Source organism: Procambarus clarkii, chromosome 64 (genome assembly GCF_040958095.1).
Source record: "Procambarus clarkii isolate CNS0578487 chromosome 64, FALCON_Pclarkii_2.0, whole genome shotgun sequence".
NCBI classification, from domain to species: domain Eukaryota; kingdom Metazoa; phylum Arthropoda; class Malacostraca; order Decapoda; family Cambaridae; genus Procambarus; species Procambarus clarkii.
In genome coordinates this window covers 28,491,251-28,563,339 of record NC_091213.1, presented here as the reverse complement: position 1 = coordinate 28,563,339, position 72,089 = coordinate 28,491,251, and the positions used below count along the sequence as shown (strand labels likewise).

Sequence of the window (72,089 nt, the reverse complement as noted above, 5' to 3'; positions counted from 1 at the left end):
ATAACTCATGCCTCTTAGTTCTGGGACTCGTCTAGTAGCATACCTTTGGACTTTTTCCAGCTTCGTCTTGTTCTTGACAAGGTACGGGCTCCATGCTGGGGCCGCATACTCCAGGATTGGTCTTACATATGTGGTGTACAAGATTCTGAATGATTCCTTACACAGGTTCCTGAACGCCGTTCTGATGTTAGCCAGCCTCGCATATGCCGCAGACGTTATTCTCTTTATGTGGGCTTCAGGAGACAGGTTTGGTGTGATATCAACTCCTAGATCTTTCTCTCTGTCTGTTTCATTAAGTACTTCAATTCCTATTCTGTATCCAGTGCCTGGCCTCCTGTTTCCACTGCCTAGTTTCATTACTTTGCATTTACTCGGGTTGAACTTCAACAGCCATTTGTTGGACCATTCACTCAGTCTATCCAGGTCATCTTGTAGCCTCCTACTATCATCCTCTGTTTCAATCCTCCTCATAATTTTTGCATCGTCGGCAAACATTGAGAGGAACGAATCTATACCCTCAGGGAGATCATTTACATATACCAGAAACAGTATAGGTCCAAGGACTGACCCCTGCGGGACTCCACTTGTGACGTCTCGCCAATCTGAGACCTCACCCCTCACACAGACTACTTGTCTCCTGTTGCTTAGGTACTCCTCTATCCACCGGAGTACCTTCCCTCTCACTCCAGCCTGCATCTCCAACTTTCGCACTAGCCTCTTGTGTGGCACTGTATCAAAGGCTTTCTGACAATCCAAAAATATGCAGTCTGCCCACCCTTCTCTTTCTTGCCTTATTTTTGTTGCCTGGTCGTAGAATTCAAGTAACCCTGTGAGGCAGGACCTGCCATCCCTGAACCCATGTTGATGCTGTGTTACAAAGTTCCTTCGCTCCAGATGCTCCACTAGTTTTTTTCGCACAATCTTCTCCATCAGCTTGCATGGTATGCAGGTTAGGGACACTGGCCTGTAGTTCAGTGCCTCCTGTCTATCCCCTTTCTTGTATATCGGGACTATGTTAGCTGATTTCCAAATATCTGGCAGTTCCCCTGTTGCCAGTGATTTGTTATACACTATGGAGAGTGGTAGGCACAGTTCTCTTGCTCCTTCCTTTAGAACCCAAGGGGAGATTCCATCTGGGCCTATAGCCTTCGTCACGTCCAACTCTTGTAAACACTTCCTTACTTCCCCACTGGTAATCTCAAACTCTTTCGGTGGTTCCTAGTTAGCTATTCCCTCACTTACCTCTGGAATTTCTCCTTGCTCTAAGGTGAAGACCTCCTGGAATTTCTTATTCAATTCCTCACACACTTCCTTGTCATTTGTAGTGAATCCTTCCGCCCTTATCCTTAATCTCATAACCTGTTCCTTTACTGTTGTTTTTCTCCTAATGTGGCTATGCAACAATTTAGGCTGAGTCTTCGCCTTGCTTGCGATGTCATTTTCGTATTGTCTTTCTGCCTCTCTTCTCCTCCTGACAAATTCATTCCTGGCATTCTGGTATCTTTCTCTGCTCTCCAGTGTCCTGTTATTCCTATAGTTTCTCCATGCCCTTTTACCTTGCTGCTTAGCTAGCCTACATCTCTGATTAAACCATGGGTTTCTCATCTTCATTTCTCTGTTTTCCTTTTGGACTGGGACAAACTTGTTTGCTGCGTCCTTGCATTTCTGTGTGATGTAATCCATCATATCTTGGGCCGTCTTTCCCCTGAGCTCTGTTTCCCATGCTATATCTGTTAGGAATTTTCTTATCCCCTCATAGTTTCCCTTTCGGTATGCTAACCTTTTGGTTTCGGTATCCCTCCTCGAGTTCAATAACCCTTCTTCAATCAAGTACTCAAACACCGTGGTGTTTGTACAAACCACACTGAACAAACCACAAACACTGTGGTCGCTCATTCCTACTGGGTCCTCAAAACCGATTTCTCTTATGTCGGAGTCGTTCAGAGTGAAGACTAGGTCGAGTCTCGCTGGTTCGTCATTGCCTCTCATCCTTGTGGGTTCTCCGACATGCTAGGTTAAAAAGCTGCTTGTCACCACCTCCAATTGTTTGGCTCTCCACGTATCCTCGCCTCCATGCGGTTCCATGTTCTCCCAGTCAATCTTTCCGTGATTGAAGTCGCCCATGATGAGCAGGTGGGATCTATTTCTACAGGCAGCAGAGGCTGCCCTCTCAATTATAGTGTTAACTGCCTAGTTGTTGTTTTCATACTCTTGACTGGGTCTCCTGTCATTTGGTGGAGGGTTGTATATTACTGCTACTACTATTCTTGGTCCTCCCATTGTTATGATGCCTGCTATGTAGTCTCTGAACTCCTCACAGCCCGGGATGGCCATCTCCTTAAAACTCCATTCCCTTCTCATGAGTAGGGCCACTCCGCCTCCTAACTCATACCCTACCCTATGTGTGTGTGTGTGTGTGTGTACTCACCTAGTTGTACTCACCTAGTTGTGTTTACGGGGGTTGAGCTCTGGCTCTTTGGTCCCGCCTCTCAACCGGCAATCAACAGGTGTACAGATTCCTGAGCCTATCGGGCTCTATCATATCTACACTTAAAACTGTGTATGGAGTCAGCCTCCACCACATCACTTCCTAATGCATTCCATTTGTCAACCACTCTTACACTAAAAAAGTTCTTTCTAATATCTCTGTGGCTCATTTGGGCACTCAGTTTCCACCTGTGTCCCCTTGTGCGTGTTCCCCTTGTGTTAAATAGACAAACCCTATCAATTTATCTACCCTATCAATTCCCTTGAGAATCTTGAATGTGGTGATCATGTCCCCCCTAACTCTTCTGTCTTCCAGCGAAGTGAGGTTTAATTCCCGTAGTCTCTCCTCGTAGCTCATACCTCTCAGCTAGGGTACTAGTCTGGTGGCAAACCTTTGAACCTTTTCCAGTTTAGTCTTATCCTTGACTAGATATGGACTCCATGCTGGGACTGCATACTCCAGGATTGGCCTGACATATGTGGTATACAAAGTTGTGAATGATTCTTTACACAAGTTTCTGAATGCCGTTCGTATGTTGGCCCGCCTGGCATATGCCGCAGATGTTATCCTCTTGATATGTGCTGCAGGAGACAGGTCTTGCGTGATATCAACCCCCAAGTCTTTTTCCTTCTCTGACTCCTGAAGAATTTCCTCTCCCAGATGATACCTTGTATCTGGCCTCCTGGTCCCTACACCTATCTTCATTACATTACATTTGGTTTGGTTAAACTCTAACAACCATTTGTTCGACCATTCCTTCAGCTTGTCTAGGTCTTCTTGAAGCCTCAAACAGTCCTCTTCTGTTTTAATCCTTCTCATAATTTTAGCACCGTCCGCAAATATTGAGAGAAATGAATCGATACCCTCCGGGAGATCATTTACATATATCAGAAACAAGATAGGACCGAGTACAGAGCCCTGTGGGACTCCACTGGTGACTTCACGCCAATCGGAGGTCTCACCCCTCACCGTAACTCTCTGCTTCCTATTGCTTAGATACTCCCTTATCCACTGGAGCACCTTACCAGCTACACCTGCCTGTCTCTCCTGCTTATGTACCAGACTCTTATGCGGTACTGTGTCAAAGGCTTTCCGACAATCCAAGAAAATGCAGTCCGCCCAGCCCTCTCTTTCTTGCTTAATCTTTGTCACCTGATCGTAGAATTTTATCAAGCCTGTAAGGCAAGATTTACCCTCCCTGAACCCATGTTGGCGATTTGTCACGAAGTCCCTTCCCTCCAGATGTATTACCAGGTTTTTTCTCACGGTCTTCTCCATCACCTTGCATGGTATACAAGTCAAGGACACTGGCCTGTAGTTCAGTGCCTCTTGCCTGTCACCTTTTTTGTGTGGGTGTGGGTGTGTGTGTGTGTGTACTCACCTAATTGTGCTTGCGGGGGTTGAGCTTTGGCTCTTTGATCCCGCCTCTCAACTGTCAATCAACTGGTGTACAGATTCCTGAGCCTACTGGGCTCTATCATATCTACATTTGAAACTGTGTATGAAGTCAGCCTCCACCACATCACTTCCTAGTGCATTCCATTTATTAACTACTCTGACACTGAAAAAATTCTTTCTAACGTCTCTGTGGCTCATCTGGGTACTAAGTTTCCACCTGTGTCCCCTTGTTCGTGTCCCACCCGTGCTGAAGAGTTTGTCTTTGTCCACCCTGTCAATTCCCCTGAGAATTTTGTAGGTGGTTATCATGTCTCCCCTTACTATTCTGTTTTTCAGGGATGTGAGGTTCAGCTCCTTTAGCCTTTCCTCGTAGCTCAATCCTCTCAGTTCCGGGACGAGCCTGGTGGCATACCGCTGAATCTTCTCTAACTTTGTCTTGTGTTTAACTAGGTATGGACTCCAGGCTGGAGCTGCATACTCCAGGATTGGTCTTACATAAGTGGTATACAGGGTTCTGAAAGATTCCTTACACAAGTTTCTGAAGGCAGTTCTTATGTTGGCCAGTCTAGCATATGCCGCTGATGATATTCTTTTGATGTGGGCCTCTGGGGACAGGTTCGGTGTGATATCAACCCCCAGATCCTTCTCTCTATTTGACTCTTGCAGGATTTCCCCTCTTAGATGATACCTTGTGTTCAGCCTCCTGCTCCCTTCGCCTAATTTCATCACCTTTCACTTTCCCGAGTTGAACTTTAGCAGCCATTTTCTAGACCATTCCTCCAGTTTATCCAGGTCTTCCTGTAGTCTCTGTCTATCTTCATCCGTCTTGATTCTTCTCATAATTTTGCATCATCAGCAAACATCGAGAGGAATGAGTCTATACCCTCTGGAAGATCGTTCACATATATTAGAAACAGGATGGGTCCAAGTACTGAGCCCTGTGGGACTCCGCTGGTGACATCTCGCCACTCTGATGTCTCCCCCCTCACCGTTACTCGCTGTTTCCTGTTGCTTAAGTACTCCCTTATCCACTGTAGCACCTTCCCTTTTACTCCTGCCTGTTGCTCCAACTTTTTTAACAGCCTTTTATGGGGTACTGTGTCAAAGGCTTTTTGGCAATCCAGAAAAATGCAGTCGGCCCACCCTTCTCTTTCCTGCCTAATTTTCGTTGCCTGGTCATAAAATTCTATTAAACCTGTGAGGCACGATTTACCATCTCTGAACCCATGTTGGTGGTGTGTTACAAAGTTATTTCCCTCCAGATGCTCTACGATCCTTTTCCTCACAATCTTCTCCATCACCTTGCATGGTATACAAGTTAAGGAAACTGGCCTGTAATTTAGTGCCTCTTGCCTGTCACCCTTTTTGTATATTGGGTTCACATTAGCTGTCTTCCAACTTTCTGGTAAGTCTCCTGTTTCCAGTGACCTGTTATACACCATAGAGAGTGGCACACTTAGTGCTTCTGCACCTTCCTTTAGTATCCATGGTGAGATTCTATCAGGCCCAACAGCCTTTGTCACATCCAGCTCCAGCAGACTCCTATTGACCTCATCACTGGTGAGGTCAAATTCCTCCAAGGTTGCTTGGTTTGCCGCCTCCTCATTTAGTGCAGGGGCTTCTCCTTGTTCTATTGTGAAGACCTCCTGGAATCTCATGTTGAGCTCTTCACACACCTCCTTGTCATTCTCTGTGTATCTGTTCTCCCCTTTCCACAGCTTCATCACTTGTTCCTTCACTGCTGTTTTCCTCCTGATGCGGCTGTGGAGCAGCTTTGGTTGGGTCTTGGCTTTACTCGCAATGTCATTTTCAAACTGTCTCTCTGCTTCCCTCCTCACTCTGATGTACTCATTTCTGGCCCTCTGGTATCTCTCCCTGCTCTCTGGTGTTCTGTTATTTCTGTAGTTTCTCCATGTTCTTTTACTCAGTTGTTTCGCTACCTTACATTCCTGGTTGAACCATGGGTTTTTCTGTTGTTTTTCGTTTTTCTCCTTTTGGACGGGGATAAACCTGTCTGCAGCTTCCTGGCACTTTTGGGTGACAAAATCCATCATGACCTGCACATTCTTGTCTCCAAGTTCTGCTTCCCATGGTATTCCCCTGAGGAAGTTCCTCATCTCGTCATATTTTCCTCTTCGGTAATTCCGTCTTTTCCCCTCCACTCCCATCCTTGGATAGGTTATCCCTACCTCCACCAAGTACTCAAAGGTCAGTACACTGTGGTCACTCATTCCTATGGGGGCTTCAACTTTGACTTCCCTTATTTCTGACTCATTCAGGGTGAATATCAAGTCGAGTCTAGCTGGTTCATCATTGCCTCTCACTCTTGTGGGTTCCTTGACATGCTGGCTCAGAAAATTCCTTGTTGCCACTTCCAAGAGTTTAGCTCGCCACGTATCTGCACCACCATGTGGGTCCCCATTCTCCCAGTCTATCTTTCCATGGTTGAAATCACCCATGATTAAGAGTCTTGAGCCATTCCTGCAGGCAACTGAAGCTGCTCTCTCTATTATATTAATGGTTGCCATGTTGTTCCTATCAAACTCCTGTCTAGGTCCTGTGTGTGTGTGCTCCTGTGTGTGTGTGTGTGTGTGTGTATACTTACCTATTTGTGCTTGCGGGGGTTGGGCTTTGGCTCTTTGGTTCCGCCTCTCAACTGTGTGTGTGTGTGTTTACTAGTTGTGTTTACTATTTCTGTTTTCGCGGGGGTTGAGCTTTGCTCTTTCGGCCCGCCTCTCAACTGTCAATCAACTGTTTACTAACTACTTTTTTTTTTTTTTTTTTTTTCCACACCACACACACAGACACCCCAGGAAGCAGCCCGTGACAGCTGACTTACTCCCAGGTACCTATTTACTGCTAGGTAACAGGGGCACTTAGGGTGAAAGAAACTTTGCCCATTTGTTTCTGCCTCGTGCGGGAATCGAACCCGCGCCACAGAATTACGAGTCCTGCACGCTATCCACCAGGCTACGAGGCCCCTCCACCAGTGTATGTGTATGTGTATGTGTGTGCGTGTGCGCGCGCGCGTGTGTGTGTATGTAAGAGAGAACAATATGTAGCAGATATAATACAAGAAAAATAAATTAGTTAGAAAGGCCGAGTCCAAGAGCTAATAGCTCGACCCTGCTGACACAATTTGTAAATACACACACCCACACATAGGGGCGTCTCGTTACTGTGTGGACAACGCTCTGGGGTCGTAGTTCTAGGGGCATGTGTTCGACCTAAGGCAGACACAGAAACTAATTGACAGAGTTTCTTTCACCCTGGTGACCTGTTCAACTTGTCGTAAATAGATACCTGGGGTTGCATCCTGGGGATGTGTACTTATCTAGTTGTACTTACCTAGTTGTGCATGCGAGGGTTGAGCTTTGGCTTTTTGGTCCCGCCTCTTAACTGTCAATCAACAGGTGTACAGATTCCTGAGCCTACTGGGCTCTACCATATCTACTCCTGAAGCAGCGTATTAAGTCAGCCGCCACCACATCACTGCCTAATGCATTCCATTTGTCTACTACTCTGACACTGAATAAATTCTTTCTAACGTCTCAATAGCTTATTTGGGCACTCAAATTCCACCTGTGTCCCCTAGTGCGTGTGCCTCTTGTGTTAAACAGTCTGTCTTTATCAACCCTATCAATTCCTCTGAGAATCGATCTTGTATGTGGTGATCATGTCCCCACTAACTCTTCTGTCTCCCAGTGACGTGAGGTTTAATTCCCGTAGTCTCTCCTCGTAGCTCATACCCCTCAGTTCGGGTAATAGTCTGGTGGGCAATTTTTTATCCTTTTCCAGTTTAGTCTTATGCTTGACCAGATATGGACTCAATGCAGTAGCCACATACTCCAGGACTGGTCTGACATATGTGGTATACAAAGTTCTGAAAGATTCCTTACACAAGTTTCTAAGGGCCGTTCTTATGTTAGCCAGCCTGGCATATGCCGCTTTGGTCTCTTGATATGAGCTTCAGGGGACAGGTCTGGCGTGATATCAACCCCCAGGTCTTTCTCTCTCTCTGACTCTTGAACTATTTTATCTCCCAGAAGATACATTGTATCTGGTTTCTTGCTCCCTACACCTATCTTCATTACATTACATTTGCTTGGGTTAAACTCTAACAAACATTTCTTCGACCATTCCTGCCGCTTGTCCAGGTCTTCTTGAAGCCTCAATTTGTCCTCCTCTATCTTAATCCTTCAAATAATTTTGGCGTCGACATCAAACATTGAGAGGAATGAGTCTATACCCTCAGGGAGATCATTTACGTATATCAGAAACCGGAGAGGTCCGAGTACAGAGCACCGTGGGACTCTACTGGTGACTTCACGCCAATCTGAGGTCTCACCCCTCAATGTAACTCTGCTTCCTATTGTTTAGGTACTCCCTTATCCACTGCAGCGCCGTACCAGTTACTCCTGCCTGTTTCTCCAGCTTATGCATCAGCCTCTTATTGGGTACTGTGTCAAAGGCTTTCCGACAGTCCAAGAAAATGCAGTCCGCCCATGTGTGTGTGTGTGTGTGTATGTAATTATCTAAGTGTAGTTACAGGATGAGAGCTACGCTCGTGGTGTCCCGTCAACCCAGCACTCTTTGTCATATAGCGCTTTGACACTACTGACGGTTTTGGCCTCCACCTCCTTCTCACCTAACTTGTTCCAACCGTCTACACTCTGATTGCGAAACATTGCGAAACAACACACACACAGTGTGTGTGTGTGTCACAGTGTGTGTGTGTGTGTGTGTGTGTGTGTGTGTGTGTGTGTGTGTGTGTGTGTGTGTGTGTGTGTGTGTGTACTCACCTATTTGTGCCCACTTATTTGTGCTTGCGGGGGTTGAGCTTTGGCGCTTTGGTCGCGCCTCTCAACTGTCAATCAACTGGTGTACAGATTCCTGAGCCTACTGGGCTCTATCATATCTATATTTGAAACTGTGTATGGAGTCAGCCTCCACCACATCACTGCCTAATGCATTCCATCCGTTAACTACTCTGACACTGAAAAAGTTCCTTCTGACGTTCCTGTGACTCATGTGGGTACTCAGTTTCCACCTGTGTCCCCTTGTTCGCGTACCACCAGTGTTGAATAGTTGTTCCTTGTTTACCCGGTCGATTCCCCTGAGGATTTTGTAGGTTGTGAACATTTCTCCCCTTACTCTTCTGCCTTCCAGTGTCGTAAGGTGCATTTCCCGCAGCCTTTCCTCATAACTCATGCCTCTTAGTTCTGGGACTAGTCTAGTGGCATACCTTTGGACTTTTCCAGCTTCGTTTTGTTTGATAAGGTATGGGCTCCATGCTGGGCCGCATACTCCAGGATTGGTCTTACGTATGTGGTGTACAATATTCTGAATAATTCCTTACTCAGGTTCATGAACGCCATTCTGATGTTAGCCAGCCTCGCATATGCCGCAGACGTTTTTCTTTTTATGTGGGCTTCAGGAGACAGGTTTGGTGTGATATCAACTCCTAGATCATTTTCTCTGTCTGTTTCATTAAGTACTTCATCTCCTATTCTGTATCCTGTGTCTGGCCTCCTGTTTCCACTGCCTAGTTTCATTACTTTGAATTTACTCGGGTTGAACTTCAACAGCCATTTGTTGGACCATTCACTCAGTCTGTCTAGGTCATCTTGTAGCCTCCTACTATCATCCTCTGTTTCAATCCTCCTCATAATTTTTGCATCATCGGCAAACATTGAGAGAAACGATTCTATATCTTCTTGGAGATCATTTACATATATCGGAAACAGTAAAGGTCCAAGAACTGACCCCTGCGGGACTCCACTTGTAACGTCTCGCCAATTTGAGACCTCACCCCTCACACTGACTCGTTGTCTCCTGTTGCTTAGGTACTTCTTTATCCAATGGAGTACCTTCCCTTTCACACCGGCCTGCATCTCCAGCTTTTTCACTAGCCTCTTGTGTGGTACAGTATCAAAGGCTTTCTGACAATCCAAAAATATGCAGTCTGCCCAACCTTTTCTTGCCTGATTTTTGTTGCCTGGTCGTAGAATTCAAGTAACCCTGTGAGGCAGGACCTGTCATCCTTGAACCCATGTTCATGCTGTGTTACAAAGTTATTTCCCTCCAGATGTTCCACTAGCTTTCTTCACACAATCTTCTCCATCAGCTTGCATGGTATGCAGGTTAGGGACACTGGCCTATAGTTCAGTGCCTCCTTTTTTTCTTTTTTCTTGTATATCGGGACTACGTTAGCTGCTTTCGAAATTTCTGGCAGTTCCCCCTGTTACCAGTGTTTTGTTGTACACTATGGAGAGTAACAGGCACAGTTCTTCTGCTCCTTCCTTTAGTATCCAAGGGATTCCATGTGGACCTATAGCCTTTGTTCCAACTCTAGTAAACTTCCAACTCTAGTAAACACTTCCTTACTTTCCCGCTGGTAATCTCAAACTCTTCCAGTGGATCTGGTTAGCTATTCCCTCTCTTATCTCTGGGATTTCTCCGTGCTCTAAGGTGAAGACCTCCTGGAATTTCTTATTCAGTTCCTCACACACTTCCTTTTCGTTTGTAGTGAATCCTTTTGCCCCTATTCTTAATTTCATAACCTGTTCCTTTACTGTTGTTTTTCTTCTGATGTGGCTATTCAGCAATTTAGACTGAGACTTTGCCTTGCTTGCGATGTCATTTTCGTATTGTCTTTCTGCCTCTCTTCTCATCCTGACATTCATTCCTGTCATGCTGATATCTTTCTCTGCTCTCAAGTGTCCTGTTATTCCTATAGTTTCTCCATACCCTTTTACTTTGCTGCTTAGGTAGCCTACATCTCTGATTAAACCATGGGTTTCTCATCTTCATTTCACTGTCTTATTTTTGGGCTGGGACAAACTTGTTTGCCGCGTCCTTGCACTTCTGCGGGATGTAGTCCATCATATCTTGGGCCGTCTTTCCCCTGAGCTCTGTTTCCCATGCTATATCTGTTAGGAATTTTCTTATCTGCTCATAGTTTCCCTTTCGGTATGCTAACCTTTTGTTTTCAGTATCCCTCCTCGAGTTCAATAACCCTTCTTCAATCAAGTACTCAAACACCAGTACGCTGTGGTCGCTCATTCCTACAGGTGCATCAAAACCGATTTCTCTTATGTTGGAGTCGTTCAGAGTGAAGACCAGGTCGAGTCTCGCTGGTTCGTCATTTCCTCTCATCCATGTGGGTTCTCTGACATGCTGACATGCTCACTCTCACAAATGTGTGTGAGAGTAAGTGTGTGTGTGTGTGTGTGTATGTGAGGGTGAGTGTTAGAGAAAAATATGTATAGTAGGAATAATAGCGGAAAATTAAATATCTTACAATAGGTATCAATATCTTACCCTATTCATATCCTTAATGAAATGTCATTCATCCATATTTTACCTAACCACCTCACCATAAGAGGATATACTCCAGGTATTATGCACGGTAGAATTTGTCTTTGAAAATATGAGGAGTGACCTTATGGAACGCATCACTAGGCGTCAGACCCAATAAAAAGGAAAATAGAACCCTGGAGAGTTAATTTTTCAATTTCCTGATTCAATGAAATTGTCTTGAAGGCGGGATCCAACCCCGCCGACACCAGCGCCCTCGTCTTGTAGGACGAGGGCAGTAGAGTACCTCGTCTTGAAGGACGAGGGCGGTAGAGTACCTCGTCTTGAAGGACGAGGGCGGTGGAGTACCTCGTCTTGAAGGACGAGGGCGGTGGAGTACCTCGTCTTGAAGGACGAGGGCGGTGGAGTACCTCGTCTTAAAGGACGAGGGCGGTGGAGTACCTCGTCTTGAAGGACGAGGGCGGTGGAGTACCTCGTCTTGAAGGACGAGGACGGTGGAGTACCTCGTCTTGAAGGACGAGGACGGTGGAGTACCTCGTCTTGAAGGACGAGGACGGTGGAGTACCTCGTCTTGAAGGACGAGGACGGTGGAGTACCTCGTCTTGAAGGACGAGGACGGTGGAGTACCTCGTCTTGAAGGACGAGGACGGTGGAGTACCTCGTCTTGAAGGACGAGGACGGTGGAGTACCTCGTCTTGAAGGACGAGGACGGTGGAGTACCTCGTCTTGCAGGACGAGGACGGTGGAGTACCTCGTCTTGAAGGACGAGGGCGGTGGAGTACCTCGTCTTGAAGGACGAGGGCGGTGGAGTACCTAGTCTTGAAGGACTAGGGCGGTGGAGTACCTCGTCTTGCAGGACGTGGGCGGTGGAGTACCTCGTCTTGAAGGACGAGGGCGGTGGAGTATCTCGTCTTGCAGGACGTGGGCGGTGGAGTACCTCGTCTTGCAGGACGTGGGCGGTGGAGTACCTCGTCTTGCAGGACGAGGGCGGTGGAGTACCTCGTCTTGAAGGACGAGGGCGGTGGAGTACCTCGTCTTGCAGGACGAGGGCGGTGGAGTACCTCGTCTTGCAGGACGAGGTACTTGCAGGAGTATACGTCTTGCAGGAGTATCTCGTCTAGGGAGGTCAGGCAGGGACGAGTGGTTGACAAATAACTGGCAGACACTATTTAGCAAGACGACATAATAGAATAATGAATAATTAATTGTGTCGGGGGACAGGCAACCAGTGAATTTACACACGTTAGGCTTATACTGAAGTCAGTACCCCCCCCCCTCCCCCCACCCTTAGGGTTGAATTAATGACTCCGCTTGGGATGCAACCCCGTAACAATCTGACGAACTTCACCATACACTGCTAGATGAATAGGTGCACAAGGTTATAGGATATTTGCCTAACCATTTTTGTCCCATCCGGGATTCGAACCCAGAATTCTCAACTGTGAGTCGAGAATGAACCTGTCTGTAAAACCGAAACCCCTATTAGCACAAGACGAACAACACTACAGGAAGAGTGTTACGGCCACCTGGACCAGTAACTGGGGTTTTGCTGTTATAACCTCTCTTATATCCAACCTCAAGTCTGTGGTAAACTTTCAAGAACTGGCTGTGTCAAGTAGTAATGCAATGAAGAAAAACAGGGGATAAGCCATACACAATTACCTTCACCAATATATTAACACTTTTACCACTATATATATGTTAAATTAAAGTATTGCTACACCTATTTACAATAGTGTTTCTTTCACGTAGGACAATACAACAGCAGTGTTCATCAATCCTGGTGAATTCACTTTCCAGGTACACGTCGTCCACGCCTAATGGCAAACACTGGCGAGTTCTGTCGGAAAACCAGATACCATTTAATAAGATTACATGCAATTTGCAGATAATACTGCTGCTGTGTTGTATAAACAAGTTACCCATAGAACATGTAGCTTGTAGTGGAATTTTCCGTCAATAGAAAACGGGATATCATTGCCACATAGTATTATAAATTCATCAGCTATTCTGTTGGGAATTATTCCTAAATACATTAGTCTTTGGACTTTTTATATCATAAAAACATGTCATTTGAATTAACTTAATTATCAGTATCAAAATAGAGTAAATGTGACCTACAAAGTAGGCCAGTAGCGTCAGGGAGGAGGGTGTGGTCAGCCATTGTTTGTAAGACCAAGTCACTGGAGAGAGTTCAGCTCCTATAATTTCTCTTGGACGAAGTGCTATGGAGATCAAAATGTTCTACAATCATCAACACGCTGTCAAAATCAACAAGGGAAGTTTCTTACCGAAACCCGTTTATCTAATAATTTCTGGTCAGTTAATGTTAGTAGATATAGGGCGATCTGGTTAGAACACAAAAGATCGACTCAACCCAGGTAAGTAAGCCTTGGTCCTTATCTAATATACAGTGTTTTCTCTGATATAGCTGTCATATATTAGGATTCTGGCTTTATAGCTAGTGCCCTTTGACAAGTGAAGAAAAGGAAGCAAAGCTTGATACAACAGTTAATTGGGGTGTAGGAGGCTAGCCTCATTCGAGGATAATTTGGTGTCTACATCCTAGTTATACCTGGTGGACTAAGCCTGCTGTACAATAAGATAAGACGCCTCCAATTTATTTACTAATATATGTAGTTAATACTGTAGTTTGATTGGCTGCATATATATAAACTTAATATAAAAACCCCCTTAATGTGTAAGGATCGATTTGAGATTATTGCAGAAATACAGTCCACTTAACATCATACCAATTGCTATTGAAATATATAAATTAACGTAAATGTAAATTCTATATAAATTCATAAATAAATATACATTCATATAAATTAATATAAATCTTACAGGTCGGTTCCCACAAGTTCACCTTCCTCAACATGGGCCAGTCCACACACACTGTATCGCCACGATGTGTTAGTATCCCACCTCCATTCTCCAGATACACACTGGCAGAGGGATTCAGCAACATGCTGACAGGGGTCTCAAATAGTTCAATACAGAGGTAGCTAGCACCCTGGCAGAAGTCTCTAGTCGCTCACTAGCAGCACTTCACAACGGACGCATCACTGTCGTCTCGTATCTCTTACTGGCCAATCCCGGGGACGTCAGTCCATACAACACTGCATACATCAGCAGCTATCTCACTGCTCTAACCGACGGCGGCCACTTAGTCTTCTCACAGGACCAAGTCAAGAGTTCTTGGACTGCCCAAGGTGAACTACCCTCCTCGGTGCAATCGCCTGCTTACATCACCTCTGTGAACATAAAACGTCATTAACTAGACGGACAGTACACTGGGTGCCCTAAGGATAACACCATTCCACCGAGGAACTGACATGATAAATTGTAGCCACAACTTAGATGGCGTTGATTTCAATACGCCACCCACCAGAGGTCACCATCATCGACCTCCTCTTCTGACTGAGGCAGGAAACTGGAGCCTTCCACCGATACCAAACCACTATCAACAGATGGCGTTGTCTACGTAGCATCCAATACCGGAGAGTAGATAACAAAGAGTTAGAAGCACCGACACGTATGTCATATTCCAACAGCAGTTAAGACCTGTTATAGTAAAATATTTGTTGTAAAACAGTAAAGTATCCCGAGTCAACACCTCGCTACGTACAGCAGTAGCGGCGTTCTCTACTCTGGTTCCTCGCATATAGTTAATCGAAAACTGCAGTTCACTTTTAGGATATTGCCAGTCAAGAATCGAACAACAATTAAGGTACCTGCAATACCTGCTCCTTAAAAGCATTGTAATTGCACTGTACTCAATCTGGCATTAACATTACAGTATCCAGTCACATTAAATCATATTGACTAAACCCTTGCTCCTATTATTTATCAGAAGCGGCGACCTTTTTCATATACGATTTTTCGTATTTCTGTCACACTCAGCACAACACAGCACTCACTAACCATATATACGTTAGTGAGTGCTGTGATTAGTCAATGTGATTTACTGTGATTGAATATTGTTATGTTAATGCCTTCCAGATTGAGCACAGTACAATTAAAATGTTTTTTAAAGTGGCAGGTTCCGTAATTGTTGTTCAATTGTTTTCTAGCAAAGTACAATATACAGGTGTACTCGTGCACCTGTATAATATACAGGTGTACTCGTGCACCTGTACAATATACAGGTGTACTCATGCGGCGGCCCACAACAAAACCGAGTCTATTAATTGTTTAACGAATCGTGTAATTAAAATCGGCGTTTTCTCATATATAAATATATATTTTTATATATTAGAACTTCTCGTATAGCTAAGTCTAGGTTAGGTTGTGGTGCTAGGTACAACCCGTCCTCGACTTAAGTTCATTAACTCCAACGGTCGATCCCACAGACGCATTCATAATTTTTTACATGCTGCTCATTCAAAACAGGATTTTTTGTTTGGCTGACGCAGGTGATGCATTCATAGAATTGTGGTTCGAACAGTGGACGTGAGCGAAGCACTTGTTCCGGATATGTTCGAACGTCAACAGTTGTGAGGCGTGTGTAAACCGTTTTCCATTCATAAACAGCTGGGTGTCTGACGGGTGCATGGAATCCTTTTTGGGCCTTTTTTTGGAGGACGGGCTGCTCTAAATGCTTCAGCCACGTACTACAAATACAAATAATCGCGAACAGAACCTAACCTAACTTAACCTAACCTGTGCACATATATTCACAATATGCTAATATATTATAATATTAATTTATATTACAGAAAATTCCCGTTTTGAAAGAACAGCATGTAAAAATTGATGAATGCACCTGTGGGGTCGACCGCTGGATGTAATGAACTTGAGTCGAGGACGGGTTGCCTACGTACTTCATATACAAATAATCGCCAACAGAACCTAAACATGTAACCTAATCTAATCTATGCCTAACTATAAATAGTATTTTTATGTATAATAATATTAATTAATGTATGAGAACAAACCAATTTTCAATTCACAGTATGTTAAAATTGATGAATGCGTCTGGGGAGGACGGCCGCAGCTTTAACCATCCTAGTGTTAGGACGGGTTGTCTGGGGAGGACGGCCGCTGCTTTAACCAGCCTAGTGTGAGGACGGTTTGTCTGGGGAGGATGGCTGCTGCTTTAACCATCCTAGTGTGAGGACGGGTTGTCTGGGGAGGACGGCCGCAGCTTTAACCAGCCTAGTTTTAGGACGGGCTGTCTGGGGAGGACGACCGCTGCTTTAACCATCCTAGTGTGAGGACGGGTTAGAGCAGTTATAGCTGCAATTCGAAAATAGAACGACCGCAAAGCTCTGTTCTAGAAGAGTTCTGACGTCATCTGTTGTGAGTCGTGTGTAAAGTTTTACGTTCGCAAACAGGGAGCAAGAGGGAGGGGGGGGGGGGTTAACGGCGAGAATAATGAGTATTTGGCCTTTGTTTATGAGGACGGACTGTGACTTGCCCCGCGGATGTAAAGGCTTCACTCCTCTCATGATACGATTGAATACGCACAAAATCCCACTCAAAGAGAGTTGACGTTTCTTCACAGTTTGGCCTCACAACATTGGCCAGATGCATCACTCATATTATATTTTCCTAGCGCACAATCCCTAAATATTTCACCCACGTTATTTTATCTCATATAATTCAGTGCTTCCTCATAAGCACGTCCTCATAAACACAGCCTTATTAACACGTCCTCATAAGCACGTCCTCATAAACACAGCCTTATTAACACGTCCTCATAAACACGTCCTTATAAACACAGCCTTATTAACACGTCCGCATAAACACGTCCTCATAAACACAGCCTTATTAACACGTCCTCATAAACACGTCCTTATAAACACAGCCTTATTAACACGTCCTCATAAACACGCCCTCATAAACACAGCCTTATTAACACGTCCTCATAAACACAGCCTTATTAACACGTCCTCATAAACACAGCCTTATTAACACGTCCTCATAAACACAGCCTTATTAACACGTCCTCATAAAAACAGCCTTATTAACACGTCCTCATAAACACGTCCTCTTAAACACAGCCTTGTTAACACGTCCTCATAAGCACGTCGTCATAAGCACTTCCCATAAGCACGTCCTCATAAGTACGTCCTCATAAGCACGTCCCATAAACACATCCTCATAGGCACATCCTCATAAGCACGTCCCATACGCACGACTTCATAAGCACGTCCAATAAGCACGTCCTCATCAGCACGTCCTCATAAGCACGTCCCATAAACACATCCTCATAAGCACGTCTTCATAATCACGTCCTCATAAGCACGTCCCATAAACACATTCTCATAAGCACGCCCTCATAAGCACGTCCCATAAACACATCCTCATAGGCACATCCTCATAAGCAAGTCTAATAAGCACGTCCTCATAAGCACGTCCTCATAAGCATGTCCTCATAAGCACGTCTCATAAGCACGTCCTCATAAGCACGACCTCATAAGCATGTCCTCATAAGCACGTCTCACAAGCACGTCCTCATAAGCACGTCTCATAAGCACGTCCTCATAAGCACGTCCTCATAAGCATGTCTTCATAAGAATGTCCTCATAAGCACGTCCTCATAAGCACGTCCTCATAAACATGTCCTCATAAGCACGGTCTCATAAGCATGTCCTCATAAGCACGTCCTCATAAGCAAGTCCAATAAGCACGTCCACCTCAGCACGTCCCATAAACACATCCTCATAAACACGTCCTCATAAGCACGTCCTTATAAGCACGTCACATAAGCACGTCTTCATAAGCACGTCCTCATCAGCACGTCCCATAAGCACGTCCTCATCAGCACGTCACATAAGCACGTCTTCATAAGCACGTCCTCATAAGCACGTCCCATAAGCACGTCCTCATCAGCACGTCCTCATAAGCACGTCATACGAGCATCGAGAGACTCATCTAAGCTTCCACTGAACCCCCCCAAAAAACACATTCGTTAATTTTAATGTTCTCTGAAAATAAAAACAATATTTTCGGGAATATAAAAGAATATTTATGAATATTAAAATTTTGTGCATAAGTAGACCTAAGATAGTCTAGGTTAGACTCTTTGGTTCTGCAGGTAAGGTTACGTATTGTAGCAGGTGGGCAGAGCGTTTACCAACCCTGGTAAACCAGGGTTGGGGAGCCGGTCGGCCGAGCGGACAGCACACTGGACTTGTGATCCTGTGGTCCTGGGTTCGATCCCAGGCGCCGGCGAGAAACAATGGGCTGAGTTTCTTTCACCCCATGCCCCTGTTACCTAGCAGTAAAATAGGTAGCTGGGTGTTAGTCAGTTGTCACTGGCTGCTTCCTGGGGGTGGAGGCCTGGTCAAAGAACGGGCCGCGGGGACACAAAAAAGCCCCGAAATCATCTCAAGATAACCTCAAGATAACCCTCCTGAAGTAATGCGCTCTATCAACCCGTCCTCAAAGCAAGTTAATTCCATCCAGCGCTCGATCCCAAAGATGCATTAATAAATTTTAATTTGCTGTTCATTCAATACAGGAATTTTCTCAAATATAAATTAATTTTATTATATATTAGCATATTATGCATACTTAGCCAATGGTTAGGTTAGGATAGGTAATTAGGGTTCTGTTGGCGATTATTTGTATTTGTAGTACGTGGATGAAGCATTTACAGCGTTGTGGTTCGAACAACATTCATCAGTGAAGCACTTGTTCCGGAAGTGTTCGGACGAAATCACTTGTGAGTCGTGTGTAAACCGTTTTTCATTCATAAACAGGGGGTTTGGCGGGTGCATGGAATCACTTTCGGATCTTTGTTTGGAGGACGGGCTGTAAACTGGCGTTCGGAAGTAAGGGGTTCAGAAAGTCTTTATTTTGATTTTCGAATGAATCCGCTCATCAACCCGCTCGAAAACCAGGTTTTTCATCACCAAGCAGCCCGTCCTCCAAACAAAGATCCAAAAGTGATTCCATGCACCCACCAAACCCCCTGTTTATGAATGAAAAGCGGTTTACACACGACTCACAACTGCTGACGTTCGAACACTTCCGGAACAAGTGCTTAACTGACGAATTTTGTTCGAATCACAACGCTATAAATGCTTCACCCACGTACTACAAATACAAATAATCGCCAACAGAACCTAAACTCCTGACCTAACCTATCCTATGCCTATATATACACAATATGCCAATATATTATAATATTAATTTATACTTGAGAAAATTCCCGTTTTGAATGAACAGCATGTTAAAATTTATGAATGCGTCTGTGGGGTCGACCGCTGAATGTAATGGACTTGAGTCGAGGACAAGTTGGCCACGTACTAGAAATACAAATAATTGCCAACAGAACCTACACACCTAACCTAACCTAACCTATGCCTAACTATACATAATATTCTTATGCATCAAAATATTAATTTATATATGATAACAAACCAATTTTTAATTCACAGTATGTTATAATTGATGAATGCGTCTGGGGAGGACGGCCGCTGCTTTAACCAGTCTAGTGTGAGGACGGTTTGTCTGGGGAGGACGGCCGCTGCTTTAACCAGCCTAGTGTGAGGACGGTTTGTCTGGGGAGGACGGCCGCTGCTTTAACCAGCCTAGTGTGAGGACAGGTTATCTGGGGAGGACGGCCGCAGCTTTAATCATCCTAGTGTGAGGACGGGTTGTCTGGGGAGGACGGCCGCTGCTTTAACCAGCCTAGTGTGAGGACGGGTTGTCTGGGGAGGACGACCGCTGCTTTAACCATCCTAGTGTGAGGACGGGTTAGAGCAGTTATAGCTGCAATTCGAATATAGAACGTCCGCAAAGCACTGTTCTAAAAGAGTTCTGACGTCATCTGTTGTGAGTCGTGTGTAAAGTTTTACTTTCGCAAACAGGGAGGGGGGGGGGGTGACGGCTAGATTAATGAGTATTTGACTTTTGTTTATGAGGACGGACTGTGACTTGCCCCGCGGATGTAAAGGCTTCACTCCTCTCATGATACGATTGAATACGCACAAAATCCCACTCAAAGAGAGTTGACGTTTCTTCACAGTTTGGCCTCACAACATTGGCCAGATGCATCACTCATATTATATTTTCCTAGCGCACAATCCCTAAATATTTCACCCACGTTATTTTATCTCATATAATTCAGTGCTTCCTCATAAGCACGTCCTCATAAACACAGCCTTATTAACACGTCCTCATAAGCACGTCCTCATAAACACAGCCTTATTAACACGTCCTCATAAGCACGTCCTTATAAACACAGCCTTATTAACACGTCCTCATAAACACGTCCTCATAAACATGTCCTCATAAGCACGTCCTCATAGGTACGTCCTCATAAGCACGTCCTCATAAGCACGTCCTCATAAGCACGTCCTCATAAGTACGTCATCATAAGTACGTCCTCATAAGCACATCCTCATAAGCACGTCCTCATAAGCACGTCCCATAAACACTTCTTCATAGGCACGTCCTCATAAGCACGTCCTCATAAGCACGTCCTCACAAGCACGTCCTCATAAGCACGTCATCATAAGCACGTCCCATAAGCACGTCCACATAAGCACGGCCAATAAGCACGTCCAATAAGCACGTCCCCATAAGTATGTCCTCACAAGCACGTCCTCATAAGCACGTCCTCACAAGCACGTCCTCATAAGCACGTCCTCATAAGCATGTCCTCATAAGTACGTCCTCACAAGCACGTCCTCATAAGCACGTCCTCACAAGCACGTCCTCATAAGCACGTCCTCATAAGCACGTCCTCACAAGCACGTCCTCATAAGCACGTCCCATAAGCACGTCCACATAAGCACGTCCAATAAGCACGTCCTCACAAGCACGTCCTCACAAGCACGTCCTCATAAGCACGTCCTACGAGCATCGAGAGACTCATCCAAGCTTCCATCGAACCCCCCAAAAAACACATTCGTTAATTTTAATGTTCTCTGAAAATAGAAACAATATTTTAGAGAATATAAAAGAATATTTATGTATATTAAAATTTTGTGCATAACTAGGCCTAAGATAGTCTAGGTTAGAGGCTTTGGTTCTGCAGGTAAGGTTATGTATTGTAGCAGGTGGGCAGAGCGTTTACCAACCCTGGTAAACCAGGGTTGGGGAGCCGGTCGGCCGAGCGGACAGCACACTGGACTTGTGATCCTGTGGTCCTGGGTTCGATCCCAGGCGCCGGCGAGAAACAATGGGCTGAGTTTCTTTCACCCCATGCCCCTTTTACCTAGCAGTAAAATAGGTACCTGGGTGTTAGTCAGTTGTCACTGGCTGCTTCCTGGTGGTGGAGGCCTGGTCAAAGACCGGGCCGCGGGGACACAAAAAAGCCCCGAAATCATCTCAAGATAACCTCAAGATAACCCTCCTGAAGTAATGCGCTCTATTAACCCGTCCTCAAAGCAAGTTCATTCCATCCAGTGGTCGACCCCAAAGACGCATTAATAAATTTTATTTTGCTGTTCATTCAATACAGGAATTTTCTCAAATATAAATTAATTTTATTATATATTAGCATATTATGCATACTTAGCCAATGGTTAGGTTAGGATAGGTAATTAGGGTTCTGTTGGCGATTATTTGTATTTGTAGTACGTGGATGAAGCATTTACAGCGTTGTGGTTCGAACAACATTCATCAGTGAAGCAATTGTTCCGGAAGTGTTGGGACGAAATCACTTGTGAGTCGTGTGTTAACCGTTTTTCATTCATAAACAGGGGGTTTGGCGGGTGCATGGAATCACTTTCGGATCTTTGTTTGAGGACGGGCTGTAAACTGGCGTGCGGAAGTAAAGGGTTCAGAAAGTCTTTATTTTGATTTTCGAATGAATCCGCTCATCAACCAGCTCGAAACCAGGTTTTTCATCACCAAGCAGCCCGTCCTCCAAACAAAGATCCAAAAGTGATTCCATGCACCCACCAAACCCCCTGTTTATGAATGAAAAGCGGTTTACACACGACTCACAACTGCTGACGTTCGAACACTTCCGGAACAAGTGCTTAACTGACGAATTTTGTTCGAATCACAACGCTATAAATGCTTCACCCACGTACTACAAATACAAATAATCGCCAACAGAACCTAAACACCTAACCTAACCTATCCTATGCACAATATGCTAATATATTATAATATTAATTTATACTTGAGAAAATTCCCGTTTTGAATGAACAGCATGTTAAAATTTATGAATGCGTCTGTGGGGTCGACCGCTTAATGTAATGGACTTGAGTCGAAGACGGGTTTCCAGTTTAATAGTGTTGGGTATGGTGGGTGACGGACGAACTGCGGTGAGTGTGCCGGGAACATGAAATTGTTTCATGCTGAATACAAACACTTCTGCTGGAAATATAGTGATGTTATTATTCAATTCTAAAGAGTTCAGGTGATTACACATTGTAATATTGACAGTGTTCACGTGTTGAGACTAGTTTCGTTGACGTGAAATATTTGTTTATATAATGTACGCGAATATTTCAAATATTCGTTCTTTGCTTAGTAAGTTCCGTGAAGTGCATTGTGCATATCGGTGAGGAATGAGGCAGACATCAGGGCAGAGCACGCTGCTACTGCTGTACGGGGCCAAGTGTTGACTCGGGATAGTTTAGTGTCTTACAGGATATATTTGACTATAACAGACCTTAACTGCTGTTGCAAAATGACATACGCGTCGGTACCTCTAATTCTTCGTGCGGCGTTTCTCGTCTTGTGCTGAAATATTACGTCGTCTTGTGCTGAAATATTACGTCGTCTTGTGCTGAAATATTACGTCGTCTTGTGCTGAAATATTACGTCGTCTTGTGCTGAAATATTACGTCGTCTTGTGCTGAAATATTACGTCGTCTTGTGCAGAAATATTACGTCGTCTTGTGCTGAAATATTACGTCGTCTTGTGCTGAAATATTACGTCGTCTTGTGCTGAAATATTACGTCATCTTGTGCTGAAATATTACGTCGTCTTGGGCTGAAATATTACGTCGTCTTGTGCTGAAATATTACGTCGTCTTGTGCTGAAATATTACGTCGTCCTACTAAATTACTGAATATGAGTCTGTCGGTGGCAGTGTTGTGTCCACCACTTGTCCTGCCCAACATCTGCCTCTACACGAGGTACTCCACCGTCCTCGTCCTTCAAAACGAGGTACTCCACCGTCCTCGTCCTTCAAGACGAGTTACTCCACTGTCCTCGTCCTTCAAGACGAGGTACTCCACCGTCCTCGTCCTTCAAGATGAGGTACTCCACCGCCCTCGTCCTAGCGGCCGAGGTACTCCACCGCCCTCGTCCTACAAGACGAGGTACTCCACCGCCATCGTCCTTCAAGACGAGGTACTCCACCGCCCTCGTCCTAGCGGCCGAGGTACTCGCCCGCCCTCGTCCTACAAGACTAGGTACTCCACCGCCCTCGTCCTTCAAGACGAGGTACTCCACCGCCCTTGTCCTACAAGACGAGGTACTCCACCGTCCTCGTCCTACAAGACGAGGTACTTCACCGCCCTCGTCCTACAAGACGAGGTACTCCACCGTCCTCGTCCTACAAGACGTGGTACTCCACCTTCCTCGTCCTACAAGACGAGGTACTCCACCGTCCTCGTCCTACAAGACGAGGTACTCCACCGTCCTCGTCCTACAAGACGTGGTACTCCACCGTCCTCGTCCTTCAAGACGAGGTACTCCACCGTCCTCGTCCTTCAAGACGAGGTACTCCACCGTCCTCGTCCTTCAAGACGAGGTACTTCACCGTCCTCGTCCTTCAAGACGAGGTACTCCACCGCCCTCGTCCTTCAAGACGAGGTACTCCACCGTCCTCGTCCTACAAGACGAGGTACTCCACCACCCTCGTCCTTCAAGACGAGCTACTCCTCCGCCTTCGTCCTTCAAGACGAGCTACTCCACCGTCCTACAAGACGTGGTACTCCATCGTCCTCGTCCTTCAAGACGAGGTACTCCACCGTCCTCGTCCTTCAAGACGAAATACTCCACCGTCCTCGTCCTTCAAGACGAGGTACACCACCGTCCTCGTCCTTCAAGACGAGGTACTCCACCGTCCTCGTCCTTCAAGACGAGGTACACCACCGTCCTCGTCCTTCAAGACGAGCTACTCCACCATCCTACAAGACGAGGTACTTCACCGTCCTCGTCCTTCAAGACGAGGTACTCCACCGCCCTCGTCCTTCAAGACGAGGTACTCCACCGTCCTCGTCCTTCAAGACGAGGTACTCCGCCGTCCTCGTCCTTCAAGACGAGGTACTCCACCTCCCTCGTCCTTCAAGACGAGCTACTCCACCGCCTTCGTCTTTCAAGACGAGCTACTCCACCGTCCTACAAGACGTGGTACTCCACCGTCCTCGTCCTTCAAGACGAGGTACTCCACCGTCCTCGTCCTTCAAGACGAGGTACTCCGCCGTCCTCGTCCTTCAAGACGAGCTACTCCACCGCCTTCGTCCTTCAAGACAAGCTACTCCACCGTCCTACAAGACGTGGTACTCCACCGTCCTCGTCCTTCAAGACGAGGTACTCCACCGTCCTCGTCCTTCAAGACGAGGTACTCCGCCGTCCTCGTCCTTCAAGACGAGGTACTCCACCGCCCTCGTCCTTCAAGACGAGCTACTCCACCGTCCTTCAAGACGAGGTACTCCACCGCCCTCGTCCTTCAAGACGAGCTACTCCACCGTCCTTCAAGACGAGGTACTCCACCGTCCTCGTCCTTCAAGACGAGGTACTCCACCGTCCTCGTCCTTCAAGACGAGGTACTCCACCGCTCTCGTCCTTCAAGACGAGCTACTCCACCGTCCTTCAAGACGAGGTACTCCACCGTCCTCGTCCTTCAAGACGAGGTACTCCACCGTCCTCATCCTTCAAGACGAGGTACTCACCGTCCTCGTCCTTCAAGACGAGGTACTCCACCGTCCTCGTCCTTCAAGACGAGCTACTCCACCGCCTTCGTCTTTCAAGACGAGCTACTCCACCGTCCTACAAGACGTGGTACTCCACCGTCCTCGTCCTTCAAGACGAGGTACTCCACCGTCCTCGTCCTTCAAGACGAGGTACTCCGCCGTCCTCGTCCTTCAAGACGAGCTACTCCACCATCCTCGTCCTATAAGACGAGCTACTCCACCGCCCTCGTCCTACAAAACGAGGTACTTCACCGCCCTCGTCCTACAAGACGAGGTACTCCACCGTCCTCGTCCTACAAGACGTGGTACTCCACCTTCTTCGTCCTACAAGACGAGGTACTCCACCGTCCTCGTCCTACAAGACGAGGTACTCCACCGTCCTCGTCCTTCAAGACGAGGTACTCCACCGCCCTCGTCCTACAAAACGAGGTACTTCACCGCCCTCGTCCTTCAAGACGAGGTACTCCACCGTCCTCGTCCTTCAAGACGAGGTACTCCACCGTCCTCGTCCTACAAGACGAGGTACTCCACCGTCCTCGTCCTACAAGACGTGGTACTCCACCTTCTTCGTCCTACAAGACGAGGTACTCCACCGTCCTCGTCCTACAAGACGAGATACTCCACCGTCCTCGTCCTTCAAGACGAGGTACTCCACCGTCCTCGTCCTTCAAGACGAGGTACTCCACCGTCCTCGTCCTTCAAGACGAGGTACTCCACCGCCCACGTCCTTCAAGACGAGGTACTCCACCGCTCTCGTCCTTCAAGACGAGCTACTCCACCGTCCTTCAAGACGAGGTACTCCACCGTCCTCGTCCTTCAAGACGAGGTACTCCACCGTCCTCGTCCTTCAAGACGAGGTACTCACCGTCCTCGTCCTTCAAGACGAGGTACTCCACCGTCCTCGTCCTTCAAGACGAGCTACTCCACCGCCCTCGTCCTTCAAGACGAGCTACTCCACCATCCTCGTCCTATAAGACGAGCTACTCCACCGCCCTCGTCCTACAAAACGAGGTACTTCACCGCCCTCGTCCTACAAGACGAGGTACTCCACCGTCCTCGTCCTACAAGACGTGGTACTCCACCTTCTTCGTCCTACAAGACGAGGTACTCCACCGTCCTCGTCCTACAAGACGAGGTACTCCACCGTCCTCGTCCTTCAAGACGAGGTACTCCACCGCCCTCGTCCTCCAAAACGAGGTACTTCACCGCCCTCGTCCTTCAAGACGAGGTACTCCACCGTCCTCGTCCTTCAAGACGAGGTACTCCACCGTCCTCGTCCTACAAGACGAGGTACTCCACCGTCCTCGTCCTACAAGACGAGGTAGTCCACCGTCCTCGTCCTACAAGACGAGATACTCCACCGTCCTCGTCCTTCAAGACGAGGTACTCCACCGTCCTCGTCCTTCAAGACGAGGTACTCCACCGTCCTCGTCCTTCAAGACGAGGTACTCCACCGCCCACGTCCTTCAAGACGAAGTACTCCACCACTCTTGTCCTTCAAGACGAGTTACTCCACCTTCCTCGTCCTATAAGACGAGCTACTCCACCGCCCTCGTCCTTCAAGACGAGGTACTCCACCGTCCTCGTCCTACAAGACGAGGTACTCCACCGTCCTCGTCCTATAAGACGAGCTACTCCACCGCCCTCGTCCTTCAAGACGTGCTACTCCACCGCCCTCGTCCTTCAAGACGAGGTATTCCACCTTCCTCGTCCTACAAGACGAGGTACTCCACCGTCCTCGTCCTTCAAGACGAGGTACTCCACCGTCCTCGTCCTTCAAGACGAGGTACTCCTCCGCCATCGTCCTTCAAGACGAGGTACTCCACCGTCCTCATCCTTCAAGACGAGCTACTCCACCGTCCTCGTCCTTCAAGACGAGGTACTCCACCGTCCTCGTCCTTCAAGACGAGGTACTCTACCGTCCTCGTCCTACAAGACGAGGTACTCCACCGTCCTCGTCCTTCAAGACGAGGTACTCCACCGTCCTCGTCCTTCAAGACGAGGTACTCCACCGGCCTCGTCCTTCAAGACGAGGTACTCCACCGTCCTCGTCGTTGAAGACAAGGTACTCCACCGTCCTCATCCTTCAAGACGAGGTACTCCACCGTCCTCGTCCTTCAAGACGAGGTACTCCACCGCCCTCGTCCTACAAGACGAGGTACTCCACCGCCATCGTCCTTCAAGACGAGGTACTCCACCGCCCTCGTCCTAGCGGCCGAGGTACTCACCCGCCCTCGTCCTACAAGACGAGGTACTCCACCGCCCTCGTCCTTGAAGACGAGGTTCTCCACCGCCCTCGTCCTACAAGATGAGGTACTCCACCGTCCTCGTCCTACAAGACGTGGTACTCCACCTTCCTCGTCCTACAAGACGAGGTACTCCACCATCCTCGTCCTTCAAGACGAGGTACTTCACCGTCCTCGTCCTTCAAGACGAGGTACTCCACCGCCCTCGTCCTTCAAGACGAGGTACTCCACCGTCCTCGTCCTACAAGACGAGGTACACCACCACCCTCGTCCTTCAAGACGAGCTACTCCACCGCCTTCGTCCTTCAAGACGAGCTACTCCACCGTCCTTCAAGACGTGGTACTCCACCGTCCTCGTCCTTCAAGACGAGGTACTCCACCGTCCTCGTCCTTCAAGACAAGCTACTCCACCGTTCTACAAGACGTGGTACTCCACCGTCCTCGTCCTTCAAGACGAGTTACTCCACCGTCCTTCAAGACGAGGTACTCCACCGTCCTCGTCCTTCAAGACGAGGTACTCCACCGTCCTCGTCCTTCAAGACGAGCTACTCCACCGTCCTTCAAGACGAGGTACTCCACCGTCCTCGTCCTTCAAGACGAGGTACTCCACCGCTCTCGTCCTTCAAGACGAGCTACTCCACCGTCCTTCAAGACGAGGTACTCCACCGTCCTCGTCCTTCAAGACGAGGTACTCCACCATCCTCGTCCTTCAAGACGAGGTACTCCACCGTCCTCGTCCTTCAAGACGAGGTACTCCACCGTCCTCGTCCTTCAAGACGAGCTAGTCCACCGTCCTCGTCCTATAAGACGAGCTACTCCACCGCCCTCGTCCTTCAAGACGAGCTACTCCACCGTCCTCGTCCTATAAGACGAGCTACTCCACCGCCCTCGTCCTACAAAACGAGGTACTTCACCGCCCTCGTCCTACAAGACGAGGTACTCCACCGTCCTCGTCCTACAAGACGTGGTACTCCACCTTCTTCGTCCTACAAGACGAGGTACTCCACCGTCCTCGTCCTACAAGACGAGGTACTCCACCGTCCTCGTCCTTCAAGACGAGGTACTCCACCGCGCTCGTCCTACAAAACGAGGTACTTTACCGCCCTCGTCCTTCAAGACGAGGTACTCCACCGTCCTCGTCCTTCAAGACGAGCTACTCCACCGTCCTCGTCCTACAAGACGAGGTACTCCACCGTCCTCGTCCTACAAGACGTGGTACTCCACCTTCTTCGTCCTACAAGACGAGGTACTCCACCGTCCTCGTCCTTCAAGACGAGGTACTCCACCGCCCTCGTCCTTCAAGACGAGGTACTCCACCGTCCTCGTCCTTCAAGACGAGGTACTCCACCGCCCACGTCCTTCAAGACGAGGTACTCCACCGCTCTCGTCCTTCAAGACGAGGTACTCCACCGTCCTCGTCCTATAAGACGAGCTACTCCACCGCCCTCGTCCTTCAAGACGAGCTACTCCACCGCCCTCGTCCTTCAAGACGAGGTATTCCACCTTCCTCGTCCTACAAGACGAGGTACTCCACCGTCCTCGTCCTTCAAGACGAGGTACTCCACCGTCCTCGTCCTTCAAGACGAGGTACTCCTCCGCCCTCGTCCTTCAAGACGAGGTACTCCACCGTCCTCGTCCTTCAAGACGAGCTACTCCACCGTCCTCGTCCTTCAAGACGAGGTACTCCACCGTCCTCGTCCTTCAAGACGAGGTACTCCACCGTCCTCGTCCTACAAGACGAGGTACTCCACCGTCCTCGTCCTTCAAGACGAGGTACTCCACCATCCTCGTCCTTCAAGACGAGGTACTCCACCGTCCTCGTCCTTCAAGACGAGGTACTCCACCGTCCTCGTCCTTCAAGACGAGGTACTCCACCGTCCTCGTCCTTCAAGACGAGGTACTCCACCGTCCTCGTCCTTCAAGACGAGGTACTCGACCGTCCTCGTCCTTCAAGACGAGGTACTCCACCGTCCTCGTCGTTGAAGACGAGGTACTCCACCGTCTTCGTCCTTCAAGACGAGGTACTCCAGCACCCTTGTCCTACAATTCAAGGTAAGCTGCACCTCGATACTCATTGATCACATTTACTTACGCTGCTTTTATACGTGGATTCAAATATGATTATTAATATGTTATGTGAGAACATTAATGTATAAAAGTGTCAAAGAATAAAAATAATTAGTTTTCATACTGTTTCAGGTAAAATGTTCACAGCTCGACCAGAGAATTCCACCAATATTTAAGTTACGTAACAAATGCCCTCTGTTTCCTTACCTGCTATATAATGATGTGGTTTAATTCATTAACAAAAGAAAATTCGGATAAGTGACTTCGTAAACAATGGCAGGTGCTGTGACATCGAGGAAGACCCTCCTAGTCAGAGCCTCCACCAGCACCATCAGTGGACTGTTGCTGCTGGTGGGTGTGGTGACTGGTGTTGGTGGTGGGTGTAGTTACTGGTGTTGCTGGTGCGTGTGGTGACTGGTGCTGCTGGTGGGTGTTGTGACTGGTGCTGCTGGTGGGTGTGGTGACTGGTGCTGCTGGTGGGTATGGTGACTGGTGCTGGTGGTGGGTGTAGTGACTGGTGCTGCTGTTGGGTGTGGTGACTGGTGCTGCTAGTGGGTGTGGTGACTGTTGCTGGTGGTGGGTGTGTCGTGACTGGTGCTGGTAGTGGGTGTTGTGACTGGTGCTGCTGGTGGGTGTGGTGACTGTTGCTGCTGGTGGGTGTGGTGACTGTTGCTGGTGGTGCGTGTAGTGACTGGTACTGGTGGAGGTGTAGTGACTGGTGCTGGTGGTGGGTGAAATGACTGTTGCTGGTGGTGGGTGTAGTGACTGGTGCTGCTGGTGGGTGTGGTGACTGGTGCGGCTGGTGGGTGTAGTGACTGATGGGTGTAGTGACTGGTGCTGCTGGTGGGTGTAGTCACTGGTGCTGGTGGTGGGTGTAGTGACTGGTGCTGCTGGTGGGTGTGGTGACTGTTGCTGCTGGTGGGTGTGGTGACTGTTGCTGCTGGTAGGTGTGGTGACTGTTGCTGCTGGTGGGTGTAGTGACTGCTGCTGGTGGTGGGTGTAGTGACTGGTGCTGGTGGTAGGTGTAGTGACTGTTGCTGCTGGTGGGTGTGGTGACTGTTGCTGGTGGTGGGTGTGGTAACTGTTGCTGGTGGTGGGTGTAATGACTACTGCTGGTGGCTGGTGTAGTGACTGTTCCTGTTGGTGGGTGTGGTGACTGTTGCTGGTGGTGGTTGTGGTAACTGTTGCTGGTGGTGGGTGTGGTGACTGGTGATGGTGGTGGGTCTGGTGACTGTTGTTGGTGGTGGTGGTGGGTTTGGTGACTGTTGCTGGTGGTGGGTGTGGTGACTTTTGCTGGTGGTGGGTGTAGTGACTGTTGCTGCTGGTGGGTGTGGTGACTGGTGTTGCTGGTGGGTGTAGTGACTGTTGCTGGTGGGTGTGGTGACTGTTGCTGCTGGTGGGTGTAGTGACTGTTGCTGCTGGTGGGTGTAGTGACTGGTGCTGCTGGTGGGTGTGGTGACTGGTGCTGGTGGTGGGTGTGGTGACTGGTGCTGGTGGTGAGTGTAGTGACGGTTGCTGCTGGTGGGTGTGATGACTGGTGCTCATGGTGGTTGTAGTGACTGTTGCTGGTGATGGGTGTGGTGACTGTGGCTGCTGGTGGGTGTGGTGACTGGTGCTGCCGGTGGGTGTAGTGATTGTTGCTGGTGGTGGGTGTGGTGACTGGTGCTGCTGGTGGGTGTAGTGACTGGTGCTGCTGGTGGTGGGTGTTGTGACTGGTGCTGCTGGTAGGTGTAGTAACTGGTGCTCCTGGTTGTGGGTGTATTGACTGTTGCTGCTGGAGGGTGTGGTGACTGTTGGTGGTGGTGGTGGGTGTTGTGACTGGTGCTGCTGGTGGGTGTTGTGACTGGTGCTGCAGGTGGTGGGTGTGGTGACTGGTGCTGTTGTTGGGTGTAGTGACTGTTGCTGGAGGTGGGTGTAGTGACTGGTGCTGGTGGTGGGTGTAGTGACTGGTGCTGGTGATGGGTGTAGTGACTGTTTCTGGTGGTGGGTGTAGTGACTGTTGCTGCTGGTGGGTGTGGTGACTGTTGCTGGTGGTGGGTGTAATGACTGGTGCTGGTTGCTGGTGTAGTGACTGTTGCTGCTGGTGGGTGTGGTGAATGCTGGTGGGTGTGGTGACTGTTGCTGGTGGTGGGTGTAATGACTGTTGCTGCTGATGGGACTAGTGACTGGTGTGTGTAGTGACTGGTGCTAGTGGTGAGTGTGGTGACTGTTGCTGCTGATGGGACTAGTGACTGGTGGGTGTGGTGACTGTTGGTAGTGGTGGGTGTAGTGACTGTTGCTGCTGACGGGACTAGTGACTGGTGTGTGTAGTGACTGGTGCTAGTGGTGAGTGTGGTGACTGTTGCAGGTGGTGGGTGTGGTGACTGTTGCTGTTGGTGGGTGTGGTGACTGTTGCTGGTGGTTGGTGTAGAGACTGTTGCTAGTGGTGGGTGTGGTGACTGTTGCTGGTGGTAGTTGTAGTGACTGTTGCTGCTGGTGGTGGTTGTGGTGACTGTTGCTGCTGGTGGGTGTAGTGACTGGTGCTGCTGGTGAGTGTAGTGACTGGTGCTGCTGGTGAGTGTAATGACTGGTGCTGCTGGTGAGTGTAGTGACTGGTGCTGCTGGTGAGTGTAGTGACTGGTGCTGCTGGTGAGTGTAGTGACTGGTGCTGCTGGTGAGTGTAGTGACTGGTGCTGCTTGTGGGTGTGGTGACTGATGCTGGTGGTGGGTGTGGTGACTGGTGCTGGTGGTGAGTGTAGTGACTGTTGATGCTGGTGGGTATGGTGACTGGTGCTGCTGGTGGGTGTGGTGACTGGTGCTGCTGGTGGGTGTAGTGACTGTTGCTGCTGGTGGGTGTGGTGACTGGTGTTGCTGGTGGGTGTAGTGACTGTTGCTGGTGGGTGTGGTGACTGTTGCTGCTAGTGGGTGTGGTGACTGTTGCTGCTGGTGGGTGTAGTGACTGTTGCTGCTGGTGGGTGTAGTGACTGGTGCTGCTGGTGGGTGTGGTGACTGGTGCTGGTGGTGGGTGTGGTGACTGGTGCTGGTGGTGAGTGTAGTGACGGTTGCTGCTGGTGGGTGTGATGACTGGTGCTCATGGTGGTTGTAGTGACTGTTGCTGGTGATGGGTGTGGTGACTGGTGCTGCTGGTGGGTGTAGTGATTGTTGCTGGTGGTGGGTGTGGTGACTGGTGCTGCTGGTGGGTGTAGTGACTGGTGCTGCTGGTGGTGGGTGTGGTGACTGGTGCTGCTGGTGGGTGTAGTGACTGGTGCTGCTGGTTGTGGGTGTATTGACTGCTGCTGGAGGGTGTGGTGACTGTTGGTGGTGGTGGTGGGTGTTGTGACTGGTGCTGCTGGTGGGTGTTGTGACTGTTGCTGCTGTTGGGTGTAGTGACTGTTGCTGGTGGTGGGTGTAGTGACTGGTGCTGGTGGTGGGTGTAGTGACTGGTGCTGGTGGTGGGTGTAGTGACTGTTGCTGGTGGTGGGTGTAGTGACTGGTGCTGCTGGTGGGTGTAGTGACTGGTGCTGCTGGTGGGTGTAGTGACTGTTGCTGGTGGTGGTGGGTGTAGTGACTGGTGCTGGTGCTGGTGGGTGTAGTGACTGACGCTGCTGGTGGTGGTTGTAGTGACTTTTGCTGGTGGTGGGTATAGTGACTGGTGTTGCTGGTGGTGAGTGTAGTGACTGACGCTGCTGGTGGGTGTAGTGACTGGTGCTGCTGGTGGGTGTAGTGACTGGTGCTGGTGGTGGGTGTTGTGACTGGTGGTGGGTGTAGTGGCTGGTGCTGGTGGTGGTTGTAGTGACTGTTGCTGCTGGTGGTGGGTGTAGTGACTGGTGGTGGGTGTAGTGACTGTTGCTGCTGGTGGGTGTGGTGACTAGTGCTGGTGGGTGTGGTGACTGGTGCTGGTGGTGGGTGTTGTGACTGGTGGTGGGTGTAGTGACTGGTGCTGGTGGTGGGTGTAGTGACTGTTGCTGCTGGTGGTGGGTGTAGTGACTAGTGGTGGGTGCAGTGACTGTTGCAGCTGGTGGGTGTGGTGACTAGTGCTGGTGGTGGGTGTAGTGACTGGTGCTGGTGGTGGGTGTAGTGACTGGTGCTGGTGGTGGGTGTAGTGGCTGTTGCTGCTTGTGGGTGAAGTGACTGGTGCTGCTGCTGGTGGGTGTGGTGACTGGTGCTGCTGGTGGGTGTGATGACTGGTTCTGCTGGTGGGTGTGGTGACTGGTGCTGCTGGTGGGTGTGGTGACTGGTGCTGCTGGTGGGTGTGGTGACTGGTGCTGGTGGTGGGTGTGGTGACTGGTTCTGCTGGTGGGTGTGGTGACTGGTGCTGCTGGTGGGTGTGGTGACTGGTGCTGCTGGTGGGTGTAGTGACTGGTGCTGCTGGTTGTGGGTGTATTGACTGTTGCTGCTGGAGGGTGTGGTGACTGTTGGTGGTGGTGGTGGGTGTTGTGACTGGTGCTGCTGGTGGGTGTTGTGACTGGTGCTGCAAGTGGTGGGTGTGGTGACTGGTGCTGCTGGTGATGGGTGTAGTGACTGGTGCTGCTGGTGGGTGTAGTGACTGTTGCTGCTGTTGGGTGTAGTGACTGTTGCTGGTGGTGGGTGTAGTGACTGGTGCTGGTGGTGGGTGTAGTGACTGGTGCTGGTGGTGGGTGTAGTGACTGGTGCTGGTGGTGGGTGTAGTGACTGTTGCTGGTGGTGGGTGTAGTGACTGGTGCTGCTGGTGGGTGTAGTGACTGGTGCTGGTGGTGGTGGGTGTAGTGACTGACGCTGCTGGTGGGTGTGGTGACTGGTGGTGGTTGTATTGACTTTTGCTGGTGGTGGGTATAGTGACTGGTGTTGCTGGTGGTGAGTGTAGTGACTGACGCTGCTGGTGGGTGTGGTGACTGGTGGTGGGTGTAGTGACTGGTGCTGGTGGTGGGTGTAGTGACTGGTGGTGGGTGTAGTGACTGGTGGTGGGTGTTGTGACTGTTGCTGCTGGTGGGTGTGGTGACTAGTGCTGGTGTGTGTGGTGACTGGTGCTGGTGGTGGGTGTTGTGACTTGTGGTGGGTGTAGTGACTGGTGCTGGTGGTGGGTGTAGTGACTGTTGCTGCTGGTGGTGGGTGTAGTGACTGGTGGTGGGTGCAGTGACTGTTGCAGCTGGTGGGTGTGGTGACTAGTGCTGGTGGGTGTGGTGACTGGTGCTGGTGGAGGGTGTAGTGACTGGTGCTGGTGGTGGGTGTAGTGACTGGTGCTGGTGGTGGGTGTAGTGGCTGTTGCTGCTTGTGGGTGAAGTGACTTGTGCTGCTGCTGGTGGGTGTGGTGACTGGTGCTGCTGGTGGGTGTGATGACTGGTTCTGCTGGTGGGTGTGGTGACTGGTGCTGGTGGTGGGTGTGGTGACTGGTGCTGCTGGTGGGTGTGGTGACTGGTGCTGGTGGTGGGTGTGGTGACTGGTTCTGCTGGTGGGTGTGGTGACTGGTGCTGCTGGTGGGTGTGGTGACTGGTGCTGCTGGTAGGTGTGGTGACTGGTGCTGCTGGTGAGTGTGGTTACTGGTGCTGCTGGTGGGTGTGGTGACTGGTGCTGGTGGTGGGTGTGGTGACTGGTTCTGCTGGTGGGTGTGGTGACTGGTGCTGCTGGTGGGTGTGGGGACTGGTGCTGCTGGTGGGTGTGGTTCCTGGTGAGGGTGTCAGGCGACGTGTAAACGACAGTGAACAATGAGAGCCGCGCGCTAAGGACTTGGGGCGGTGTTTCAGTGTTGTGTAAAGAGCCAGAGAGAGTGGTGGTGGCAGGTAGTGTAAAACAGGAGGTAAAACATGACGGAGAAAGCACGGAATCCTTTAGATAGGACGGTGTGAAAGAGGAGCAGCCTCCGGGTAGAGAGATAAATTATACTGAAGACTCTGGGGTAGTACACGAGATGGTAGACAAGTTCTTCGAGATGCAGCACAAGAAGAAGAAAATCAGAGTATTCTATGTTATAGGATGAGTAGATTAGAGTCTTAAGAAGAAATATTGGTAACCTACACGGTGAGCCTACACGGTGGGCCTACACGGTGGTCTTACACGGTGGGCCTACATGGTGGTCTTACACGGTGGGTCTACATGGTGGGCCTACACGGTGGGACTACACGGTGGGCCTACACGGTGGGCCTACATGGTGGTCTTACACGGTGGGTCTACACTGTGTGCCTACACGTTGGGCCTACACGGTGGGCCTACATGGTGGGCCTACACGGTGGGCCTACACGGTGAGCGTACACGGTGGGCCTACATAGTGGACCTAAGTAGTAGGGATGACATGCCACGGGTCATTTTTTTTTCTGGGGGAAAAAATTACCTGTGGCATGTCAAGGTTTTCAGGAGAATTTGGGGAATCACAGATTTGGAATTAAGGAATTCTTACGAGGAAAATAATTTCTGAGATTTTAGAAGTTTGTTAAGGTTTCTTATGATGAAAATAAGTAGGAAAATCTTAAAGAAATTTTTTAGAAAATATCGTGTTTGTGTCACAGCATTTCCAGGTGAACTCTACGGACATATTTTGCCTGTTTTCAACTTCGGGAAAAGTTACCTGTGGCATGTCAAGGTTTTCAGGTGAATTTGGGGGAGTCACAGATTGGAAAAAGTTACCCGTGGCATGTCAATGTTTTCAGGTGAATTTGGGGAGTCACAGATTTGGAAGTAAGGAATTCTTATGAAAAAAATAATTTCCGAGATCATAGAAGTTTGTTAAGCGTTTGTTAAGCGAAGTTTGAAAATAAGTAGGAAAATCTTAAAGAAAATTTTTAGAAAATATCGTGTTTGTGTCACAGCATTTCAAAGTAAATTCTACGGACATAGTTTGCCTGTTTTCAACTTCTGAAATATCGTGTTTATGGCACAGGGTTTTCAGGTAGATTTTAAAATATTGTGTTTGTGTCTTCAGGTGTTCCAGGTGAATTTGGCCAGTCACAGATTTGGAGTTAAGGAATTCTTATGAGGAAAATCGTAAAGAAAATTTTTAGAAAATATCGTGTTTGTGTCACATCATTTCAAAGTAAACTCTACGGATATAGTTTGCCTGTTTTCAACTTCTGAAATATCGTGTTTATGGCACAGGGTTTTCAGGTAGATTTTAAAATATCGTGTTTGTGTCTTCAGGTGTTCCAGGTGAATTTGGCCAGTCACAGATTTGGAGTTAAGGAATTCTTATGAGGAAAATAATTTCTGAGATTTTAAAAGTTTGCTAACCGGTCTTATGGGGGAAACTCAAATTTTTCAGAGTTCAGTATTAAGAAAATATTTCAGAGCTTCAAATAATCATAGAAGTTTATTTATATGTTTATGACCGAATTTGTAAAAAGACCATTTTCAGAGAATATTGTCTTAGATGTTTTGTTAAGGAAAACAGACAACTTAGCCATAACATTTAGTTTTATATCCATTTACGGCTATTTCACCTGTAAAGACCAAAATTGAACAGAGCCCAGTTATAGACAGAATTTCGCCAGAGACCATTTTATACCTAAAAATGAACAGACTCCACTTTGTGAGCTTTGTGAAATGGTTAAACACCCAATCTTAAACAAATAACACTTGAAATGCAAAAATGTCCATTTGAGAAATTAACCCTTGAAATGAGTAAATGAATATGAGACAATGATTGACGAAACACAAAAGACAAGCAGGAATAATTATGTTAGATCATGTCTGGTTGGACTAGATAAGTTAGGATACATCAGTTTGGGAATGTAAGATTAAGTTAGGTAAAGCAAGTTAGGTTACGTTAGGATAGGTAAGATAAGTTATATAAGATAGGTTAAGCAGGTTAAGTTATGTAAGTTAGGTTAAGCATGTTAAGTTAGGTAAGGTAGGTTAAGCAGGATAAGTTAGGTTAAATTATGTAAGTTAGATTATGTCTGGCTGGACTAGATAAGTTAGGATACATCAGTTTGGGAATGCAAGATTAAGTTAGGTAAAGCAAGTTAGGTTATGTTAGGATAGGTAAGATAAGTTATATAAGTTAGGTTAAGCAGGATAAGTTAGGTAAGTTAAGTTAGGATAGGTAAAGTTAGGTTAAGCAGGTTAAGTTAGGTAAATGTAGGTAAGTTAGGTTAAGTTAGGTTAAACAGGTTAAGTTAGGTAATGTAGGTAAGTTAGGTTAAGCAGGATAAGTTAGGTAAGTTAAGTTAGGATAGGTAAAGATAGGTTAAGTTAGGTAATGTAGGTAAGTTAGGTTAAGCAGGATAAGTTAGGTAAGTTAAGTTAGGATAGGTAAAGTTAGGTTAAGCAGGTTAAGTTAGGTAAATGTAGGTAAGTTAGGTTAGGTAAGTTAGGTATGATAGGTAAGGTAAGTTATGTTAGGATAGGTAAAGTTAGGTAAGATAGGTAAGGTAAGGTAAGTTATGTTAGGATAGGTAGAGTTAGGTTATGAAGGTTAAGTTAGGTAAGATAGGTAAAGTTAGGTAAGATAGGTAAGGTAAGTTATGTTAGGATAGGTAAAGTTAGGTTATGCAGGTTAAGTTAGGTAAGATAGGTAAAGTTAGGTAAGATAGGTAAGGTAAGGTAAGTTATGTTACGATAGGTAAAGTTAGGTTTAGGAACGTTACGTTAACTAAGTAACATTGGGTGGAGAGGATAGGTTACATAGGTTTGAACAGTATAGTTCAGAGAACAGTTTTAGGGTAAAGCAGCTAAGAAAATATGTTTTAACAGAAGTGCAGGTTTGGTATGAAAAGCTGAACTAGTTACATTTGGAGAGAAATTTTATGACTGAAGATGTCTTAAAGAATAACATGATGGAAGAAGGAGAGTTTCTTTGATGAACGAAGGTGTCTTAGAGAACAACTTTCGGAGAACGAAGGTGAATTAGAGATCGCTTTGATGACTCTGAGAATAACTCTGGTCAACGAATATGGATTGGAAAGTTTCTCTAATGAACGAAGGTGACTTAACGATTAACTTTTATGATTTAGAGAACATCTTTGAGGCCTTAGAGAACAACATTGATGTCTTGGAGAACAACTTTGATGAACAAAGATGTCTTAGAAAACTTCTCTGATGAACGAAAATATACTTTGAGAATAACTTTGATGACTGTATTTAACTTTTTTGATGGCTCTGAGGACAGTTTTGTTGAACGAGGATGTCTCAGAAGGCTTCTTTGAATAACGAAGGTGACTCTGAGAATAACTTTTTGATGACTCTGGGAATGACTTTGTTGTCTTAGAGAATAACTTTGAGGGCTTAGAGAATGTCTTTGATGAACGGAAGGTTACTTAGAGAATAACATATCATGACTGAGAATAACTTTAGATAGCTCTTAGAATAACTTTAGATGTCTCTGAGAATAACTTTAGATGTCTCTGAGAATAACTTTTATGAACGAAGATGTCTGAGATTAACTTTGACGTCTCTTGGAATAACTTTTGTGGACATGAGAATATCTTTGGATAACTCTGAGATTAACTTTGATGTCTTTGAAACAACTTTGATGAACGAGAGTGAGTTAGAGATTACCTTTGTTAACTCTGAGATCAACTTTGATTAACAAAAGTGAGTTAGAGATTACATTTGATAACTCTTAGATTAACTTTAGATGTCTCTGAGACTAACTTTTATAACATAGAAATTAACTTTAATGATCAAAAGTGAGTTAGAGAATACCTTTTGATGACTCCGAGAATAACTTTGATGAACAAAGATGTTTTGGAAAGTTTCTCTGAAGAACGAAGGTGACTCTGAGAATAACTTTTGTTAGCTCTTTGAATAACTTTGATGACTTTGAGAATGTCTTTCTCAAAGTAGAAACTTTGAGAATGTCTTTTGAGAACATGAGTAGTATTTTGTTAACTCATAGAATAACTTTGGTGACTCTGAGAAAATCGGTGATGACTTTGAGAATGACTTCTGAGAACATGAGTAGTATTTGAATGCGTCTTTGATGTAATGAAGAGTAACTTTGATGTCTCGAAGATATCTTGCAGATCAACTTTGATGACCGAGATTAACTTTTTGTTGTTTTAGAGATTAATTTTGATATCTCCGAGAATAACTTTTATGCCTTTGAGATTAACTTTAATGAACGAAGATGTCTTAGAAAGTTTCTCTGAAAAACGAAAGGTTACTTAGAGAATAACATTTTGATGACTGAGATTAACTTTTTGATGACTCTGAGAATAACTTTGAGGATGCGAGTAAATTTTTAAGTGTTTGTGAGTGTCTTTTGATATCTCGAAGAGTGCCCTTGAAGTCTTAAAGGATGTCTTTGATGTCTCGAAGGATGTCTTACAGTGCAACTTTGGTGTCTTTGAGTAAGTCCTTGATGTATTGAAGAGTGTCTTTGATGTATTGAAGAGTGTCTTTGATTTCTCGAAGAGTAACTTTGGTGAAACGGAGAGCACCTTTGACTATTTTTCTTACTTAACGACATATAATTCTAGTTAGGAACAATGATGAATATGACTATTTTTTAGCGAAGTGAAAAGGTTACTTTAGTTAAGAACAGTGTTGGAAAGAGGATACACACGACTATTTTCAGATGAGAGAAGTGATATTTCAGTTAAGAAATGAAAAGGAAACATGATGAAGTAACTATTTTTTTAGTTGACTGATGAGCACTTTTAGTTAAAAAATGATGAAAGTTATTATTTTTAGTTGATTGGCGAAAGATTTTTAGTTAAGAAGTTACAAGAAAGGTTTGTCTTTGTAAATTTGGAACTGAATAAAGTGTAGATTTGTTTAAGAAACGGGGTTGGTAGAACTATTAAGTTGTCGATGAGAATTACTTTGACATAGTTTTGCAAATAAAAACTAGGTGACTAAAATTGTTGAGGGAACTGTATTGCAGTATAATATTATTTGACAAAGAACTAGTTAGTGAATGGAAGAAACAAATTGGTTTAAAGAAACAAAGAACATAAAAAAAATTGAGGTTAAGTAGGGGAATGAACACAGTGAACATAAGGTGAACACAGAAAACATGTAAGAAAAAGTTGATGAATAGAGTGAACATGCAGGGAATATGAATATTGAGTATAAAAGTTATACAGAGAACATATGATGTACATGAAAACATGACAAAGAACATAGAGAACATACGGGGAAAATGGTAGAAAACAGAAAAAATGAGAAAAAACAGGTGAAAAAAATTGAACTGAGCATGCTGTGAACATTTGTAGAACATGGAATAATCACAGAAAACATGGAAAAATGTGAAGAATAAGCTAAGAACATTGAGAACATGAATATTGAGTATAAAAGATATACAGAGAACATATGATGTACATGAAAACATGACAAAGAACATAGAGAACTTATGGGGAAAATGGTAGAATACAGAAAAAATGAGAACAACAGGTGAAAAAAATTGAACTGAGCATGCTGTGAGCATTTGTAGAACATGGAATGAACACAAAAAACACGAAAAAAAATGTGAAGAACACAGCTGAATATAGAGAAAATTTGCAAATACAGTATGATTATTGAAGGTTTGGATACGTTGGGGATGAGAATGGTAAGGTGATTACTCTGATAAACAGATAGGCTGGAGAGGGACTTGATCGGATATAATTATGTTCGATGATCTAAGACTGAGGAAATGGAGCTTGGCTAATGTCCAGATTAATTTTACTACGTTAGAAATAAGGTGATCTTAAATCTCGGGGTGATTTAGTTGGAAAATAAAGAACTTGTACAAAATGAACAAAGCTGGCGCACAAGAGTTGAAACTTGATAACTGAACTGGTTTTTATTTACTATGTCTGAAAATGTAGTTGAGTGTTTAAATCTCAGGGGGATTTGGACTGATAGTAATGAATTTACAGGAGTGAACTTGGATAGAGGACAAGAGCTAGAGTTTTAAAATTGTTTACATCTTATTTACTATGTCTGAAATACAGAGGGGTAAAATTTTAGGGAAATTGATGGGTTATTTACAAATATACGAGAGAGAACTAAGGTGGGGGACGAGAGCTGGAGCTCGATAACTGTTTTGATCTTATTTACGGTGTCTGAAATACAGAGGGTAAAAATTTCAGGGAAATTGATGGGTTATTTACAAATATACGAGAGAGAACTAAGTTGGGGGACGAGAGCTGGAGCTCGATAACTGTTTTGATCTTATTTACTGTGTCTGAAATACAGAGGGTAAAAATTTCAGGGAATTTGGACTGCTAGTAGCGAAAATGTGGTCTCTGTCAAATTTGGGTCTTCAATTGGACTCTGATTAATTTCGATCAAGAACTGGACTCTGATGAATTTTGCTCTCAAAGTAGACTCTGGCGAATTTGAGCATAAACTGGACTCTGACGAAATTCTGTCTATAACTGGGCTCTGTTCAATTTTGGTTTTTACAGGTGAAATAGCCGTAAATCGATATAAAACTAAATGTTATGGCTAAGTTGTCTGTTTTCCTTAACAAAACATCTAAGACAATATTCTCTGAAAATGGTCTTTTTACAAATTCGATCATAAACATATAAATAAACTTCTATGATTATTTGAAGCTCTGAAATATTTTCTTAAAACTGAACTCTGAAAAATTTGAGTTTCCCCCATAAGACCGGTTAGCAAACTTTTAAAATCTCAGAAATTATTTTCCTCATAAGAATTCCTTAACTCCAAATCTGTGACTGGCCAAATTCACCTGGAACACCTGAAGACACAAACACGATATTTTAAAATCTATCTGAAAACCCTGTGCCATAAACACGATATTTCAGAAGTTGAAAACAGGCAAACTATGTCCGTAGAGTTTACTTTGAAATGATGTGACACAAACACGATATTTTCTAAAAAAATTCTTAAATATTTTCCTACTTATTTTCCTCATAAGAACGCTTAACAAACTTCTAAGATCTCGGAAAATATTTTTCTCATAAGAATTCCTTACTTCCAAATCTGTGACTCCCTAAATTCACCTGAAAACCTTGACATGGCACAAGTAACTTTTTCCAAGCTGTGACTTCCCAAATTCACATGAAAACCCTGACATGCCACAGGTAACTTTTTCCAATCTGTGACTCCCCAAATTCACCTGAAAACCCTGACATGCCACAGGTAATTTTTTCCCCCAGAAAAAAAAATGACCTGTGGCATGTCATCCCTACTACTGACCTACATGGTGGGCCTACACGGTGGGCCTACACGGTGGGCCTACACGGTGGTCCTTCACAGGGGGCCTAAACGGTGGGCCTATACGGTGGACCTACACGGTGGGCCTACACGGTGGTCTTACACTGTGTGCCTACACGGTGGGCCTACACGGTGGGCCTACACGGTTGGCTTACACGGTGGGCCTACACGGTGGTCATACACGGTGGGCCTACCCGGTGGACCTACACGGTGAACCTACACGGTGGGCCTACACGGTGGTCTTACACGGTGGGCCTACACGGTGGTCTTACATTTTGGGCCTACACGGTGGGCCTACACGGTGGACCTACATGGTCGGCCTACACGGTGGGCCTACACAGTGGTCTTACACGGTGGACCTACATGGTGGGCCTACACGGTGGGCCTAAATGGTGGGTCTACACGGTGAGTCTACACGGTGGGCCAACACGATGAGCTTACACGGTGGGCCTACACGGTGGGTCTATAGGGTGGGCCTTCATGGTGGGTCTACACGGTTGGCCTATGCCAGTGGCTGTAATGTTTACAGAGAAAGCGGGAGAGATTAAGTGAACATTGGGTGGGTTTGAGGACGGTTTGGACTACATGTTTAAAACAACAGTGAACTATATTTCTTCGTCCAATATCTCTCCTCTTGTGCTGAAATATTATGAACTTTACCATCAAGCTCCCGAGGAGTAGGTAGAGACCTGGGAAATGAGAGGAAAACGTGAATACAATAGTCAGAGTGTAACAGTGTCTCAGTTTTAGGAGATATTCTCGGTAAAGCTGTGTTGTCCCTTAGCCCTGCCAGGCTAGGGAAGCAGCTGAGAGACAGCTGTCAGTGGCACGTCCAGGTGACTGGTAGGGCGGTACCTGCAGATGGATGTTGTACATGGGACCACACTGTAGTATTATAATGTATATAAGTGTGTAGACTGACTCGAGTATGTAACCGGTCAGTGTAGAGATTTACCATATAAATGATCCAGTTGTCGATTCTATATAATCGGTCAGACTGGATTAGTGCGATGGAGTACCAGCATGAATAATTATAATCATTATGTTGCAGGGATGTCAGTGGATACCCTGAGGTCTGTGTAGTTAGATTTACATTTACCTGATGAAATAATTTTCATTGATTATGTGAATGCCATTTCTATGTGTTCTTAAACTTCTATGATTATTTGAAGCTCTGAAATATTTTCTTAAAACTGAACTCTGAAAAATTTGAGTTTCCCTCATAAGACCAGTTAGCAAACTTTTAAAATCTCAGAAATTATTTTCCTCATAAGAATTCCTTAACTCCAAATCTGTGACTGGCCAAATTCACCTGGAACACCTGAAGACACAAACACGATATTTTAAAATCTATCTGAAAACCCTGTGCCATAAACACGATATTTCAGAAGTTGAAAACAGGCAAACTATGTCCGTAGAGTTTACTTTGAAATGATGTGAGACAAACACGATATTTTCTAAAAATTTTCTTTAAGATTTTCCTCATAAGAATTCCTTAACTCCAAATCTGTGACTGGCCAAATTCACCTGGAACACCTGAAGACACAAACACGATATTTTAAAATCTACCTGAAAACCCTGTGCCATAAACACGATATTTCAGAAGTTGAAAACAGGCAAACTATGTCCGTAGGGTTTACTTTGAAATGATGTGACACAAACACGATATTTTCTAAAAAATTTCTTAAAGATTTTCCTACTTATTTTCCTCATAAGAACGCTTAACAAACTTCTAAGATCTCGGAAATTATTTTTCTCATAAGAATTCCTTACTTCCAAATCTGTGACTCCCCAAATTCCCCTGAAAACCTTGACATGCCACAGGTAACTTTTTCCAATCTGTGACTCCCCAAATTCACCTGAAAACCCTGACATGCCACAGGTAATTTTTTCCCCCAGAAAAAAAAATGACCTGTGGCTTGTCATCCCTACTACTGACCTACATGGTGGGCCTACACAGTGGGCCTACACGGTGGTCTTACACGGTGGACCTTCACGGTGGGCCTACACGGTGGTCTTACACGGTGGGCCTACACGGTGGGCCTACACGGTGGGTCTACACGGTGGGCCTACACGGTGGGCCTACACGGTTGGCTTACACGGTGGGCCTACACGGTGGTCTTACACGGTGGGCCTACTGGTGAACCTACACGGTGGGCCTACACGGTGGGCCTACAGGTGAACCTACACGGTGGACCTACACGGTGGGCCTACAGGTGAACCTACACGGTGGGCCTACACGGTGGTGCTACATGGTGGGCCTACACGGTGGGACTACACGGTGGTCTTACACTGTGGGTCTACACGGTGGGCCTACACGGTGGACCTATACGGTGGTCTTACAAAGTGGGCCTACACGGTGGACGTACACGGTGGGACTATACGGTGGGCCTACACGGTGGGACTACACGGTGGGCCTACACGGTGGGCCTACACGGTGGGCCTACACGGTGATCTTACACGGTGGACCTATACGGTGATCTTACACGGTGGGCCTACACGGTGGGTCTACACGGTGGACCTACACGGTGGTCTTACACGGTGGGCCTACACGCTGGTCCTACGCGGTGGGTCTACACAGTGGGCCTTCACGGTGGACCTACACGGTGGGCCTACACGGTGGGCCTACACGGTGGACCTACATGGTGGGCCTACACGGTGGGCCTACACGGTGGGCCTACACAGTGGTCTTACACGGTGGACCTATATGGTGGGCCTACACGGTGGGCCTACACGGTGGATCTACACGGTGAGTCTACACGGTGGGCCAACACGATGAGCTTACACGGTGGGCCTACACGGTGGGTCTACATGGTGGGCCTACACGGTGGGTCTACACAGTGGGTCTACACGGTGAGTCTACACGGTGGGCCAACACGGTGGGTCTACATAGTGGGCCTACACGGTGGGTCTACATGGTGGGCCTACACGGTGGGCCTACACAGTGGGTCTACACGGTGGGCCAACACGATGAGCTTACACGGTGGGCCTACACGGTGGGTCTACATGGTGGGCCTACACGGTGGGTCTACACGGTGGGTCTATAGGGTGGGCCTTCATGGAGGGTCTACACTGTTGGCCTATGCCAGTGGCTGTAATGTTTACAGAGAAAGCGGGAGAGATTAAGTGAACATTGGGTGGGTTTGAGGAAGGTTTGGACTACATGTTTAAAACAACAGTGAACTATATTTCTTCGTCCAATATCCCTCCTCTTGTGCTGAAATATTATGAACTTTACCATCAAGCTCCCGAGGAGTAGGTAGTGACCTGGGAAATGAGTGAAATGAGAGGAAAACGTGAATACAATAGTCAGAATGTAACAGTGTCTCAGTTTTAGGAGATATTCTCGGTAAAGCTGTGTTGTCCCTTAGCCCTGCCAGGCTAGGGAAGCAGCTGAGAGACAGCTGTCAGTGGCACGTCCAGGTGACTGGTAGGGCGGTACCTGGAGATGGATGTTGTACATGGGACCACACTGTAGTATTATAATGTATATAAGTGTGTAGACTGACTCGAGTATATAACCGGTCAGTGTAGAGATTTACCATATAAATGATCCAGTTGTCGATTCTATATAATCGATCAGACTGGATTAGTGCGATGGAGTACCAGCATGAATAATTATAATCATTATGTTGCAGGGATGTCAGTGTATACCCTGAGGTCTGTGTAGTTAGAGTTACATTTACCTGATGAAATAATTTTCATTGATTATGTGAATGCCATTTCTATGTGTTCATTTGCATGTTTTATGTACTGTGTTTTGTGGTGAGTCAGTAGATGTGATTGCTGACTGATTGCCTAATGATGTCATTAGCATGTGGGGTATGCTGACGGCATCATTATGTTGCAGGTTTGTGCAGTATTGTTATCAGTTTATACGATATTGCTGCCCTGGGTTGCCCTGGGTGTTGAGGGTTTAAGGGACCTCCAGGATTATTCAGAGAATTTGCAGTACTTAATGAGAGCAGGCAGTTGTTTGGTTAATTGCCTTGCTGAGGTAAGTGTGTGTTCACAGTAGTCCTTTGCAACGGTTGCAAGATAAGAGGGGCAGTAATATTGGTATACTCTTGTTGTTGCACAACCGTGTGTCATTATTGTGTGGGCACAGTAATTAACGAGTTGCAGTAGCCGCAACCGTATGTGAGCAGTGCATTTGTGTTGTTGCATGCCATTGTAGTGTGACCTATGTAACACTGGGGTTACTTTGTTTCTTTAAGTTGTGTTGAGGACTTAAGGATTCAGTGAGTTAATAATAGAGGAAATTAACTGGATAAGGGGTGCACACTTATTGTTGAGTGAGTGAGGGCTGTTATGGGAGAACAGTGTTGAGCTTGAGTGAGATACGTCTCGGGAACAATTAATTGTCCGTGTGACAACTAATTGACCACTCTAGCTAATTATGTAATTAGCCTTCTCATCATGGATTCACGTAGTGGGAGAGGATCTGTCAGAGTCTGTCAGTATTTGTGTTAACGGAATTTGCTCGGGACTAATTACCTTTCAGGGTATAGCAATTAGTGGCTCATGATAATTGGTGGAATAATTAACGTCTGGAGTCTGGTGGGCTTAGATGACTCGGTAAAGCGAGGTCATGGAGCTAGCATAAATCCTTGTATTAATCATATCCTGTCTGAGGACAGTGGATTAATTGCACTCATGTTAAATTAGGGGTAATTAACTCCTTTCCCGTAAATTCACAGTGTTTGATGAGACCTGCTTAGGCAGTGCGGAGTGAGACGAATTTATGGATGATTAATTATCGGTCCTGGTGACAGTTAATTAATTGCTCGGAGTTAATTAGGGTAATTAACACTCACTAGTAATTTTTAGACACAGACTGTTGAGAAGCTACCAAGTTAGGGTAGGCTTAGTTAACGTAACTCAATGGGGATGTAATTAGTGGTTCGTTTGACCTTAATTAAGATTATTCACTGAATACTTGCAAGGAGTTAAGTGTGATGTAATATAAGAGTTCGAGTTATTGTTAACAGAGATGACTTGTATTGAGAGAAACAAGTGTTGAGGATTAATGTAGAGTACCATCATGTTGTTGTCTATGAGAGACAATTGTTTGTGATTACCGTAGTACTTTGTTGCTGGCTGCTGCGATCAGTCAATTAACGTAATTAATCACATAATCAATGTATTGATTAAGGCAATTTCTTTTTGGTTGTCATCTGGTGACGAGAGTAGAGTAATCTAGGGATTTGTGGAGCTGTGTCCCAGAATCCCGCCCTGCCTGTCTTTGTTTCTGTTTACAGTGCAACTTCTTGTAGGGAGTTGCAAAGAGTGTTCACACTGGGTTGTGATAGGGGGAGTCACTGTTGGACTACCCGCCTAGTTACGTGGGTCTCTCCTGGGGGGCGGGAGGACCCTTAAGCTTGTGATTAGAGTAAGCTGTCAGGGAAACCCTATTGTCATAGTGTAAGCTGTCACTATTGATTGCATGCTTGTGTCTCCAGTGGGCATCATTGTTCAGTTAGTTCACTTGTCAGCCCGAAATGTCAGCAGGATGGAGCCTGCTGTCATTGTAACAGGGGTGGGGGAAATGGCTCTCTCTCTCTTGTCCATTATTCCACCCCCCAGTTAACTAACGAGGCCGGGGGAAACAGCTCTCTCTAGTCCGTTATCCCGTCCCCAGTTAGCTAACTATTCTAGAGCACTCCCATAGTTCCTAAGGCAACCTCTCTCGTTTAACACCTTGTAACCTAGGTATTTGACTACCTAGATGCTAAGACTACAAGGCGCAGTAACTTGATCAGCTACCCGAAACTCTAGAGAGAACTCTAGAACACATTTCACTGCCACAAACGTATAAGAGAAACGAAAGGAAAGAGAAGAATAGTGAAGTAATTAGTGAGGGTTTGGGGTGAGAGGTAGAGAGGTGGGAGGAGCGAGGAGGGTCATTAGTTGAAAGTGAGAGCCTGGAAAGGGGTGGAGGGAGAGGTGAAGATAGGTAGAAGTAGAAGAGTCGATAGTAGAAGTAGAAGAGTAGGTAGTAGTAGAAGAAATAAATAGTAGAAGAAGAAATAAGAAATGCTGCCACCATCCATTCAAGACCATTACATACAAGACAAGGAATGGAACTTGTCTGTATCAAAATATTCTCAAAAGATGTTATTACCATGTATCAACTCCAAACATGTACTCATTAATATCATGAACCAGTAACCACAGAGGCTTTCTCACCTCAACTCAAAAACTCTAGGGAACCAAGTTAAAGGCAATTTAAATAATAAATTCAATTATATTTCACATGATAACTATCATAATTTAAGCAATTCAAATGTTCCAGTTTAATATGCAAAGTGAGTCATCATCCAAGAATTTGAGAACCCTACAACTGACTGTCCCTGATCATCACACAACATATGTAAACACGACCAAGTCACCTTAATGCTCAACTCACCAAGTGTCTGCCTATAGCTGGATAGAAGGGGGGGTTCTGTAGTTGACAGAGACTATCCCGCCCTGCCGGCCGACAGCCTCCCTGCTAGGCCGTCTTCTCTCCTCTGCTGGCTGTTGTTCTTCTCTGTTTCTATGCTCTGCTCTCTGAGTATATATTGGGGAACCTAGTAACTAACTCCGCCCACAAGTAGATAGCCTCAGGCGTTCTACCAAGCCACTCCTTAAACGTCGGCATGTTTGAAGGCTACCAGGCTCCAATTATAAGTTTAGCAGAAGCAAGGTGAAATTCGCATGATATGACCTCAGGTCACTTGGTGGTCATTAACTCTTAGAGGTGTGAGATTCAGGCCGCCAGAATGGCGACTGTCAAATCCTTGTCTGTGACTCATGTATCTCTATGTATTTTAAATACAACTAAACCAAACACCTTTTACAGTGTTACATCATTTCTCGAGGGGCTGTTGAATAGCTGTGTTGCAAATGCCACTGGATGGACAATAACGTAACCATTCGCTGTGGTGTAACTTAGTCTGTGATATTTTTCTTTGATTTGCAATATTGCGTCATCAGTGGACACACCTGTGTTCAGGTTAGTTCAGTATGCAGCCGCACAGCAAGGGTTGCTATTTAGCTGTTTGTTATCGTGCCACTGGATGGACATTAACGTAATGTAAACTCGGTAATGTAGTAGTTAGTCTCTTGTTATTAATAAATTGTTATGTTATAGAAAACGGTCTTTGTTGTCAACCCTTCAACCATATTATTCCACACATGTTTCTGCATATTACGATTAAATGTTGATGTGATCTTGATATGACGGCTGTTCTTGGGAATTCGAATTCCAATTCATAGCGCCACATCGAATATAAATATTTGATTGTGAGAACTCGTCGGTTACCCTTTATTAGTTTTAACGTCCTGTTTAACTAGGAGGAGCCAGCGGCCTATGTGGACAGGTTTTCACCCCTAGTGGTGGAGGCCTGGCGGTTTGCTCCCGCTTTTCCTTTTTCTATTGGACTCATGCTTAACTGCCGTGAGCAGCCTTTAAACTTGTAGTCCACCTCCTAAGGGAGGTAGGCTTAGAAAAAAATCTCACAGTACTAATAACACTGGCAACAACACCTGCTGCAGTACTAACAACACTGGCAACAACACCTGCTGCAGTACTAACAACACTGGCAACAACACCCGCTGCAGTACTAATAACACTGGCAACAACACCTGCTGCAGTACTAATAACACTGGCAACAACACCTGCTGCAGTACTAACAACACTGGCAACAACACCTGCTGCAGTACTAATAACACTGGCAACACCTGCAGTACTAACAACACTGGCAACAACACCCGCTGCAGTACTAACAACACTGGCAACAACACCCGCTGCAGTACTAACAACACTGGCAACAACACCTGCTGCAGTACTAATAACACTGGCAACACCTGCAGTACTAACAACACTGGCAACAACACCCGCTGCAGTATTAACAACACTGGCAACAACACCCGCTGCAGTACTAACAACACTGGCAACAACACCTGCTGCAGTACTAATAACACTGGCAACAACACCTGCTGCAGTACTAATAACACTGGCAACAACACCTGCTGCAGTACTAACAACACTGGCAACAACACCTGCTGCAGTACTAATAACTCTGGCAACAACACCTGCTGCAGTACTAATAACACTGGCAACAACACCTGCTGCAGTACTAACAACACTGGCAACAACACCTGCTGAGGTACTAATAACACTGGCAACACCTGCAGTACTAACAACACTGGCAACAACACCCGCTGCAGTATTAACAACACTGGCAACAACACCCGCTGCAGTACTAACAACACTGGCAACAACACCTGCTGCAGTACTAACAACACTGGCAACAACACCCGCTGCAGTACTAACAACACTGGCAACAACACCCGCTGCAGTACTAACAACACTGGCAACAACACCTGCTGCAGTACTAACAACACTGGCAACAACACCTGCTGCAGTACTAATAACACTGGCAACAACACCTGCTGCAGTACTAACAACACTGGCAACAACACCTGCTGCAGTACTAACAACACTGGCAACAACACCTGCTGCAGTACTAATAACACTGGCAACACCTGCAGTACTAACAACACTGGCAACAACACTCGCTGCAGTATTAACAACACTGGCAACAACACCCGCTGCAGCACTAACAACACTGGCAACAACCCCTGCTGCAGTACTAACAACACTGGCAACAACACCTGCTGCAGTACTAATAACACTGGCAACAACTCCTGCTGCAGTACTAACAACACTGGCAACAACACCTGCTGCAGTACTAATAACACTGGCAACAACACCTGCTGCAGTACTAACAACACTGGCAACAACACCTGCTGCAGTACTAACAACACTGGCAACAACACCTGCTGCAGTACTAATAACACTGGCAACACCTGCAGTACTAACAACACTGGCAACAACACCTGCTGCAGTACTAACAACACTGGCAACAACACCTGCTGCAGTACTAACAACACTGGCAACAACACCTGCTGCAGTACTAATAACACTGGCAACACCTGCAGTACTAACAACACTGGCAACAACACCCGCTGCAGTATTAACAACACTGGCAACAACACCCGCTGCAGTACTAACAACACTGGCAACAACACCCGCTGCAGTATTAACAACACTGGCAACAACACCCGCTGCAGTACTAACAACACTGGCAACAACACCTGCTGCAGTACTAACAACACTGGCAACAACACCTGCTGCAGTACTAACAACACTGGCAACAACACCTGCTGCAGTACTAATAACACTGGCAACAACACCTGCTGCAGTACTAACAACACTGGCAACAACACCTGCTGCAGTACTAATAACACTGGCAACAACACCTGCTGCAGTACTAACAACACTGGCAACAACACCTGCTGCAGTACTAATAACACTGGCAACAACACCTGCTCCAGTACTAACAACACTGGGGGCTCAACACTCAGGTGAGTGACTGGCTGCCCATCACTGCAGTGTCCTGTAAGTTATCTATGGTGACCCACCTCCCGTAAACCCCGCCCCTCCATCTTCAACATCCCTCACAGGTTATGGAACTCTGTTGTTCAATATAATTTAAGGCTATTCAGCGAAACAAACAAAACATTTGTCAATATGTCTTCCACAGAAAGTCTAGTCACTGTAGCCACGCCATCCTAACCTGTCCTAGAGAGGAGTTAAAGACAAATAGTTAATACCATCTCAATATGGTAAGATCTCTCACATTTTAATATATATGTTATGAAGTTAAACATACACACTCATATAAACTGTTGAATAACAGTTATTGTAATATATCTGGCTGTCTTTGTGTCTTAATAGTTAACTAGTATGTCTTAAACAAATCTACAAGGGCTGTGACGAGGGTTCGAACCTTCGTCCGAGAGGACCCCAGGAGCGCCTTAATCGACTGAGCAACGACATGGTCAAAAGAATTGCAACTGGGAAATCCACTTGACCTACCATGGATGCTGCAGTCTCTCCAGAGAGAGACTTGGAGAGACTCTCGGAGAGACTGCAGGATCCGTGGCAGGTCAAGTTGATTTCCCGGTTGCAATTTTTTTGACCATGTCGTAGCTCAGTCGATTAAGGCGCTTCTGGGATCCTCTCGGAGGTAATTTCGAACATTCATCACGGCCCTTGTGGATTTGTTCATATGATGCATCACGCTATTGTGATCTCTGTGTGTAGTATAGTAATAGTGGGCTGAATTTAATACTATAAAACAAGTTTTACACATAAAATAAATTTGTTGATACACATCAATAGTTAAGTATTACAGATGACTCAAGTTTGGAAGAAATGCATCCCTGGTACGCTCGGAACGTGAAGTATTAGCTTATAACTGCAAGTGAGGTGGATAACAAGACTAGCTGTAAGATGTGGAATAAGACAAAATATTATCTATACACACAGAAATCACAATAACGTGATATATCAAGATGGAATATGAATATATCAAAATATATCTATCCGGTGTGTAAAACCCCTGTTAGGCTTCGGAGAAGCTTCCCGATCCTCGTGAGGGCAGTAGCACTCCAGGTTCCAATTCTTTTGACCATGTCTTAGTACAGTTGACTAAGGAGTAGCTGGGGGACATCCCGTGCGTAGGTTCGAACCCTCATCACGGCCCTTGTGGATTTGTTCAAAGTATTATCTATTTTACAATACAAGAAACATTGTTCCACGAAACGAAGTCTGTTATTAATTTCATTATATCGCATGAATACTTATGAACACACAAGGGAAATCAATGACTTGGAACGGGAAGCAAAGCCCAGGATTCTTATCTTATATTCTGTCGAAAATATGACTGTTTAAGATTTCGTAAATTTTGAACGACCTTGCCAGAGATTAACTCTTTTTAGGGGTGATGGTGGATAGCAAACTTTGACCCAACATGAGACGAAGCCAAAAATCGAACACCCAGCGATTCATTCCGCACCCAACGGAACGGGTACAGAGTACCCGTTCCGCTGTCCCGCTAGAATGGGTAGACTAGACCAGTACCCGCTAGAATGAGTAGACTAGACCAGTACCCGCTAGAATGGGTAGACTAGACCAGTACCCGCTAGAATGGGTACTCTGCATTCACACACTTACGCCCCCACTCAGATCCCAATGACCTCACAATGGTGTGATATATCAATAAAAATAATTTTGAAGCAATTGAGCGACTTCAGCTCCATTGTGTTGAGTGTGGACGCCATTACTCTAGGCCAGACTGTGGTCGGGTCGAGGGGAACACCCTGGTTGGACTCCTGTTCAGGGCCTCCAGAACCTCCCAGTGAACCTCCCAACCCAAGACAATTCAGTAGTCTTGTGTTGGTCGACTTGTTACACCATGGTGGCCGAGTCTGTGAAGCCCGGTGTCAGGAATCATCACAGAGTTTAAGTCACTTCATTGCGTTAAAATTATTTTCATTTATATAACTCGCCATTGTGATTTCATTGCGATATACAATGTATATCTCAATGAAATTATAAACATTGAATATCGCTCACATACAATGTTTTGCAGGTGGGAGCAGATAGGTGTATCGTACACGATATACGACAAAACAAAATTTTATTTCAATATGCGGACTTCGCAGAGTTTGATTGATATGAGCGAAACTTGACCGGTACACAACGGTTCCGTAATAGAGTTGGTGAGAATATAATTAAACTGGGTCTCACTGTTATTAGGAATTTATTTAATGAAAAGGGGAACAAGAATTCAGCTAGGTAATATCCAGAGTGTGTGCGTGCGCGGGCGCAAGCGCGAGTGTGTGTGTGTGTGTGTGTACTCACCTATTTGTGCTTGCGGGGGTTGAGCTTTGGCTCTTTGGTCCCGCCTCTCAACTGTCAATCAACTGGTGTACAGGTTCCAGAGTCTACTGGGCTCTATCATATCTACATTTGAAACTGTGTATGGAGTCAGCCTCCACCACATCACTGACTAATGCATTCCATCCGTTAACTACTCTGACACTGAAAAAGTTCCTTCTAATGTTCCTGTGGCTCATGTGGGTACTCAGTTTCCAACTGTGTCCCCTTGTTCGCGCCCCACCAGTGTTGAATAGTTTATCCTTGTTTACCCGGTCGATTCCTCTGGAGATTTTGTAGGTTGTGATCATGTCTCCCCGTACTCTTCGGTCCTCCTGGGTCGTAAGGTGCATTTCCAGCAGCCTTTCCTCATAAATTATGCCTCTTTGTTCTGGGACTAGTCTAGTAGCATACCTTTAGATTTTTTCCAACTTCGTCTTGTGCTTGACAAGGTACGGGCTCCATGCTGGGGCCACATGCTCCAGGATTGGTCTTACGGTGCATGTGGTGGTACAAGATTCTGAATTATTCCCTACACAGGTTCCTGGACGCTGTTCTGATGTTAGCCAGCCTCGCATATGCCGCAGACGTTATTCTTTTTATGTGGGCTTCAGGAAACAGGTTTGGTGTGATATCAACTCCTAGATCTTTCTCTCTGTTTCATTAAGTACTTCATCTCTTATTCTGTATCCTGTGTCTGACCTCCTGTTTCCACTGCCTAGTTTTATTACTTTGCATTTACTCGGCTTGAACTTCAACAGCCATTTGTTGGACCACTCACTAAATCTGTCTATGTCATCTTGTAGCCTTCTACTATCATCCTCTGTTTCAGTCCTCCTCATAATTTTTGCATCGTCGGCAAACATTGAGAGGAACGAATCTATACCCTCTGGGAGATCATTTACATATCCCAGAAACAGTATAGGTTCAAGGACTGACCCCTGCGAGACTCCACTTGTAACGTCTCGCCAATCTGAGACCTCACCCCTCACACAGACTCGTTGTCTCCTGTTGCTTAGGAACTCTTTTATCCTCTGGAGTACCTTCCCTTTCACTCCAGCCTACATCTCCAGCTTTCTCACTAGCCTCTTGTGTGGCACTGTATCAAAGGCTTTCTGACAATCCAAAAATATACAGTTTGCCCACCCTTCTCTTTCTTGCCTTATTTTTGTTGCCTGGTCGTAGAATTCAAGTAACCCTGTGAGGCAGGACCTGCCATCCCTGAACCCATGTTGATACTGTGTTACAAAGTTCCTTCGCTCCAAATGCTCCACTAGCTTTTTTCACACAATCTTCTCCATCAGCTTGCATGATATGCAGGTTAGGGACACTGGCCTGTAGTTCAGTGCCTCCTGTCTATCCCCTTGTATGTGTGTGTGTGTGTGTGTGTGTGTGTGTGTGTGTGTGTGTGTGTGTGTGTGTGTGTATGTTTGTGTTTGTGAACACTATCCTAGTTGTTGTGCTTGTGGGGGTCGAGCTCTGGCTCTTTGATCCCGCCTCTCAACTGTGCACTGGTGTACAGGTTCCTGAGCCTACTGGGCCCTATCATATCTACACTTGAAACTGTGCATGGAGTCAGCCTCCACCACATCATTTAATAATGCATTGCATTTGTCTACTACTCTGACACTGAAAAAAATCTTTCTAATATCTCTGCGGCTCATTTGGGCACTCAGTTTCCACCTGTGTCCCCTAGTGCGTGTGCCCCTTGTGTTAAATAGTCTGTCCTTATCTACCCTATCAATCCCTCTGAGAATCTTGCATGTGGTGATCATGTCCCCTCTAACTCTTCTGTCTCCCAGTGTGTGTGTATGTGTGCGTGTGATGTGTGAGTACTCACCTATATGTGCTTGCGGGATTAAGCTTTGGCTCTTTGGTCCCGCCTCTCGACGGTCAATCAACTGGTGTACAGATTCCTGAGCCTACTGGGCACTATCATACCTATATTTGAGACTCTGTATGGAGTCAGCTTTCACCACATCACTGCCTAATGCATTCCACCTGTTAACTACTCTGACACTGAAAAAGTTCTTTCTACCGTCCCTGTTTCTCATGTGGGTACTCAGATTCGACCTGTGTCCCCTTGTTCGCGTACTACCACTGTTGAATAGTTTTTCCCTGTATACCCTGTCGATTCTCTCGAGGATATTGAAGGTAGTGATCATGTCTCCCCTTACTCTTCGGGCTTTTAGTGTCGTAAGGTGCATTTCCTGCAGCCTTTCCTCGTAACTCTTGCCTCTTAGTACTAGGACTAGTCTAGTGGCATACCTCTGAACTTTTTCCAGCTTCGTCTTGTGCTTGACAAGGTACGGGCTCCATGCTGGGGCCGCATACTCCAGGATTGGTCTTACATATGTGGTAAACAAGATTCTGAATGATTCCTTACACAGGTTCCTGAACGCTGTTCTGATGTTATCCAGCCTCGCATATGCCGCAGACATAATTCTTTTTTTTGTGGGCTTCAGGAGACAGGTTTGGTGTGATATCAACTCCCAGATTTTTCTCTCTGTCCGTTTCATTAAGTACTTAATCTCCTATTCTGTATCTTGTGTCTCGCCACCTGTTTCCACCACGTAGTTTCATTATATTGCATTTACGCGGGTAGAACTTTAGCAGCCATTTGTTGGACCATTCATTCAGTCTGTCTAGGTCGTCTTGTTGCTTCCTACTATCATCCTCTGTTTCAATCCTCCTCATATTTTTTGCATCATCAGCAAACATTGAGAGAAACGAGTCTATACCCTCTGGGAGATCATTTACATATATCAGAAACAGTATAGGTCCAAGGACTGACCCTTACGGGACTCTACTTGTAAAGTCTCTCCAATCTGAGACCTCACCCCCCTCACAGTGACTCGTTGTCTTCTGTTGCTTAGGTGCTCCATTATCCAATGGAGTACCTTCCCTCTCAATCCAGCCTGCATCTCCAGCTTTTTTACTAGCCTCTTGTGTGGTACTGTATCAAAGGCTTTCTGGCAATCCGAAATTAAGCAGTCTGCCCACTTCTCTCTTTCTTGCCTGATTTCGTTACCTGGTCGTAGAATTAAAGTAACCCTGTGAGGCAGGACTTGGCATCCCTGAACCCATGTTGATGCTGTGTAACAAAGCTCTTTCGTTCCAGATGTTCCACTAGTTTTCTTTGCATAATCTTCTCCATCAGCTTGCATGGTATGCAGGTTAGAGAAACTGGCCTGTAGTTCAGTGCCTCATGTCAATTTTCTTTCTAGTATATCGGGACTACATTAGCGGTTTTCCTAATTTCTGTCAGTTCCCCTTTTGCCAGTAATTTGTTATACACTATGGAGAGTTGCAAGCACAGTTCTTCTGCTCCTTCCTTTAGTATCCAAGTGGAGATTCCATCTCTCCTTGGATTCTATAGTCTTTTTCACATCCAACTCTAGTTAACACTTCCTTACTTCCCCATTGGTAATCTCAAACTCTTCCAATGGTTCCTGGTTAACTATTCCCTGTCTTATCTCTGGGATTTCTCCTTGCTGTAAGGTGAAGACCTGGATTTTATTGTTCAGTTCTTCACACACTTCCTTGTCGTTTGTAGTGAATCCTTCTGCATTTATCCTTAATTACATTACCTGTTTCTTTACTGTTGTTTTTCTCCTTATGTGGCTGTGCAGCAATTTAGGTTGAGTCTTTGCCTTGTTTGCGATGTCATTTTCGTATTATCTTTCTGTCTCTCCTCTCATCCTGACATATTCATTCCTGGCATTCTGGTATCTTTCTCTGCTCTCAAGTGTCTTGTTATTCCTATAATTTCTCCATGCCCTTTTATTTTGCTGCTTAGCTAGCCTACATCTCTAATTAAACCATGGGTTTCTCATCATCATTAAATTGTTTTCTTTTTGGACTGGGACAAACGTGTTTGCTGCTTCCTTGCACCTCTTCATAATGTAGTCCATCATGTCTTGGGCCGTATTTCCCATGAGCTCTGTTTCCCATGTTATATCTGATAGGAATTTTCTTATCTTCTCATAGTTTCCCTTTCGGAATGCCAGCCTTTTATTTTCAGTGCCTCTTTTCAAGTTCAATAACCCTTCATCAACCAGGTACTCAAACGTCAGTACACGGTGGTCGCTCATTCCTACTGGGGTCTCAAAACAGATTTCTCTTATGCCAAGTCATTCAGAGGGAAGACTAAGTTGAGTCTCGCTGGTTCGTCATTTCCTCTCATCCTAGTGGGTTCTCTGAAATGCTGGGTTAAGAAATTTCTAGTCACCACCTCCAATAGTTTGGCTCTCCATGTATCCTCGCCTCCATGCGGTTCCTTGTTCTCCCAGTCTATCCTTCCGTGATTGAAGTCCCCCATGATGAGCAGGTGGGATGTACTTCTACAGGCAGCAGAGGCTGCCCTCTCAATTAGTGTTAACTGCCATCTTGCTGTTGTCATACTCTTCCCATGGTCTTCTGTCATTTGGTGGAGGATTATATATCACTGCTACTACTATTCTTGGTCCTCCCATTGTCATGGTTCCAGCTATGTAGTCTCTGAATCCCTCACAGCCTGAGATAGCAATCTCCTTGAAACCCCATTCCTTTCTCATTAGCAGGGCCACTCTGCCTCCTCCCTTACCTTCCCTCTCTTTCGTTATTACTGTGTACCGCTGGGGAAACACGGCATTCGTTATGATTCCTGAGAGTTTTGCTTCAGTAAGTTCAATTACATCTGGGTTCACTTCTTGTGCTCTTCCCCTTAGGTCATTTGCCTTGCTTGTGATCCCATCTACGTTCGAGTACATCTACCTGAAACTGACTCTCATCTGCTTTTCCTCTGGGGGGCCCTGTGGGATCTGGGGTGTGCGTGGGCTGGGAGGATCTGGTACGGGGAGACTGGTGGAGGAGGAAGGGTTTGGAAGGTGGGGGAGACGGAGAGGGTAGGGGGGTGAGTGAAAGGGGGAGTGTTGGGGGGGTGTGGGAGACGGGGAGGCTGGGGGGGCATAGGGGTAGAAAGGGCTTTGGGGATGGGGGAGAATGGGGGCTTGAGGGGGCAGAAAAGTGTGTAAGGCTTGGGGGGCATTGGGTGAAAGGGAAGGCTGAGGGGGTGAGAAAGAGGGGAGGGTTTAGGGGAGTAGTGGAGAAGGGAAACTTAGGGGGGGGGGAGAGTGGGGGGCTAAGGGGGGGGAGAATGGAGGGCATGGGGGTGGGGGAGAAGGGAGGGCCTGGGCAGACGGGTGAGTGGGGGGAGGGTGCCCTAGGTGGGCACTTAGTGGAGGGGCTGTCAGGGGATGGGGCAGGTAGGGTGTCTATTGGGTAGAATGTGGGGTTGGTGCTCCACTCCCTGTGGCTGTTGAATTGTTTGAGGAGGGTTCCCCACGCCTCTCTGAGATTGTAGGGTTCTGGGTTGTGGTTATCCGATTCCTTTCTCTCTCCCTGTGCCCTCTCTTTGCGTCTGCTGTCCTCACTCTCTTGTCCCTCGTTATATCCCTCTGCAGGAATACATTTTTGAACTTCTGTACATTTGCTAGACCGCTCTTTCTTGCTACCAGATCCTCTTTCGTGTTCTCGCTCATGAACACCACCTTTATCAATCGGTCTCTGTCCTTGTTGTACTTTCCAAGCCTGAAAACCTTTTCCACATTTTGGTCAGCCCTCTCCATTCATACCTCTTTAAGGATGTTTATGTTTTTGTCCTTGTCTCTGCGCTCCTTTGGGCTGGTCCCTGTTTGCTCCTTAATGCATACTGCTACTACTACTGCTCTTTTTCTCTCTATCACCCGGTTAGTATATCTAGATGCTTCCTGAGAAGACGCCACTTCCATGGCAACTTCCCTTACTGCAGACCTAGCTTCAAGGTTCTTTTTAATCAATTCTGCAAATTAGGATTGTATTGTAAGATTCCCCTCAACAGGAACATTACTATCTTCCTACGGGATGGTTTGCGTCTGGTAATGGGTAGGATTTTCGTTTAGGCTTTTTATTTCACCCTTTGCTGCTTTCAGCTCATCCTGCAGGTTGGATTCTGTCTCCTTCATAACCATCAGTCCTTCCCTGAATTCACTCGTGTGTGTGTGTGTGTGTGTGTGTGTGTGTGTGTGTGTGTGTGTGTGTGTGTGTGTGTGTGTGTGTGTGTTTGTGTGTGTGTGTGTGTGTGTGTGTGTACTCAACTAGTTGTTCTCACCTAGTGGTGCTTGCGGGGGTTGAGCTCTGGCTCTTTGTTCTCGCCTCTCATCCGTCAACCGATGTGTGTGTGTGTGTGTGTGTGTGTGTGTGTGTGTGTGTGTGTGTGTGTGTGTGTGTGTGTGTGTGTGTGTGTGTGTGTGTGTATGTGTGTGTGTGTGTGTGTGTGTGTTCACCTAGTTGTGTTTGTGGGGGTTAAGCTTTGCTCTTTCGGTCTGCCTCTCAACTGTCAATCAACTATTTACTAACTACTTTTTTCCCAGCCCATGACAGCTGACTAACTCCCAGGTACCTATTGACTGCTTGGTAACAGAGGCATTCAAGGTGAAAGAAACTTTGCCCATTTGTTTCTGCCTGGTGCGAGAATCGAACCCGCGCCACAGAATTACGAGTCCTGCGAGCTATGCACCAGGCTGTGTGTGTGTATTCACCTATTTGTATTCGTCTAACTGTGCTGGTGGGGGTTGAACTCTGGCTCTTTGGTCCCATCTCTCAACTGTCAATCTACTAGTGTACAGATTCCTGAGCCTACTGGGCTCTTTCATATCTACATTTGAAACTATGTATGGAATCTACCTCCACCACATCACTGCCTAATGCATTCCACCTGTTAACTACTCTGACACTGAAAAAGTTCTTTATAACATCCCTGTGGCTCATGTGGGTACTCAGTTTCCACCTGTGTCCCCTTGTTTGCGTACCACCAGTGTTGAATAGTTTATCCTGGTCTACCCAGTCGATTCCCTCGAGGATTTTGTAGGTTGTGATCATGTCTCCCCTTACTCTTCTGTCTTCCAGTGTCGTTAGGTGCATTTCCCGCAGCCTTTCCTCGTAACTCATGCCTCTTAGTTCTGGGACTAGTCTAGTGGCATAGCTTTGGACTTTTTCCAACTTCGTCTTGTGCTTGACAAGGTACGGGCTCCATGCTGGGGCCACATACTCCAGGATTGGTCTTACATATGTGGTGTACAAGATTCTGAATGATTCCTTATACAAGTTCCTGAATGCTTTTCTGATGTTAGCCAGCCTCGCATATGCCGCAGACGTTATTCTTTTTAAGTGGGCTCCAGGAGACAGGTTTGGTGTGATATCAACTCCTAGATCTTTCTCTCTATTCGTTTCATTGAGTACTTCACCTCCTATTCTGTATCCTGTGTCTGGCCTCCTATTTCCACTGCCTAGTTTCATTACTTTGCATTTACTCGGGTTGAACTTTAACAGCCATTTGTTGGACCATTCACTCAGTCTGTCTAGGTCATCTTGTAGCCTCCTACTATCGTCCTCAGTTTCAATCCTCCTCATAATTTTTCCATCATCGGCAAACATTGAGGGAAACGATTCTATACCCTCTGGGAGATCATTTACATATATCAGAAACAGTATAGGTCCAAGGACTGACCCCTGCGGGACTCCACTCGTAACGTCTCGCCAGGTGCTCCACTAGCTTTCTTCGCACAATCTTCTCCATCAGCTTGCATGGTATGCAGGTTAGGGACACTGGCCTGTAATTCAGTGCATCCTTTCTATCTCCTTTCTTGTATATCGGGACTACGTTAGCAGATTTCCAAATTTCTGGCAGTTCCCCTGTTGCCAGTGATTTCTTATACACTATAGAGAGTGGGAGGCACAGTTCTTCTGCTCCTTCCTTTAGTATCCAAGGAAAGATTCCATCTGGGCCTATAGCCTTTGTCACATCCAACTCTAGTAAACACTTCCTTACTTCCCCGCTGGTAATCTCAAACTCTTCCAGTGGTTCCTGGTTAGCTATTCCCTCTCTTATCTCTGGGATTTCTCCTTGGTCTAAGGTGAAGACCTCTTGGAACTTCTTATTCAGTTCCTCACATTCAGTTGTCTTTCTGCCTCTCTTCTCATCTTGACATATTCATTCCTGGCATTCTGGTATCTTTCTCTGCTCTCCAGTGTCCTGTTATTCCTATAGTTTCTCCATGCTTTTTTACTTTGCTGCTTAGCTAGCCTACATCTCTGATTAAACCATGGGTTTCTCATCTTCATTTCACTGTTTTCCTTTTGGGCTGGGACAAACTTGTTTGATGCGTCCTTGCATTTTTGCGTGATGTAGTCCATCATATCTTGGGCCGTCTTTTCCCTGAGCTCTGTTTCCCATGCTATATCTGTTAGGAATTTTCTTATATCCTTATAGTTTCCCTGTGTGTGTGTGTGTGTGTGTGTGTTATGACTGGGGACTGTCATTATGACACTCTGTATGACGTATTGGGAAGTCATTATTTTGGGTAGAACATGAGGAAAACATGTTGGTCCATTGACACAAATTACACACTTCCCCTTCTCTCTCTCTCTCTCTCTCTCTCTCTCTCTCTCTCTCTCTCTCTCTCTCTCTCTCTCTCTCTCTCTCTCTCTCTCTAAAGGAGGAGTTCAAGATCTCTCCCGCGGAGAATCCACTACTCCGTGTTTTTCTCCTCTAGTGAAGGAGAGTCAACCCTCTTCACTTATGATAATGAACCATTGAGGACATCTGTACCGACCAACATGTACACACATACAGTGATGGACAGTCATTGAGGACATCTGTACCGACCAACATGTACACACAGACAGTGGTGGACAGTCATTGAGGACATCTGTACCGACCAACATGTACACACAGACAGTGATGGACAGTCATTGAGGACATGTGTACCGACCAACATGTACACACAGACAGTGATGGACAGTCATTGAGGACATCTGTACCGCCCAACATGTACACACAGACAGTGGTGGACAGTCATTGAGGACATGTGTACCGACCAACATGTACACACAGACAGTGATGGACAGTCATTGAGGACATGTGTACCGACCAACATGTACACACAGACAGTGATGGACAGTCATTGAGGACATGTGTACCGACCAACATGTACACACAGACAGTGATGGACAGTCATTGAGGACATGTGTACCGACCAACAAGTACACACAGACAGTGATGGACAGTCCACCGACGGAGTCAAACTCTAGTTCCAGTTTTCAGTAGAAGATAAAATAACGGTGGCAAGGAATAAGAAGGAAGGACTTGGTGTTCTGGTCGACCACACTGAAGATGTTATATGTGACCACGTGACCACATGTGTTGTGGGGAAGACTCTCCCACACCTGCGGCCACCACACCTGCAGACTCTCCCACACCTGCGGGACCACACTTGCACACTCTCCCACAGCTGCGGCACCACACCTGCACACTCTCCCACAGCTGCGGCCACCATACTTGCAGACTTTCCTACAGCTGCGCCCACCACACCTGCAGACTCTCCCACAGCTGCGGCCACCACACCTGCAGACTCTCCCACAGCTGCGGCTACCACACCTACAGACTCTCCCACAGTTGCAGCACCACACCTGCAGACTCTCTCACAGCTGCGGCCACCACACCTGCAGACTCTCCCAAAGCTGCGGCCACCGCACCTGCTGTGGGAACCGACCTGTGTGATTTATATTTATTTATTTTATATGAATTTATATAGAATTTATATTTACGTTAATTTATATACTTCGATAGCAATTTGTATAATGATAAGTGGACTGTATTTCTGCAATAATCTCATAATCTCACAAATCGATCCTCTACACATTAGGGGGGGTTTATATTAATTAAATTTATATATATGCAGCCAAACAAACTACAGTATTAGACTACATACATTGAAAAGGTTCCTTATCTTATTTGTACAGCAGGCCTTAGTCCACCAGGTGTAACTAGGGTGTAGACACCAAATTATCCTCTTTGAGGTAGCTTCCATCACCCAGTAACTGGTGCACAAAGTCTTGCTTCCTCGTCTTGACCTGTCAAAAGGGCGCTAGCTGTAAAGCCAGAATCCTAATATATGACAGCTATATCAGAGAAAACACTGTACAAGGAACAATGAAGACCTGGGCTTAATTACCTTTAGTATGAGGCGATCTTATGCTCTAACTGGCACACCCTATCCAATGACATTAATGGCCACTAATGATAGATAAATGGGTTTCGGTAGAACACTTAACTTGAATTTGTTGACAGCGTGTTGATGATGGTACACCTTTGGTTTCCATAACACTTCGTCCAAGTAAAATTAACAGGAGCCGAATTGCTCCCAAGCCTCTGGTCTCAGTATAAACAGTGGCTGCCCACTCCCTCACCCTGACGCCTGGCTTACATTGTCCAGATGACAGTAAGTGATAGAAGGGTCACATTTACTCTATTTTAATTCTGATAATTAAGTTAATTTATATGAGATGTTTTTATGATGGTAAAGTCCAAAGACTAATGTATTTAAGAGTAATTCCCACCATAATAGGTGGTGAATTTATAACAGTATGTGGAATGATATCCCGTTTTCTACAGACGGAAATTCCACTACAGTTACATTTTCTATGGGTAACTTGTTTATACAACACAGCAATTATTATCTGTCTGTATGATATTATTAAATGGTGTCGGATTTTCCGACACCTGCAGACTCTCCCACAGCTGTGGCCACCACACCTGCAGACTCTCCCACAGCTGCGGCCACCACACCTGCAGACTCTCACACAGCTGCGGCACCACACCTGCAGACTCTCCCACAGCTGCGGCCACCACACCTGCAGACTCTCCCACAGCTGCGGCCACCACACCTGCAGACTTTCCCACAGCTGCGGCCACCACACCTGCAGACTCTCCCACAGCTGCGGCCACCACACCTGCAGACTCTCCTACAGCTGTCGCCACCACACCTGCAGACTCTCCCACAGCTGCGGCTCCACACCTGCAGACTCTCCCACAGCTGCGGCTACCACACCTGCAGACTCTCCCACAGCTGTGGCCACCACACCTGCAGACTCTCCCACACCTGCGGCCACCACACCTGCAGACTCTCCCACAGCTGTGGCCACCAAACCTGTAGACTTCCACAGCTGCAGTCACCACACCTGCAGACTCTTCCACAGCTGCGGCACCACACCTGGGGCACCACACCTGCAGACTCTTCCACGGCTGCGGCCACCACACCTGCAGACTCTCCACAGCTGTGGCCAGGACTCATGTGCAGGTTTACACACTGTACCAAACTGTTGGGTACCGGTACACACTGTACCAAACTGTTGGGTAACGGTACACACTGTACCAAACTGTTGGATAACGGTACACACTGTACCAAACTGATGGGTAACGGTACACATACTGTACCAAACTGTTGGGTAACGGTACACACACTGTACCAAACTGTTGGGTAACGGTACACACTGTACCAAACTGTTGGATAACGGTACACACTGTACCAAACTGTTGGGTAACGGTACACTGTACCAAACTGTTGGGTAACGGTATACACTGTACCAAACTGGTGGGTAACGGTACACACACACTGTACCAAACTGTTGGGTAACGGTACACACACTGTACCAAACTGTTGGGTAACGGTACACACACTGTACCAAACTGTTGGGTAACGGTGCACACTGTACCAAACTGTTGGGTATCGGTACACACTGTACCAAACTGTTCGGTAACGGTACACACTGTACCGAGTTCATGAACTATCAACACTGGAGAAGCTGGTAACGGCTCACATGACTAACGAAGGTGGGTGGTTCTGGTACAGTTCAGCCGGCCACTAACGCCAACAACGAGCGCCAGACCCTGGATGTTCTTCACAGGCCACTCACACAACCCATTACGGCCCCTTATTGCCTATTACAGCTACGCATTGCCATTACTGTCACCCAGTGCCCCTTAGACGCCCACACAACCACTACAGACCCACACTGCCCATTGTGGCTGTAACACAGCATATTACAGCATGTGTTTACAGCATGGTATTGCCAGTGGGACCCCACACTACCCATGTGAGACCCACACTACCCATGTGAGCCCCACACTACCCATGTGAGACCCACACTACCCATGTGAGACCCACACTACCCATGTGAGACCCACACTCCCCATGTGAGACCCACACTACCCATGTGAGACCCACACTACCCATGTGAGACCCACACTACCCATGTGAGACCCACACTACCCATGTGAGTCCCACACTCCCCATGTGAGACCCACACTACCCGTGTGAGACCCACACTACCCATGTGAGACCCACACTACCCATGTGAGACCCACACTCCCCATGTGAGACCCACACTACCCGTGTGAGACCCACACTACCCATGTGAGACCCACACTACCCATGTGAGACCCACACTACCCATGTGAGACCCACACTCCCCATGTGAGACCCACACTACCCGTGTGAGACCCACACTACCCATGTGAGACCCACACTAACCATGTGAGACCCACACTACCCTTGTGAGACACACACTACCCATGTGAGACCCACACTCCCCATGTGAGACCCACACTACCCATGTGAGACCCACATTCCCCATGTGAGACCCACACTACCCATGTGAGACCCACACTACCCATGTGAGCCCCACACTACCCATGTGATTCCGACACTACCCGTGTGAGACCCACACTACCCATGTGAGACCCACACTACCCATGTGAGACCCACACTACCCATGTGAGACACACACTACCCATGTGAGACCCACACTACCCATGTGAGACCCACACTACCCATGTGAGACCCACACTACCCATGTGAGTCCCACACTACCCGTGTGAGACCCACACTACCCATGTGAGACCCACACTCCCTATGTGAGACCCACACTACCCATGTGAGACCCACACTACCCATGTGAGACCCACACTACCCATGTGAGACCCACACTACCCATGTGAGTCCCACACTCCCCATGTGAGACCCACACTACCCGTGTGAGACCCACACTACCCATGTGAGACCCACACTACCCATGTGAGACCCACACTCCCCATGTGAGACCCACACTACCCGTGTGAGACCCACACTACCCATGTGAGACCCACACTACCCATGTGAGACCCACACTACCCATGTGAGACCCACACTCCCCATGTGAGACCCACACTACCCGTGTGAGACCCACACTACCCATGTGAGACCCACACTAACCATGTGAGACCCACACTACCCGTGTGAGACACACACTACCCATGTGAGACACACACTACCCATGTGAGACCCACACTCCCCATGTGAGACCCACACTACCCATGTGAGACCCACATTCCCCATGTGAGACCCACACTACCCATGTGAGACCCACACTACCCATGTGAGCCCCACACTACCCATGTGATTCCCACACTACCCGTGTGAGACCCACACTACCCATGTGAGACCCACACTACCCATGTGAGACCCACACTACCCATGTGAGACACACACTACCCATGTGAGACCCACACTACCCATGTGAGACCCACACTACCCATGTGAGACCCACACTACCCATGTGAGTCCCACACTACCCGTGTGAGACCCACACTACCCATGTGAGACCCACACTCCCCATGTGAGACCCACACTACCCATGTGAGACCCACACTATCCATGTGAGCCCCACACTACCCATGTGAGTCCCACACTACCCATGTGAGACCCACACTACCCATGTGAGCCCCACACTACCCGTGTGAGACCCACACTACCCGTGTGAGACCCACACTACCCATGTGAGACCCACACTACCCATGTGAGCCCCACACTACCCATGTGAGTCCCACACTACCCGTGTGAGACTCACACTACCCATGTGAAACCCACACTACCCATGTGAGACCCACACTACCCATGTGAGACCCACACTACCCATGTCAGTCCGACCATTTCCGTCAATATAAACAAGTTCCTTCCTCACAAGACGTGGCCAAGACTGTCAGTATCTGGTCTCAGGTGAGGTAGACCTGGAGGCTTGCGTGAGACAACGTCTTAGTTTAGGGAGTATTATGGGCAGTTACGAGGTGGTGGAGGGCCCGAGCATAATGAGGCGAGCGTGGTAATGCTTCCCGCTGGCCCTGGCTGACGCCTCCCCCACCCTACTGGATGGTCAGAGGTACACGGTACTACTCTCCTAACCTCCTCCCCCTCCTTAGTCTCTGTTTAGCTCTCCCTCTCATTCTCTCCCACTTTCGTTCCCAGTTTTCCTCTTCCAATCTCAGTCTTTGGCCTTCATTCTCCCTCCCAATCTCTCTCATAATCTTTATCCATCTTTTTGTCTCTCCTAATCTCTTCTTCCTAATCTCTCTCTCTCACTCTTCTCTACAAATTTTCTCTCTCACTTTACCAGTTCATACAACTGAAGTAGAAAATCTCTGGCGCAATGAAAAGAGCCTCATATAAGCCCTAATATCCATACAGGAGCAACAGACGACCCGTAGCACCATACAACAGAAGCAACAGGAGGCTCCTATCACCATATAACAATAAGTTTGGCGCAAGTCATCACACTAAGTGTGATGACTTGAAAGAGGAGATTAATTGAAAGAGGAGCGTCAGGGGCGGAAGAGGCCTAGATGACGGAGCCAGAGTGCCTGCTTGATGGGGTTGTGGGCGTTCCTCCACGCCCCAGGCTCAGCCCGAGGCCAGGCCTGACTTGTGACGCCTGAATTGCGAAGCCTGACTTGTGAAGCCCGACTTGTGAAGCCCGACTTGTGAAGCCCGACTTGTGAAGCCCGACTTGTGAAGCCCGACTTGTGAAGCTTGACTTGTGAATCCCGACTTGTGAAGCTAAATGCAGGGGTGGTTGTGTCAACGTCTCGTCCGGCTTCAGTAGAAGGAAAATAGGACTATCACGTGAAAGCACCAAGCCATTACGACTATATAGCACTGAGAAGGGGTCAGGATAAGGATTTGGGAGGGGACAGAGGGAAGGAATGGTGCCCATCCACTTGGACGGTCGGGGATTGAACGCCGACCTGCATGAAGCGAGACCGTTCAGCCCAATTACTTAGACGGCTTCAGTAGAATCATCAGAAAATCCTTGTGTGTTCAGTAGAACTCCAGGTTGCAATCGTTCTACCATGTGGTGGTCTAGTGGTTAACGCCTGTGCCTGGAAACACCCAGCGCATGGGTTCGAACCCTCAGCACGGCTCCGACGGATTTTCTCACTGATACAGTCAAGCTAGTGAGATTAATCGCTGTGAATACATTTAATTATAAATAAACGTAATTATAAATTATTAATTTCAATGTATAATAAGGCTAATTAACAAAAGTGAAAGTTTTACCCTGGGAAAACTACCTTGAGATAACATTAGCGTTGTAAGTTAACAATGCACTGAAAGGCTTAATTAAAATGACTTGAAGTTTAACATGGTGAGATTAACCTTGTATATTAAACTTGGTCCGTGTAACATGGGTAAATTTAATAATGTGTAACTTCCAGAGCGTAAGTCTAACAATAGGGTCTTACATTTATGAAAGTGCTACGTTGGGTAAAATAACAGTGTAAATTAACATTGTAAGCGGTTAACAGTGTACTGGCGGGTGGGGGTTTCCGGGGGAGACCCCAAATGGCAGACCACAACAGCCCGTTTGATCTACAGTAATCAGTCTTTAATAGTGACAATATGTCACAATCGACTTGAGAATGGTCCAGGACGGACCGAAACGGCATTGTCCCTTCACTTTCTAATGTGTGGTCTGGTCAACAGTCTGTAATAGTATGTATAATGAGAGACTAAAAATATGGCTAATGTCCAATCATATTGTGCGTGTAATTCATTGCCATTTGCAGAGTATCGTATGGACAACATGGACTGCTTGATTAACTGAGCTAACTGTGAGATTTTTTTCTACGCCTACCTCCCTTAGGAGGTGGACTACAAGTTTAAAGGCTACTCACGGCAGTTAAGCATGAGTCCAATAGAAAAAGGAAAAGCGGGAGCAAACCGCCAGGCCTCCACCACCAGGGGTGAAAACCTGTCCACAATAGGCCGCTGGCTCCTCCTAGTTAAACAGGACGTTAAACTAACAAAGGGTAACCGACGGGTTCTCACAATCAAATATTTATATTTGATGTGGTGCTATGAATTGGAATTCGAATTCCCAAGAACAGCCGTCATTTCAAGATCACATCAACATTTTAATCGTAATATGCAGAAATATGGTGGAATAATATGGTTGAAGGGTTGACATCAAAGACCGTTTTCTATAACATAACAATTTATTAGTAACAAGAGACTAACTACTACATTACCGAGTTTACATTACGTTAATGTCCATCCAGTGGCACGATAACAAACAGCTACATAGCAACCCTTGCTGTGAGGCTGTATACTGAACTAACCTGAACACAGGTGTGCCCACTGATGACGCAATATTGCAAATAAAAGAAAAATATCACAGACTAAGTTACACCACAGCGAATGGTTACGTTATTGTCCATCAAGTGGCATTTGCAACACAGCTATTCAACAGCCCCTCGAGAAGTGACAGCAGGCTCCATTCTGCTAACACTTCGGGCTGACAACATGAACTAACTGAACAAATGAAGGATATCCACTGAAGACACAAGCATGCAATCAATAGTGTCACGGTTTCCCTGACAGCTACTATAATCACAAGCTTAGGGGTCCTCCCGCCCCCCAGGAGAGACTCACGTAACTAGGCGGGCAGTCCAACAGTGACCCCCCCCCCCCTATCACAACCCAGTGTGAACACTCTTTGCAACTCCTTACAAGAAGTTGCCCTGTAAATAGTAACAAAGACAGGCAAGGCGGGATTCTGGGACACAGCTCCACAAATCCCTAGATTACTCTCGTCACCAGACGACAACCAAAAGAAATTGCCTTAAGTGATTAATTACGTTAATTCACTGATCGCAGCAGTCAGCAACAAAGTACTACGGTAATCACAAACAATTGTCTCACACTAGACAACATCATGATGATACTCTACGTTAATCATTAACACTTGCCTCTCTTGTTAACAATAACTCAAAAATATATTACATCATTACATCACACTTGACTCCTACAAGTATTCAGTGAGTAATCCTCAATTAAGGTCAAACGGACCACTAATTACATCCCCATTGAGTTACGTTTACTAGGCCTACCCTAACTTGGTAGCTTCTCAACAGTCTGTCAAAAAATTACTAGTGAGTGTTAATTCCCTAATTAACTCCGAGCAATTAATTAACTGTCACCAGGACCGATAATTAATAATCCATAAATACGTCTCACTCCGCACTGCCTAAGCTGGTCTCATCAAACACTGTGAATTCACGGGAAAGGAGTTAATTACCCCTAATTAACAAGATGTGCCACTAATCCACTGTCCTCAGGCAGGATATGATTAATACAACGATTTATGCTAGCTCCATGACCTCGCTTTACCGAGTCATCGGAGCTCTCCAGATGTTAATTACTCCACTAATTAACATGAGCCACTAATTGCTATACCCCAGAAAGGTAATTAGTCTCGAGCAAATTACATTAACACAAATACTGACAGACTCGGACAGATCCTCTCCCACTACGTGAATTCATGATGAGAAGGCTAATTACATAATTAGCTAGAGTGGTCAATTAGTTGTCACACGGACAATTAATTGCTCCCGAGACTTATCTCACTCAAGCTCAACTCTGTTCTCTCTCATAACAGCCCTCACTCACTCCACAATAAGTGTGCACCCCTTATCCAGTTAATTCCCCAATTATTAACTCACTGAATCCTCAAGTCCTCAACACAACTTAAAGAAACAAAGTAACTCCAGTGTTACATAGGTCACACTACAATGGCATGCTACAACACAAATGCACTGCCCACATACGGTTGCGGCTACTGCAACTCGTTAATTACTGTGCCCACACAATAATGACACACGGTTGTGCAACACACAAGAGTATACCAATATTACTGCCCCCCCCTTTTTCTTACAACCGTTGCA

General features: G+C 46.4%; 1 protein-coding gene across 1 annotated transcript; it reads left to right on the top strand.

Annotated features, from left to right (window-relative positions):
* The first annotated feature begins 23,382 nt into the window (after positions 1-23,382).
* Positions 23,383-36,501, top strand: LOC138354820 (serine/arginine repetitive matrix protein 1-like). Its single transcript, XM_069309319.1, has 6 exons — positions 23,383-23,852; positions 25,076-25,694; positions 25,962-26,648; positions 27,140-27,808; positions 36,233-36,241; positions 36,448-36,501. Exons 1-6 carry the CDS (start codon positions 23,383-23,385, stop codon positions 36,499-36,501), a joined length of 2,508 nt encoding a protein of 835 aa, XP_069165420.1.
* Positions 36,502-72,089: the final 35,588 nt, after the last annotated feature.

Excerpts from the sequence above, each read along its gene's own strand:
- LOC138354820 (XM_069309319.1), top strand. The coding sequence starts at position 23,383 with ATGAGGTACTCCACCGCCCTCGTCCTAGCGGCCGAGGTACTCCACCGC. Across the intron at positions 23,853-25,075 it reads TCCTCGTCCTTCAAGACGAG|ACGAGCTACTCCACCGCCTT; the intron begins GTACTCCACCGT and ends TCGTCCTTCAAG. Across the intron at positions 25,695-25,961 it reads TCCTCGTCCTTCAAGACGAG|ACGAGCTACTCCACCGCCCT; the intron begins GTACTCCACCGT and ends TCGTCCTTCAAG.